This window comes from Heptranchias perlo, chromosome 1 (assembly GCF_035084215.1).
Source record: "Heptranchias perlo isolate sHepPer1 chromosome 1, sHepPer1.hap1, whole genome shotgun sequence".
Lineage (NCBI taxonomy): Eukaryota > Metazoa > Chordata > Chondrichthyes > Hexanchiformes > Hexanchidae > Heptranchias > Heptranchias perlo.
Window position 1 is genome coordinate 195045736 of NC_090325.1, and position 72089 is coordinate 195117824.

Genomic DNA, 72089 nt, shown 5'->3' on the forward strand with positions numbered 1-72089 from the left:
GCTCTGGAATTCCCTCCCTAAATCTCTACACCTCTCTCTCCCCCCCTTTTAAGATCCTCCTTAAGACCTACCTCTTTGACCAAGCTTTTGGTCACCTGTCCTAATATCTCATGTGGCTTGGTCTCAAATTTTGTTTGATAATCGCTCCTGTGAAGTGGCTTGGGACGTTTTACTACGTTAAAGGCGCTATATAAATGCAAGTTGTTGTAGTTGTTCCTTCATTCTCAAATGGGAATTTGGGGAAAAAAAAATGGAGGAAAACTGAGTAAATGTGACTTATTAAGAGTAACAGAGAAAGGAGACAGAAGAGTTACACAGGGGAAAATTCTTTTACTGTATTATACTGATCGATAGGGTGAATTGCTAGGATAAAGTTGGACACGGTTGTGATGGGAAACTTGTTCAAAAGAAAAACACAAAATGCTGCAAAAATGCAGCACAGGAATTCCCAATGTGCATTCCTGGTCCGGTCAGGACTGGGAATTCATTAATTTACCCAAAGCAGCTTCTGAAACAGGAAGAGAGAGGTTGAAGTTTTGAATGCAACTTATAGGAACAGGAGGAGGCCATTCAGCCCCTCGAGCCTGTTCCGCCATTCAATTAGATCATGGCTGATCTGTATCTTAACTCCATCTACCCGCCTTGGTTCTGTAACCCTTAATACCCTTACCCAACAAAAATCTATCAATCTCAGTTTTGAAATTCTCAATTGACCCCCAGCCTCAACAGCCTTTTGGGGGGGGAAAAGAGTTTTCCAAATTTCCACTCCCCTTTGTGTGAAGAAGTGCTTCCTGACATCACCCCTGAACGGCCCAGCTCTAATTTTAAGGTTATGTCCCCTTGTTCTGGACTCTCCCACCAGAGGAAATAGTTTCTCTCTATCTATGCTATCAACTCCTTTAATCATCTTAATCATCTAGAATGCACTGCCTGAAAGGGTGGTGGAGGCAGATTCAATCATGGCTTTCAAAAGGGAATTGGATAAGTACTTGATATAAATTTTTTTTTTACAGGGTTACAGGGAAAGGGCAGGGGAGTGGGGCTAGCTGGATTGCCCTTGCAGAGAGCCAGCATGGGCTCGATGGGTCGAATGTCCTCCTTTTGTGCTATAACCATTCTATGATTCTTCTTGATTAAACACCTCAATTAGATCACCCCTTAATCTTCTATATTCAAGGGAATACGAGCCTAGGGTTGCAGAATCTATTTTACACTTTTTCTCAATCAGACACACACACAGAATCAATCGAACTACCTATCAGCTTAGTAGTTTTCATACTTGTCTTAGTGAGCTAAAACATTGGAAAGACAATGTTGGGTCATAAGTGAAGTACATTTATTAAACAATAACAAAATGATTGCAATTTCATACCCCCAAAAACACATCCATCCATCCATATTTCTGAACTACCCAAACTTTACGACAAAGGCAGTAAAGGTGAATGAGGAAACACTTTAATACTCATACAATCTGTTGATTCTTCACCTCACAGTGTTTAGATGTACTGATACAGCAATAGAACCAGTCAGCTTATTGTCAGGTATACCTACTTTTTCCTGCAACTCATTTAGCAACATTCATAAACAAATATCTCATCACATTTTTCTTGAACAAAAAAAAGTTTTCTTTTTTCTAAAACAAAAAGGAAGTGATTTCTGAACCGTTATTCAATCCGTCTGCATTCCACATTCATCAGCAGATAAAGCCGTGGGAATAAGACGCACCCAAAACTACATTTTTTTCATCCTGCGTCAGAAATTGTGTTCTTTTTCTTAAAATGTAGCAAAAACATGGAGACAGGTAACGGTCATAAATTATCGCTGTTTTAATTGCCTTCTTTCTCCGCTAAAATTAGCAAAGACAAATTCTTGTCTCCCCGTGACCCGATTCCTTTAAGTAACATTTATTCTGCATTTGTCATGTGTAGCTTCCAGACAATAGTAACAGGTGGACTGTTCTCTGGGAAAGATCTCTAGGTATGACTGTAGGTAGATCTAGAATTGTGGACTAACCTTTCAGTCTTTTCCTATTCTTTAGTTTCCAGCTCATGCATTTAAATCCTTCTCCAGTTTGTGACACGGAGGCTTTCGAGCACCATTTCAGAAGGCAATGAAGGATAAAGTACAGGTTTCGCACAAGCTGTAAGTAATCGTTAAGTTTACAAAATATAGTTAGTAACGTATTTTCTTTTTTTCAAAATTTAATCTACCATCTTTTCAAATTTAAATCTGCCGCTTAAAAAGTTCAGACTGACTATCACGACCCAGTCTCGGCAGAACCATCTTGGGCTTCATGTATTCCTGGAAGGACCATCCTGCCTGCAGGTGTCTCCCTGGAAGGATCCTGTGGGCCGGAGAAAACAAAAGTCAATTTATAAAGCAGCAGTGGAGCTGTATTAATAGAACTGGAGTCAATCTCTCCCCCCACCCTTTTGTCAAGTTTCAATCCTCCTCTCCCAAAGGTGCTAACTATTCCTCGTTCCCCCTTCCCAAGAATCCGATCTTCGCTTGTAAACTCAGACCGCACGTTCGAGGGTGGAGGGCATCATAACCGATCTGATCTTGTCCATACCCCCAACACTCAACACTTTGCAGCAAGCGTCACTTAGATAGCAAGCGGGAGAAGGAGCCCCGGGCGGTTTCCCTCTCCCTAGCTCAGGGACACCGAAGCCGCTGTCCTGGCTGCGATCCGCAAACTCGGCACAGATTGGAGATCAAACCTGGAACTTTCTATAGTCTGTGTAACTCAGTGCACAAATTGCTTTTACCCAATAGACTTTCAGGATCTCTAGTTTCCTTAACATCCATCTTTAACATTATTGCAAAGTAAAACAATTAGACCAGGATATCATTCTATCCATTTAAGTGTTCCAATAGAATGGGGCTTGAAAAGGAAAAATTTGCAGGGCTATGGGGAAAGAGCAGGGGGAGTGGGACTAATTGGACAGCTCTTTCAAAGAGCCGGCACAGGCACGATGGGCCGAATGGCCTCCTTCTGTGCTGTATGATTCTATGAATGATTCATGCCAAAAGCAAAATTCACACTTTAAGCCCATGAGAGCAAAAAACAAAGATCCTTACCGGCGTTCTAATGTTCACAGTTATGTAATAAGCCAGTTAGTGATACTGTCGGAAACCCTGCTCAAGGTCGGGATGAGACTATAGACTCCCGTAATTAAGATAAGAACGTAAGAAATAGGAGCAGGAGTAGGCCACACGGCCCCTCGAGTCTGCTCCGCCATTCAATAAGATCATGGCTGATCTTCTACCTCAACTCCACTTTCCTGCCCGATCCCCATATCCCTTAGAGTCCAAAAATCTATCGATCTCAGCCTTGAATATATTCAATGACTCAGCAGCCTCAGCCCTCTGGGGTAGAGAATTCCAAAGATTCACAACCCTTTGAGTGAAGAAATTTCTCCTCATCTCAGTCCTAAATGGTCGACCCCTTATCCTGAGACTATTCCCCCTGTTTCTAGACTCTCCAGCCAGGGGAAACAATCTCTCAGCATCTACCCTGTCAAGCCCCCTCAGAATCTTATATGTTTCAATGAGATCACCTCTCATTCTTCTAAACTCCAGAGAGTATAGGCCCATTCTACTCAATCTCTCCTCATAGGACAACCCTCTCATCCCAGGAATCAATCTAGTGAACCTTCGTTGCGCCAACTCTAAGGCAAGTATATCCTTCCTTAGCTAAGGAGACCAACACTAAACACAGAACTCCAGGTGAGGTCTGACCAAAGCCCTCTACAATTGTAGTTAAGACTTCCTTACTCTTGTGCTCCAAACACTCCTTGTAATAAAGGCCAACATACCATTTGCCTTCCTAATTGCTTGCTGTGCCTGCATGCTAACTTTGTGTTTCATGTGTAAATGGTGCTGCTGCTGGAGGTGGCATGCACAAAAGTCAGTGGATCACATGTAGAATACTGAACAGGGAGCGTCAGCCTAGATTTTGTGCTCAAGTCTCTGGAGTGGGACTTGAACCCACAACCTTCTGACTCAGAGGCGAGAGAGCTACCCACTGAGCCACGGCTGTGAAGGTTTAATTGAGGAGCCCACAATGCCAGTGGGAATCCTCACCCACAGGCAACACTTATCTGAGATTTGTGTTGCCCATTAAAATTGATCTTGAAGGCTGGCATACATCAAAATTGATGTATTTAAGGGGAAGCTAGATAAGTACATGAGGGAGAAAGGAATAGAAGGATATGCTGATAGGGTGCGATGAAGTAGGGAGGGAGGAGACTCGAGTGGAGCATAAACACCGGCATAGACCAGTTGGGCTGAACGGCCTGTTTCTGTGCTGTATATTCTATATGATTCTATGTAAAATTTGTTCCAGTTTTAAACCAAAATGAGTGATCATCACTCCTAGCGAATGACATGTGGCAGGTCTGGACAGCTCGCCTCTCTCCAACCCCCTGACCATCTGTATATTTCTCGGTTTTGTCTTTCCTCTTAAACTGTGGTAAAAGTGACCCTTGGAAACACTAACTTAAAAACGGAAATGGGCCAACTCCTTTGGCCAATACACTGTTACTCACTCATGCAAGAGTCGTCATTGTTGTATCTTCATTTTCACCTCGTAACTCTTTCCCCTCAAGCGGCTTTGCGCTTAAAGCTTCGACTTCTTCTCCCCGCTTCCTTCTTTCTTTGTGCTTCCTGTGAAATCGACTGCAGAAAAATAAAATCTAACGTTAGGCAAGAAAAAGGAAGAGGTTACAAAAACATTTCTCGAACAATGGACCAAAGCTTGCTGGAAAAAAATAACGGCGCGTTAACGACGCACGCCTTTATTAACGCGCAAATCGGCCAGCAAGTTCGGGCGAAGGAGAGAAACGCCGTGAATTGCGAATCTCCAGAACCTGCTGGTCGATTTACCCCGCTCCTCCGTTTGCTTCGCACAAACGGCATCGCGGTCTTGGCCTAACCGTTATTTTTTAAGAACTCGCTGGACTTGCACGTCATTTGCCCGTTAAACTCGCCGCAGAAAGTTAGGGCTGGAACTTAACAGTGTAAGTAACCTTTCTAACAAAGTGATAATTATTAATGTAACGCCAATAAATCTCTCTGGCTCAGAAAGGGAACGATTTAAATTGTGGAGTCTCATTCCTGCAGGTTGTAAATCCTTCATGGAGATTTAAAAAATTTCAAATATCAAATTTTTTTTTCTTACTTTTCCTTTCTGTCTTTTTTTTCCTCTCTCTCTTACTCCGATCTTTCCTTCCCTCCCTTTATTTCTCTTTCTGTGCCTGATTTGACTCTAATTCACCCTATTCCCTTCTCAGTCGTTCCTCTGTTAATTTCTCAATTCTTAAATCTCATTGGTTGAGGAGATAGAGTGTTGGTCCCGTCGTTCACTGAGGTCCCAGATGCCCCCATTGCCCCCGCCGTTATCAGCTCGCACTTCCAGCAAGTTACGGGGCAAATTATATTGGAGCAGAAAGATGCCGGAAAAGGTCCAACTAATGGGGCTCGCAGTGAGAGGCCCCACTCCAGCAAGCCTTGAACCATTACTAATTAGATTGCACGTGTCAAATTCCACTTTAGTCAGATAGTTTTTATTTCTACAGAAACATTTTGAGCGGAAATATAACATTTATACAGAACAAAATTCTCAATCTACAGAATGAAATGTGGTCGCTTCAGAATTCACAATGAATCTTGGGCCTGGTTGTTTGAATAGCTCGCATGTGGTTACATATGTTTGCAGATTCAATGTTCATCTTATTTTCTTTCAAATGTTACATATGTGTTCCCTTTAGTCCAAATCAATTGCCAATTTAGTCTTCCAGATATTGACCTGACTTTCACCCTGACCTTACTCTGCTGAATAAAGTTACCACCCTCCTCTTTATAACTTTTATCAGGTTTACCAAAGCATGCCGATCCTTCTTAAGAAACTGAAAAAGAGATGCTTTTCTTGTCTACATTAATGATCATGAAGTAAGAACATTTGAGCTTCAAAGTATGCTCTTGAAATACATTTAAATCCTTATTGCCCTGAAGTTTTGCCTTCCGCAAATGCCCAAATATCTAAGAGACCCCCCCAACAATCAAACCTCTTACACCCAGATGCTGAAGCCAAAAGTCTAGACCATTTTATTCTTGAACTTGCTGCAAAAACACTGGTCAGTCCTTAAGGGCCTTCCAAAAAAAAACCTCCAAAAATTAAATTCTGCCTAAAAGTTGGAAGATTTCAAGTTTTCTTGATATAGCTATTGTAATATAAAGACATCTTATCAAATAACATTTTATTTAATTTGTTCACATTTCATCTTTCTCAGACTCCTGGACAGGTAGAAGAAAATTCTCATCAGATAGCTAACCTTGCTCCTCCCAGTCTCTCTCCATTTTATTGGCACTATCGTGGTGGTTGTTCCTTTGAATTTTCCCTTCTGGCCCGTCCCAAGCTCCAAACAGACGTTCGTCACTCTCCTCCCTAGATCCTCACCGCATTGAAAATCACAATGCCTCGCTCAGTCTCCTACTTGCTAATCTGTCCTCCCCATGGCCCCAAAACTGTGGAACATCCTCATCTTTCTCAGTTTTACAACTTTCAAAAAAAAAATATTCTACTGAGGAAAAAAGGGTGTAAAAGAAATGACAGCCACCTGTGGCTAAGTAAAGAAATTAAGGATAGTATCCGACTAAAAACAAGGACATATAAGGTAGCCAAACTTAGTGGGAGGATAGAAGATTGGGAAGTCTTCAAAAGACAGCAAAAAAGTAACTAAAGGATTGATTAAGAAAGAGAAGATAGATTATGAAAATAAATTAGCAAAAAATATAAAAACAGATAAGCAAGAGTTTCTATAGTTATATAACAAGAAAAAGGGTGGCTAAGGCAAGTGTAGGTCCCTTAGAGGATGAGACCGGGAATTTAATGGTGGGAAACATGGAGATGGCAAAAATGCTGAACAAATATTTTGTTTCAGTCTTTACGGTAGAGGACACTAAGAATATCCCAACACTGGACAAACAGGGGACTCTCGGGGGGGAGGAGCTAAATACGATTAAAATCACTCAGGAGATGGTACTCAGTAAAATAATGGGACTCAAGGCGGATAAATCCCCTGGACCTGATGGCTTACATCCTAGGGTCTTGAGGGAAGTGGCAGTAGGGATTGTGGATGCTTTGGTAATAATTTTCCAAAATTCTCTGGACTCGGCAAAGGTCCCGGCAGATTGGAAAACTGCTAATGTAACACCGTTATTTAAAAAGGGTAGTAGGCAGAAGGCTGGAAATTATAGACCAGTTAGCCTAACATCTGTGGTGGGTAAAATTTTGGAATCTATTATTAAGGAGACAGTAGCAGAACATTTGGATAAACATAATTTAATAGGACAAAGTCAGCATGGCTTTACAAAGGGGAAGTCATGTCTGACAAATTTGCTTGAGTTCTTCGAGGATATAACGTATAGGGTGGATAAAGGGGAACCAGTGGACGTAGTGTATTTAGACTTCCAGAAGGCATTCGACAAGGTGCCACATAAAAGATTATTGCTCAAGATAAAGAATCACCGTATTGGGGGTAATATTCTGGCATGGGTGGAGGATTGGTTATCTAACAGGAAGCAGAGAGTTGGGATAAATGGTTCATTCTCGGACTGGCAACCAGTAGCCAGTGGTGTTCCGCAGGGGTCGGTGCTGGGTCCCCAACTCTTTACAATCTATATCAACGATTTGGAGGAGGGGACTGAGTGTAACATATCAAAGTTTGCAGATGATACAAAGATGGGAGGGAAAGTAGAGAGTGAGGAGGACATAAAAAACCTACAAGGGGATATAGACAGGCTGGGTGCGTGGGCGGAGATTTGGCAGATGCAATACAATATTGGAAAATGTGAGGTTATGCACTTTGGCAGGAAAAATGAGAGCAAGTTATTATCTTAATGGCGTGAAACTAGAAAGTACTGCAGTACAAAGGGATCTGGGGGTCCTAGTGCAAGAAAATCAAAAAGTTAGTATGCAGGTGCAACAGGTGATCAAGAAGGCCAACGGAATGTTGGCTTTTATTGCTAGGTCGATAAAATATAAAAACAGGGAGGTATTGCTGCAGTTATATAAGGTATTGGTGAGACCGCACCTGGAATACTGCATACAGTTTTGGTGTCCATACTTAAGAAAAGACATACTTGCTCTCGAGGCAGTACAAAGAAGGTTCACTCGGTTAATCCCGGGGATGAGGGGGTGGACATATGAGGAGAGGTTGAGTAGATTGGGACTCTACTCATTGGAGTTCAGAAGAATGAGAGGCGATCTTATTGAAACATATAAGATTGTGAAGGGGCTTGATCGGGTGGATGCGGTAAGGATGTTCCCAAGGATGGGTGAAACTAGAACTAGGGGGCATAATCTTAGAATAAGGGGTGCTCTTTCAAAACTGAGATGAGGAGAAACTTCTTCACTCAGAGGGTAGTAGGTCTGTGGAATTTGCTGCCCCAGGAAGCTGTGGAAGCTACATCATTAAATAAATTTAAAACAGAAATAGACAGATTCCTAGAAGTAAAGGGAATTAGGGGTTACGGGGAGCGGGCAGGAAATTGGACATGAATTTAGATTTGAGGTTAGGATCAGATCAGCCATGATCTTATTGAATGGCGGAGCAGGCTCGAGGGGCCGATTGGCCTACTCCTGCTCCTATTTCTTATGTTCTTATGTTCCCTTCCTACTACTGGATATTAACGCCCCAACTTGGCATCACTTAATCACTACTTCCTGATTTAACATATCTTCTCCCTTACTCTTGACCTTGATGGTGTCCTGCACTGTGGGTCTTGGCATTCAGCTAGGCTCCTAATAAATTAAAAAGAATGATCTTACTTGGCATACATCAAGATGATACTGCAATTTGGGTAATAAAAAATGTAATCATAAAATCTAATGTAACCAGAAACTAATTAGCACTAAAACAGGGCAATAAAGAACAGAGTATTCCGTGCCATGAAACTAAAAACAAATGGGATTAGATGTTACCGATTTCGGGAGAAGGTGCAGTATATTTGATACTGCCTGTATTGCATCATGAAGATTTACTGGATATGATAAAGGGCAGGTACTTCTGTGGGGTGAGGGGTGGGCTTGGAGCCTGAAGGTTTTTTGAGCAAAATTCCAGCAAGGCTGAGCTCCGCTTTTGATCCTTCCAAGGTTGGACGAAACGAGTACCACGTATTAGGACGAGGAAACCAGGAACTGCAGGACTTGCCACCAACTGCAGCTTCTGGTGGCGGTTCAGTAATGGAAACAGGGATCAGTGATGCATCCAGTCGGCACTTCATGTTGAATTGGGATCAACTCTACGAGTAATCTCTCTCATCGCAGATGGTCTACATCGAGTTACATCGAGTCTACAGCTCAGAAACAGGCCATTCGGCCCAATTGGTCTACGCTGGCATTTTGCGCACCACACGAGCCTCTTCCCACGCGACTTCATCTCACCCTGTCAGCATATCCTTCTATTCCTTTCTCCCTCATGTGTTTATCCAGCTTCCCCTTAAATGCATCCACGCTATTCGCCTCAACTACTCCTTGCGGTAGTGAGTTCCACATTCTCACCACTCTCTGGATAAAGAAGTTTCTCCTGAATTCCCTGTTGGATTTATTGTCAATCATTTCTCACACATAGGTTACACCCAGCATCAGAGAACAGCACCTGCATTGCTTGGGGAACAAGGCAAGTCACCCTCGGCAATTCGAAAGCACTTTCTAAACGATGACTCAGTAGCAATTTTGGCAGAGGCCTCGACCACCAACGGGATCAGTTTTCTAAACCAAATCATTAGCAAAACAACTCTGTAGCACCACACATAGAATCAGAGCACAGGAGGCCGCCATTCGGCCCATCGTGCCTTTGCTGGCTCTTTTGAAAGAGTTATCCAATTAGTGCCACCCCACCCCTGCACCCCCACTCCTGCTCTTTCCCCAGAGCCCTGCAAATTTTTCCTTTTCAAGTATTTATCCAGTTCCCCTTTGAAAGTTACTGCTGAATCTGCTTCCACCGCCCTTTCAGGCAGCGCATTCCAAGTGTTGAACCAATCGAGCTCAAGCTATCCGGAAATGCTCAACATCTTTCCTTTTCAAGGTTGCCATTAATAGAGGTGGTTCGGCTATTTTAAGATGATTTTTGAAACCCTGCAGCTTATTAAACACAACGCAAAAGGCGGCTGACAGAAAACCAGTAATTAAAGTTTGATATTTCAAAACATAAATTCTTTTTTTTTTTGTAAGGATAGGTAGTAAAATGTATTTAATAACATTAAGATCCAGTATAAATGGGATGTTATTGCAAAAAATTATCTAATAAAAAGAGGACCTTGGCCGCAAAATACCCTACTTTTAAATTCATTGACAATTTACAAGTATTTTTTATACAGTAGCTACTACTCTGTAATTTCTCAGACACAACAAAATATGGACCAATACTTAACTGTACACAGATACATATGATAACGGTCAGAATAATTAGCACCACCATTGTCACGATCAGGCCAATGATGATGAACTGGTCACGCGCTCCGATTAAATAGAACATATCCACCAACTCACACCTGGATCCAGTGTAGCCAGAGTTACACCTGTTAAAAACAAAGTAACAATAAGTCAGTTATTGGATATTGCATTGGCTTTGTGGTCAATAGCAATAGGCTCTAAGAAAGGCAGATTTTTTTTATCTGGGAATCTCAATGCAACACCCATAGGGACAGCTTTAGTTGTAATTTCTCAATTGATGGGGAGTTGTTTTCATTTAACACTTGATAATTAGTAGGAGTAATTTTCTGACTTTGTGCCTCTGGTGGACAGCCTTGACCCTCCTCTCCTCCCCTCCCCATATCCCCTCCACTCCCTCCTTCCTTCCTTCCCTCCAAAACGGTGACACCGAGCCACATAAGGAGATATTAGTACAGGTGACAAAAAGCTTGGTCAAATAGGTAGGTTTTAAGGAGCGTCTTAAAAGGAGGAGAGAGAGGTAGAGAGGCGGAGGGGTTTAGGGAGGGAATTCCAGAGCTTAGAGCCTGGGAAGCTGAAGGCACGGCCGCCAATGGAGGGGCGAAGGAAATCGGGGATGCGCAAGAGGCCAGAATTGGAGGAGCGCAGAGATCTCGGAGTGTTGTAGGGCTGGAGGGGGTTGCAGGGATAGGGAGAGGGGGAGGCCCTGGAGGGATTTGAAAACAAGGATGAGAATTTCCGTCGTCTCTACAGGGTTTCTGCCAAAGCTATTTCCAGCCAACAGGACACTGCAGCCAGAAATCGAGTTACATAGAACCTACAGCACAGAAACGGGCCATTCTGCCCAACTGCTCCACACCAGCCTCCTCCCACCCTATCAGCATAATCCTTCTATTCCTATATCTCCCTCATGTGTTTATCTAGCTTCCCCTTAAATGCATCTACTCCTTGTTGCATTCCCACCACTCTTCCTCACAATTTAACTGCATGACGTTTTTTTATTTTTGTTGAAATTATCAGTAGTGATCTAAATGGCCCACAAGGGACAATTAAAACGTAGAAATCGTTGCAGCCATGAAGTATTTGTAAAAACTTTTTCCGGTTTCCAGAGATGAGCTCAACTCCAGCCTTGCAAAGTCTAACTTCCTCTCGATCACCGGTAGGCTGCGATTCTACATCTTCCTGAGGAGACTGGCTGTAGCTCACTAACAGAGATAAATATACATCACACTCCGGTGGCCAAGGGAGAGCCTTTTAAAGTAATAAGATTTTCAGTTTGAAGTCCACTTGGATTTGCTAATACTGTGCATCCGAAGCAAGAAAAAAAAATCACTTTATCAAATTAGACCATGACTGTAGGACAAGCAGACAGGCTCCAACTAGAGTTGAGGTTGAAGATCAGCCATGATCTGATTGAATGGCGGAGCAGGCTCGAGGGGCCGTATGGCCTACTCCTGCTCCTATTTCTTATGCTCTTAACTACTGATAGGCAAATTTAGGACTGCTGTCAGGAAGTACTTCTTTAAAGAGTGATCAAAACATGGAACGTTCTTCCCAGTAGGGGTGACAGAGGGGAGAACCTTGGACTCGTGCAAGAAACAAATAGCCGTCCTCACTTCTATCGAGTGATCTTTCAACAGTACATTCTAGAATTTATTTCGTCAGCCGTGCCTCAGTGGGCGGCACTCTCACCTCTGAGGCAGAAGGTCGTGGTTTCAAGTCCCACTCCAGAGACTTGAGCACATAATCCGGGCCGACACTCCCAGTGCAGTGCTGAGGGAGTGCTGCACTGTCGGAGGGTCAGTGCTGAGGGAGTGCTGCACTGTCGGAGGGTCAGTGCTGAGGGAGTGCTGCACTGTCGGAGGGTCAGTGCTGAGGGAGTGCTGCACTGTCGGAGGGTCAGTGCTGAGGGAGAGCTGCACTGTCGGAGGGTCAGTGCTGAGGGAGAGCTGCACTGTCGGAGGGTCAGTGCTGAGGGAGTGCTGCACTGTCGGAGGGTCAGTGCTGAGGGAGTGCTGCACTGTCGGAGGGTCAGTGCTGAGGGAGTGCTGCACTGTCGGAGGGTCAGTGCTGAGGGAGTGCTGCACTGTCGGAGGGTCAGTGCTGAGGGAGTGCTGCACTGTCGGAGGGTCAGTGCTGAGGGAGTGCTGCACTGTCGGAGGGTCAGTGCTGAGGGAGAGCTGCACTGTCGGAGGGTCAGTGCTGAGGGAGAGCTGCACTGTCGGAGGGTCAGTGCTGAGGGAGTGCTGCACTGTCGGAGGGTCAGTGCTGAGGGAGTGCTGCACTGTCGGAGGGTCAGTGCTGAGGGAGTGCTGCACTGTCGGAGGGTCAGTGCTGAGGGAGTGCTGCACTGTCGGAGGGTCAGTGCTGAGGGAGTGCTGCACTGTCGGAGGGTCAGTGCTGAGGGAGTGCTGCACTGTCGGAGGGTCAGTGCTGAGGGAGTGCTGCACTGTCGGAGGGTCAGTGCTGAGGGAGTGCTGCACTGTCGGAGGGTCAGTGCTGAGGGAGTGCTGCACTGTCGGAGGGTCAGTGCTGAGGGAGTGCTGCACTGTCGGAGGGTCAGTGCTGAGGGAGTGGTACACTGTCGGAGGGTCAGTACTGAGGGAGTGGTACACTGTCGGAGGGTCAGTACTGAGGGAGTGCTGCACTGTCGGAGGCGCCACCTTTCGCCCGAGACTTTAAACCGAGGACCCATCTGCTCTCTGAGATGGACGTAGAAGATCCCATGGCACTATTTCGAAGAAGTGCAGGGGAGTTCTCCCCAGTGTCCTGGCCAATATTTATCCCTCAACCAACATCACTAAAAAAAAAAATGATCTGGTCATTTATTTCATCGCTGTTTGTGGGATCTTGCTGTGCGCAAATTGGCTGCCACGTTTCCTACATTACAACAGTGACTACACTTCATTGGCTGTAAAGTGCTTTGGGACGTCCTGAGGTTGTGAAATCGCTATATAATTGCAAATTCTCTCTTTTTACAAAGTTTACAGAACTAAATAACATTAGTTTGCTGGTAACAGGTTGAAGCTGAATTACAGTCAATAAAGCCAGTGTGGGAAAGGGTTAAAGATATTTCGATCAGAAGCCAGTCACTTACACACACGCAGGCTGTTGCTCAGACACTAAGAAACGACATTGTCCCTCAATACAGTAGTCCCTAAACTCCTTTGGACACTTGGTGAAGTGTTTTGACTGAGATGCTTCTACAGGAGTATCTAAATGGAGAAAGAAAGCCACATATGGATTAATTTTGCAAGATTAGATCAAACATTTTGCGACTGTAGGGGACTCACCAGCGACAAGGATCAGAGAATCAGGCCTCCATTATCCTCAGCGTTCTTAACCAAAGGTGACACGAGGAAAACTTTTTATTTAACACAGAGCGAGTGGTTAGGATCTGGAATGCACTGCCCGAGGGGGTGGTGGAGGCAGATTCAATCATGGCCTTGGAAAGGGAACTGGCTAAGTACTTGAAAATAAAAAAGTTGCAGGGCTACGGGGATAGGGCGGGGGAGTGGGACTAGCCGGATTGCTCTTGCATAGAGCCGGCACGGACTCGATGGGCCAAATGGCCTCCTTCCGTGCGGTTACCTTTCTTTCTATGATTCCAGGCCTCTGTTATAACATCTAAAATTACTCATAAATCCAGCATGAAATAAAGATGGATTTTGTTAACTGATTATAAATTTAGAATAAATGATTAAACAAATAAACAAGCCAATTATTCATGCTGGTTTTTAAAATAATAAACCAGCAGATCACCTCTGGCAATGCTCATGGTGAGTCAGAATATTTGTTGTTTTATAACAATATAAGGAGTATTTATGCTATAAAGAAAGACTTGCATTTATATAGCGCCTTTCACAACCTCAGGACGTCACAAAGCGTTTTACAGCCAACAAAGTACTTTTTGAAGTGTAGCCACTGTTGTAATGTAGGAAACGTGGCAGCCAATTTGCGCACAGCAAGATCCCACAAACAGCAATTACTGCAACATCACTAAAATCATATCATCTGATCATTATCTCATTGCTGTGCGCAAATTGGCTGCCAAGTTCCTACATTCCAACAGTGACTACACTTCAAAAAGTACTTCAATGGCTGTAAAACGCTTTGGGACGTCCTGAGGTTGTGAAAGGCGCTATATAAATGCAAGTCTTTCTTTCTTTCTTTTCTTTGACTTCAAAATGATCATCAAATGATTGACCTGTGGTGTCATTCAGCAAACTGAATACAGTTCTGGATATGGAGGGATAGGAGACCCATGGGAAGGATACAGCAAAGATTCCCTAGAATTAAACCAGGAATAAGATGTTCCAGTCAGGAAGAAAGGCTCGAAAAATTGGGTCTTTTTCACTGGAACTGAAAAGATCAAAGTGAAAATCCATTCAACATTTACAAATTGTGAAAGGAATGGAGAATGTAAACATAAAAAGATTAATTCTTGATAACAAAAGGGATGTAATAGACTCAGGATTATTTCAAGGTGAATGAAAGGAGGAACTAAGAGAATTTATTTTCATACAGAGAGTTCTTAGAACATGGACTGTTTCGCCACAACTGGCTATTGAGGCAGAAACTGTATCAATTAAGAGGGGCTTGGATAAGTATTTGAAACAGAAGATATAAAATGATAGAGGTCAGGGACGATGAAGTGGTATTATATACAAGAAAGCTCCACTGACACAGAAATGATGGGCTGATTAACCTCCTTCTGTGCTGCAATTTTAACGGTGCTACGAAGCCAAATTTGGGCTGGAAACACATAGAATTTACAGCACAGAAACAGGCCCTGGTCCATGCCGGTGTTTATGCTCCACACGAGCCTCCTCCCTCCCTACTTCATCTCACCCTATCTGCATGTCCTTCTATTCTTTTCTCCCTCATGTGTTTATCGAGCTTCCCCTTAAATGCATCTATGCTATTCACCTCAACTACTCCTTGTGGTAGCGAGTTCCACATTCTCACCATTCTCAAGGTCCCATGTCACTATTTCCAAGAAGAGCAGGGGAGTTCTCCCCCGGTGTCCTGGTCAATATTTATCCCTTAACCAACATCACTAAAACAGACTATCTGGTTGTTATCACATTGCTGTTTGTGGGATCTTGCTGTGTGCAAATTGGCTGCCGTGTTTCCTGCATTACAACAGTGACTACACTTCAAAAAGTACTTCATTAGCTGTAAAGCATTTTGGGACGCCCTGAGGTTGTGAAAGGCGCTATATAAATGCAAGCCTTTCTTTCTTTCTTTCTATAAAATATATCCAAAATTTTAAAACATGAGTTGCTGCCTTAGCAATATTAATGTAATTATTCACATTTTATTAAAAGATAGGAAACGTGCAGTTTTCTAAGTACCAGTACTATTTGCCAATACTAAATAGTCATTATGTCACTGCAATAACTTGGATTCTGAAATGCAAGGCAACTTTGCCAAACCCGCACTTGATACTAAGCTTGAGGGGGGCGATAAAATCTGATGAAGTAGCCAAGGAGTTACAGAAGGACCTAGAAAATTTGCAAGTGCGCAGAAATGTAGCCAATTAAATTCAACACATCTGCAGGAGTAGGATCTACACTTAACAAGTCTGAAGAAGTCATGCTGAGACTATATTGTGCTCTGCTTAAGAATGCATCCTGTGTAAATTAATGATCAGAGAATCAGACACTTGAATTCCAATATGTGCTTTGGCTGGGTGAACAATGCTGGATAATTACCCCTTTTATGTCTACCTGAAGTGTTCAGACACTCTGGTAAAAGGTACTTTGAGGGTTAAATCAGTAATCACGCATATAAAAATCTAAAGATCCCCACCATATAATTCTAAGTTTGATTAAAATCAAATAAAGGAAACGATAAATCGCTCATGACATGACTGGTCTTTTATCATAGAATGATGAAGCCATTCGGCCCAGTTGGTATAAGGGGAAGTCGAGTAGGAAATGGAGTGAGGGGAGGGGAACGGAGCAGTCGGGTCTGGGAATACAAGAGAACAGAGCAGTTGGATGGGGAATGCAAGCGAGTAGGGTAGATGGCCCAAGTGGGAACTGGTACACGACATGAGGCCAGAACTCAAGTTGGACTGGGGGTCAGTTTCCTGCTGTCTGACAAGTGGAAACAACAAGGTCCATGGCCTGAGACAGGTAAAGAACGAACGAACTTGCATTTATATAGCGTCTTTCACAGCCTCAGGACATCCCAAAACGCTTTACAGCCAATGAAGTAATGTAGGAAACACGGCAGCCAATTTGCACACAGCAAGATCCCACAAAGAGCAATGCGATAATGACCAGATAATCTGTTTTCATGATGTTGGTTGAGGGATAAACATTGGCCCAGGACACCGGGGAGAACACCCCTGCTCTTTTTCAAAATAGTGCCATGGGATCTTTTACATCCACCTGAAAGGGAGACCTGGATTACAATTCAGATGGGGCATTTGAACCAGTGTGCTGTAGATGATGAACAACAATTTAAACATTCAAGATCGGATCATATTTCAAGTCTTAATATTTTAAATATATATCTGAGCTGTGTCTGGTCATGTTTTCCACAACAGGTGGTTCTACTGAAGTGCAGAGGTAATCCCCAACAATATCCATCGCTTTTCATGCTGACTGGGGAAACAGGAATTATTTATATGCATTTTGTTTGCAAAGGAAGTGGAAATTACTTAACATCAACCGCATGCTTTGTCCTGAAAACAACCAATTTAAGGTGAAGGGTGTGGAAACATAAACAGGGTCTGCGGCTAGTATCTGCTGAGAGATGTAGATGTGTAGATGAAAACATAAAATTACAAAGCGATATTGATAGATTAGGTGAATCGGCAAAACTGTGGCAAATGGAATTCAATGTAGACAAATGTGAGGTCATCCACTTTGGATCAAAAAAGGATAGAACAGGGTATTTTCTAAATGGTAAAAAGTTAAAAACAGTGGATGTCCAAAGGGACTTAGGGGTACAGGTACATAGATCATTGAAGTGTCATGAACAGGTGCAGAAAATAATCAAGGCGGCAAACGGAATGCTGGCCTTTATATCGAGAGGACTGGAGTACAAGGGGGCAGAAGTTATGCTGCAGCTATACAAAACCCTGGTTAGACCGCACCTGGAGTACTGTGACCAGTTCTGGGCACCGCACCTTCGGAAGGACATATTGGCCTTGGAGGGAGTGCAGCGTAGGTTTACTAGAATGATACCCGGACTTCAAGGGTTAAGTTACAAGGAGAGATTACACAAATTGGGGTTGTATTCTCTGGAGTTTCGAAGGTTAAGGGGTGATCTGATCAAAGTTTATAAGATATTAAGGGGAACAGATAGGGTGGATAGAGAGAAACTATTTCCGCTGGTTGGGGATTTTAGGAGTAGGGGGCACAGTCTAAAAATTAGAGCCAGACCTTTCAGGAGCGAGATTAGAAAACATTTCTACACACAAAGGGTGGTAGAAGTTTGGAACTCTCTTCCGCAAACGGCAATTGATACTAGCTCAATTGCTAAATTTAAATCTGAGATAGATAGCTTTTTGGCAACCAAAGGTATTAAGGGATATGGGCCAAAGGCAGGTATATGGAGTTAGATCACAGATCAGCCATGATCTTATCAAATGGCGGAGCAGGCACGAGGGGCTGAATGGCCTACTCCTGTTCCTGAGAGACTCGGGGCAGGGTGTCATTTCACCTGCAGCACGTCAAGTGCTCCCTGTGAGACTGAACCTGGAGTTGCAGAATGTCTCAGCAGCGAACAGCCCGTAAGTAATCTCGGAGGAAAGGCCTAGACCGATTTCGGGCTGTTTCCCGGGACGCACACCGAGACAGATATCGCCAGCGGCCGGAAGACCATCAACTCGGTGAAAGGGGCCCTTCGGCCCGCCCGAAACCTGCTGGTCTTCCAGCTGAAGGAGCTGTCCACGACCGAGCGTCGCCGACTGGCGCACTCCAAGGTCCAGGAGTACGTGCTGCGGGACGCACTGAGGCGAGGTGCGACCTACGCAAAGGCTCTAGGGGGAAAGGCCATCGTGTAAGGCCACCCCACCTTGTGTTGATCAGGATGTATTAGAAAACTTAAAAGTTTCAAAAGCTGTAACAATACGGTCACAGTGTATACTTTGCATTGCAATGAACTGCCGTGCTGCATTTTGTGCCCTTTATTTGAACTGTGTGTATCTTTACATTTTATGGAATAAAGTATATTTTGAAGTATAAGAGGTCTAGACCGATTTCAGCAGCTTGCTACAGCCTCTCAGGTACAATCGAGGTGAAGTCACCAGTGTCTATCGCGATTACACAATCTCCCGTGGCATTGCTCAGTAAGTTTGAGAATACATTGTTCTATAATATTATGCAACGTGACACACGGTGTAGTATCAGGACTATTGCTTTACACTGACTGAATTAAACCAAATTGCATTATTATATCTATTTTTAACCAATGTTTTGAGGAATCAATTACGCAACTCTCCATTTTTCTATGAAAACTGTAAATCAGTGGCCTTGATTTCACCGTCGATGATAATGATATATATGCAGGAGGCTAGCAAGGAGATGAAGCAGGAGATGGGACTGGGAGGGAATGGAGTGCGGGAAGGCAGGGATCAGGGTGGAAACGGGTTGGTGGCCATGATAGGGTGTGGAGGAAGGGAAAGGCGCACAGCTGAGCTGAAAGAATTTGGAAAGAAATTCATGACAGTTCTGACTGGTAGGTGCAGAGAGGCCGTTTCCCCTGACTGGACAGTCTAGAACTAGGGGTCATAGTCTCCGGATAAGGGGTCGGCCATTTAGGACTGAGATGAGGAAAAATTTCCTCACGCAGAGGGTTGTGAATCTTTGGAATTCTCTACCCCAGAGGGCTGTGGATGCTCAGTCGTTGAGTATATTCAAGGCTGAGATGGATAGATTTCAGGACTCTAAGGGAATCAAGGGATCTGGGGATTGGGAGGGAAAGTTGAGTTGAGGTCGAAGATCAGCCATGATCTTATTGAATGGCGGAGCAGGCTCGAGGGGCCCCATGGCCAACTCCTGCTCCTATTTCTTATGTTCTTATGACTGGAGACAGTGAAGCAAGTGTATGCTCATTGGTTCCTGGAAAATAATTATTATTTCCCTTACCCACTGCAGCTAGATAAATATATACAAGGGAGGAATAATGGCCCAAATCTTGCTAGAAAAATAATAATGTGTTAACGACACACGCCGTTATTAACGTGCAAATCGGCCAGAAGGTTCAGGGGATTGAGAGACACACCATGAGTTGTGAATCTCTAGGACTTGCTGGTCGATTTACGCCGCTCCTCTGTTTGCTTCACACAAACGGCATCTCGTCCTCAACCTCCCCGTTATTTTTAAGAACATGTTGGATTTGCATATTAATTGCCCATTCAACTCGCTGCAGAAAGTTAAGGCTGGAACTTAACAGCATAAGTACCCTTTTAATGACATGATAATTGTTAATACAATGGCAATCAACCTCTCCGGCCCAGAAAGGGAACAATTTAAAGTGTTCAATCTCATTCCTGCAGGTAGTAAATTCTTCTTAAGAGATTTTTAAAATATCAAATTTTAAATTTTAAATTTTTTTTTCTTACTTTTCCTTTGTGTCTCTTTTCTCTCTCTCTCTTAATCCAATCTTTCTTTCCCTCTCTTTATTTCTCTTTCTCTACCTGATTTGACTCTAATTCACTCTATTCCCTTCTCTGTTGTTCTCTGTTTCTTTCTCAATCCTTAAATCTCACTGGTTGAGGAGACAGACTGTTCGTCCCGTCGTTCACTAAGGTCCCGGATGCCTCGTTGCCCCCGCCCCGCCCGTGATCAGCTCGCGCTCCCAGCAAGTTACGGGGCAAAAGATTTTTGAGCTGAAGGGAGAGGGAAAAAGTCTAACTAACTGCATACGCCATGAGATGCCCCACTCCAGCAAAATCTGCCCAAATATGCTTTGTATGTGTGACCACTTTTGAACCTAGTACAAACAAAAAAAAAAGTGCCATTATCATCACCAGTCTGCATCACTCCCTGAAGTTAAAAAAAAATCAAAATAATTCTCCTGTCAAACATTACCTCAAAAAAAGATTTTCAAGTTCATGCTACAGCTTGTTTTGAAATCACTGGGAAAGACAAATGCAGAATTACTGTTACAGCGTGGGGGAAATGCACACTTTATGTCGTTACACTGAGAACTGTGGGGGAGGCCAAAAATATAAGATAGTCACTAATAAATCCAAGAAGGAGAAACTTCTTTACCCAGAGAGTGGTGAGAATGTGGAACTCGCTCCCACATGGAGGAGATGAGGCGATTAGCATAGATGTATTTAAGGGGAAGCTAGATAAGTAGAGGGAGAAAGGAATAGAAGGATATGCTGATAGGGTGGGATGAAGCAGAGTGGGAGGAGACTCGTGTGGAGTATAAACACCGGCACAGACCAGTTGGGCCGAATGGCCTGTTTCTGTGCTGTAAATTCAATGCATTTATGTGTAATGTAATTTTACTAGAAAATTTATTGGCAATTTCATTCATTTGGAGAAAAAATGGTGACCAAAACTGTGAGATTATAATTAGTTCTTTTTAAAATTAGATGTTTTGCATTGCTCACAGGTACGGTAGCATAGTGGTTATGTTACTGGACTAGTAATCCGGAGACGTGAGTTTGAATCCCACCATGGCAGCTAGGAATTTAAATCCAGTTAATTAGAATTTTTTTTTAAAAATCTAGAATATAAAGCTAGTATCAGTAATGGCGACCATGAAACTACCGGATTGTCATAAAAACCCACCTGGTTCACTAATGTCCTTTAGGGAAGGAAACCTGCCGTCCTTACCCGGTCTGGGCCTATATGTGACTGCAGACCCACAGCAATGTGCTTGACTCTTGACTGCCCTAGCGAGCCACTCAGTGGTCACCGCCACCGAGTTAGACTTTGGTTGCTCTTTTATGAGTATGAAATTTGAGCCACAGACTTTGCAAATCACCACCGTGACGCTCAAGATCGGGGGTCAGGAACGGCAGACACACTGATTTTACAATATTCCAAGTAAATCATCTGCGCTATTGTTGACTATAAGTTTGATGACAGGCTGTTTTTACAAAGAAAGGAGTATTTTTTTAATAGAACAGCATGCAAGACACAAAGTATAATTCTGCCAATAAAGTTTAGCTTTGTTCCTACAAATCCACAAATTTCAATTGCTCTTAAGTAAAGGCCAGTGAGGTCACTCAGAATTTAACAGGTTGTGGGCCATCAGCCTGACCTACTTTCTCTTTTCTTAAAAAAAAAAGAAAAATATTGCAATTTGTGAAGCCACTCAGACATTAGATATTCTGGTTCCTGTGTTAAAATAAACACCTCTATTTCTTTGCAATTTTAAAAACAAAAATCAGGCAAATGCTGCAATTATAATTGTGTGGAAGACTGGAAATCGGTGCTAGATGTACCTGTTATGTGAATCAAACTATCCTGCTCACAAAACTCATACCTGTGAACCTACTGTATGTGGAATATGTGATTTCCACTAATCTTTATTGCAGGCTGTTCAGTGCTCCTAACTAGGCAGATATGAGTTCATAATTCTCTCTCAAATGTGCAAAATAATCTAATTTTTCTTGAAATTTCAATAGAAGGAATTAATAAAAGACACACGCAGTCTGTGCTTTATAATGGCTTTCTTGCTAAAGGGCTCTGGGAAAAAATGACACAGTTCTGCAAACTCTTGTTACATAGAATTACATTGAATTTTACAGCACAGAAACAGGCCATTCGGCCCCAAATGGTCTGTGCCAGTGTGCTTATGCTCCACACGAGCCTCTTCCCCACCCCTATCAGCATATCCTTCTATTCCTTTCTCCCTGATGTCTTTATCCAGCATCTCCTTAAATGCATCTATGCTATTCGCCTCAACTACTCCTTGTGGTAGCGAGTTCCACATTCTCACCACGCTCTGGGTAAAGAGAGGGCTAGTCACATTCTTGGCTTGTACAGAAATTGACAATAGGAGGGGTACTGCACATATTGCTGACTAATTTCTTTTTCCAACTGACAAGTTAATCTAGTTTCCACCACACCCACAATAGCAATGAGTTCTTACTGCCACCGCATTTTATTAGTATTGCATAAAACATCAAAAGGTTTGGGGGGGGGTTATTTTCCCTCCAACAATCTCTAGTAATAACACATCAAACAAAAATGTTAGCCTTCAAACAGACCGTGTCAAAGCTCTCGTTCCTCTAGAACTTTCGGAACAAACCCAACTGCGATTTAAAATTCACATCCTGGTTTTCAAATCCCTCTGTGGCCTCGCCCCCTCCCCTATCTCTGCAACTTCCTACAGCTCCGCAACCCTCCGAGAATACTGCGGCTCCTCCAATTCTGGCCTCTTGCGGGTTCCCGATTCCCTGCGCCCCATCACCGGCGGCCGTGCCTTCAGCCGCCTAGGCCCTAAGCTCTGGAATTCCCTCCCTAAACCTCTCCGCCTCTCTCCACCTCTCTCTCCTCCTTTAAGACACCTGTCCCAATGTCTCTTTATGTGGCTCATTGTCAAATTTTTGTTTGATAATTGCTCCTGTAAAGCACCTTGGGACGCCCTGAGGTCGTGAAAGGTGCTATATAAATGCAGTTGTTGTTGCATGGTGCTACAACTGAAGTGTTTAAAAACTGAAAACAACTTTGCTGAATTTTCTTGCAGCCAGTGACGAAAAGTCCATTCTTCCAGCTAGGAGTAAACACAGATCAATACCAGGCTCACAATTTTCTCCCCTTCTCTAATGCTGGCAGTAGGAAGCCGCCTCTTGTGATTCAGACGCAGAACCGGCTGATTTTAAAAAAGGAACGGAGCGAGTACAGACAATAACTAGGGCCCCACCACTCAATCTTATCCTTTGTTTTCTTGCGACTGACAATTAGATGTGGGCCTTATCCTCATCACTGTCGCAGGAAATCAAATTCCTGAGTGTTTTTCCCATAATTTTCTCCCCGGTGTCCTGGCCAACATTTATCTCTCAACCAACATCGTTAAAACAGATTATCTGATCATTATCCCGTTGCCGTTTGCGGGATCTTGCTCTGCACAAATTGGCTGCTGCGTTTCCTACATTACAACAGCGACTACACTTCAAAAGTACTTCAGTGTCTGTGAAGCGCTTTGGGACGTCCTGAGGTCGTGAAAGGCGCTATATAAATGCAAGTTCTTTCTTTTCTTTCTATAGTTCGGCAATAATGGAGTTCAGTAATCAAGGGGCCTGGAGTCCGATTGTGTTGTCTTCCAGAATTTTTTTGGCGGGGGGAGGCGGTGTAAGGATAAGGATAGTGGGACGGGGTGGAAGAGGAAAGCAATTACTGAAGCAAATTGTTGCCAGACTCGGTGACCCACCCACTCAGCTTCTACTCGTCTCCCTCTCCCGATAGAAAAGTGATCAAACTGTTGTACCATTCCACCCAAATGGCTGTTCTTCACATGTCCACTTGAATGAAGTGTTGGCAGGCTACTGACTATGCATGGAAACATAGCCCAGTTCAATCTTGTCCTAACCCAGTGTCCATTCCCAACATCAATTAGGGGGTCACTGGACAGTGATCAGGAACCTTGGCTGATTTTTTTTTTTAAAAACACTCTCTCTCTAGTCTGGGTACGGAAAGGCCAATGTTAGTGATTGGCCTCAATTTTAAAATTCACATCCTTGTTTTGAAATCCCTCCACGGCCTCGCCCCTCCCTATCTCTGTAATCTCCTCCAGCCCTACAACCCTCCAAGATCTCTGCGCTCCTCCAATTCTGGCCTCTTGCGCGTCCCCAATTTTAATCGCTCCACCATTGGCGGCCGTGCCTTCAGCTGCCTGGGCCCTGAGCTCTGGAATTCCCTTCCTAAACCTCTTTACCCTCCTTTAAGACGCTCCTTAAAACCTACCTCTTTGACCAAGCTTTTGGTCACCTGTCCTAATATCTCCTTATGTGGCTCAGTTTCAAATTTAGTTTGATAATCGCTCCTGCGAAGCGCCTTGGGACGTTTTACTACATTAAAAGTGCTCTATAAATGCAAGTTGTTGTTGTTAGTACTTCCATTATTAACGTTTCCTACAGTGACTACATTTCAAAAGTACTTCATTGGCTGGAAAGCACTTTGAGCGTCCTGAGGTTGTGAAAGGCGCTATATAAATGCAAGTACCCCTCTCTCTCTCTCTCTCTCTCTCTCTCTCTCTCTCTCTCTCTAATATCTTTCAATTTGGCAGTAATAAATGGAGCAGAGACCATGAATTACACTCGAGACCTCACCAGTACGATCAGAGTACCTGTAATTCAGGCATGACTTGTACTGTTCCGCATATTTGAGCGTTAAGTCAGCTAAAACCCCTAAATTTCTTTCAGCTTCACCCTTCACTCTTTTGACATCGTTCGAGAAGTTCCTACGTTGCACAATTTGCCTTTCCATGTTTCCCGCTTTACACTTGCCCATATAAAAAATTTAACCAGATCCATTGCAGGAAATACATCAGCAACTATTACTCGGACAAAAGTCAACAGAGACTGAAGAGCTGCTTGAACCAGTTTTGACAAAACAACAAATCATGAAACAGGTAGTCCAGCGGATAGGTGCTTGTCGGGATAGGCACTTCATTTCAGACCTCACTATCAGTGAATTCTGAAGATGATTTGAGTGACATACTTGGGAAATTCAATAACGAACTATTTAGGCACAATTATCAACACAGATACAGGAATTCTTGTATGTTACACAGGAAGTCCCCTGTGGGAACATACTGGTCCATGTTTAACTTATTCCGTTAATCAGAGGCCCCCGTCTGCCCTCCCAAGTGGACATAAAAGATCCCACGGCCGCTATTTCGAAGAGGAGCAGGGCAGTTCTCTCCAGTGTCCTGGCCAATATTTATCCGTCAACCAACATCACTGCCACAGGTGATCTGGTCATTATCACATTGCTGTTCGTGGGATCTTGCTGTGTGCAATTTGGCTGACGTGTTTCCTACATTACAACAGTGACTACACTTCAAAAGTACTTCATTGGAAAGAGACCACAAATAAATAAAATATATATATATATATACATACACACACGAGAAATTAAATAATTTACTTGCTTATTTTGTTGGAGAAATAACACTAGTTCTTATACATTATCTATGAAAAGCTGTCATCGCTGGACAGTTTGTTCAGGCATGTCAATGCCACTCTGTAACCAGTATTATATAACGCTAACGGTTCTGCTGTTGCCATTTACATCCCCTCTGGACCCATCTTTTGTTTCTTTACTTGTCCCATTACCACCCTCCTTTTGCCTTGCACCATCATCCCTTTTGACATTTAATCACTGCTGCCCTCCACTCTATCAGAGACCTTCCCTTTTGTTCTTTCCTCTCCTTCCTCCCACCCTCCCAATTCCCTTTGCCTGGCTCTGGACTTGCTTAAAAACTCTTAAATCTCTAACTACTTCCAGTTCTGCCAAAAGGCCATCGACCTGAAACGTTTAACTCTGTCTCTCTCTCCACCGATGCTGCCTGACCTGCTGAGGGTTTCCAGCATCTTCTGTTTTTTTTCAGATTTCCAGCATCTGCAGTATTTTGCTTTTGTTATATAAATGTTGTTTTTTAGGGTCTACCATCAAATCATAAAATATTTCTGCTTGTAAACATCTCTACATTCAGCTTCCAACTTCTATCTTGCAATTGATTTTTTTCCAATCTAATTCTGATGGCTTATCCTTAATTGAAATGTTGAGGGAACATCTATAGATTTATAAATAGGGGCACAGATGAAAAAGCAAGGAAGTTATGCTAAACCTTTATAAATCACTGGTTAGATCTCAGCTGGAGCATTGTGTTCAATTTTGGGCACCGCACTTTAGGAAGGATGTCAAGGCCTTGGAGAGGGTGCAGAGGAGATTTACTAGAATGGTACCAGGGATGAGGGACTTCAGTTCAGTAGAAAGACTGGAGAAGCTGGGATTGTTCTCTTTAGAGCAGAGAAGGTTAAGGGGAGATTTAATCGAGGTGTTCAACTTCATGAGGAGTTTTGATAGGATAAATAAGGAGAAACTGTTTCCACTGGCAGGAGGGTCGGTAACCAGAGGACACAGATTTAAGATAATTGGAAAAGAACCAGAGGGAAGACAAGATTTAAAAAAAAAACGCAGCGAGTTGTTATGATCTGGAATGCGCTGCCTGAAAGGGCGGTGGAAGCAGTAACTTTCAAAAGGGAATTGGATATATATTTGTAAAGGAAAAATCTGCAAGGCTATGAGGAAAGGGCAGGGGAGTGGGACTAATTGGAGAGCTCTTTCAAGGATCCTGCACAGGCGCGATGGGCCGAATAATTCTAGGATTTCAGACTCAATCATATTCCAAGTGAGTCCTCAGAGAAAATCACTGTCGGATTTTCTGTTTCTTCCTCTGTCCAATATCCTGACATCAGGAACACACCGTGCAAAGTCTCATAGGAATGAACCTCTATCCCCACCACACTGGCACACAACGCTGACTGGTTTAAAACAAAAACACACTTCTCTCCTGTGCCAGCTACATAACGCTTGGTTTGGAAATTCAACCCTCTCCGTATTGACACATTTTCAAAAAGCAAACACAGATTTATTTTTAACTGTGATACCTTCTCCTGTCCTGTCTCCAGGGAGACTGACCATCAAACCCACACTTGACCACAAAAACTCTGCTCTTTCTCAATAACAAACACGGTCAAAAATACATTCAGCTTTGTCCTCAATGAGTCTAAGCACAGACATAAAGAGACCATGAATTGCAGAGAGATGTTTGCTGCCATTAAACCGATCAAACAGGAACTCGCCAGTAGTACTGACAGTCAACCTTCTGTTAGCATTGAATTAAATCTCAACTATGCACTTAACATACAAACTAAGTGGTCAGGGACATTGATGGGCTTATGCATCGCTTTGACCATGCAGAGGTGTCAGCTCTGGCTCGGTGGGTAACACTCTCCGAGTCAGAATGTTGTGGCTTCAAGTCCCACTCCGGAGACTTGAGCACAAAATCCACAGGCTGACCCTCCCAGCGCAGTACTGAGGGAGCGCTGCGCTGTCGGAGGTGCCGTCTTTCGGATGAGACGTTGAACCGAGGCCCCGTCTGCCCTCTCAGGTAGATGTAACAAAAAATCCCACGGCTATTATTTCGAAAAAGGGCGGGAGAGTTTCTCCCCGGTGTCCATACCCCTGATTAACTCCTTGTAAATGACAACACTTTCCATTATTAGCATCTCCCTACATTACAACAGTGACTACTCTTCAAAAGTACTTCATTGGTTGTACAGCGATGTACTCGGGTCGTGCAAGGCGCTATAGAAATACAAGTTCTTTCTTTAAATGCCTTGAGACAACTTGTATGTTAAAAGTGCCATGTAAGTCCAGGTTATAGTAGTGTTATATCCAGTTTGTTTGCCACCCTTGGGCAGAAACACACTGTAAATAAATTTACTCTCTGTAAGTGAAAATCTTTAATAAATCGATCCGAAAAAAAGAAATCCTTCACTTCGGTTAAACCCAGGCCCCGCCTGCCCTCTCAGGTGGGCATAAAAGATCCCACGGCACTATCTGAAGAAGAGCAGGGGAGTTCTCCCCGTGGTGTCCTGGGCCAATATTTATCCCTCAACCAACATCACTAAAACAGATTATCTGGTCATTATCACGTCGTTGTTTGTGGGATCTTGCTGTGCGTAAATTGGCTGCCGCGTTTCCTACATTACAACAGCGACTACACTTCAAAAGTACTTAATTGGTTGTAAAGCGCTTTGGGACATCCTGAGGTCGTGAAAGGCATTTTATAAATACAAGTTCTTTCTTTTCTTTCTAAGGAAGACATGTGAAACCACAATTTAGTCTGCAGCAGCTCGACTGTGAAAGAAAAGCCGTCTTTCTGTTGTTGACAGAAATTAATTCACAACTCAATTGTGGTTTCCATCTCAAACAATCTGTTTTGTTACTAAATCAAAAGCAAAATACTGCGGATGCTGGAAATCTGAAATAAAAACAGAAAATGCTGGTTCAGCGTCGGTGGAGAAAGAAACAGAGTTAAAAGTTTGAGGTCGACGGCCTTCCATCAGAACTGGAAGATGGGGGTTAAAAGATTTAACAGTTTATAAACAAGTACAGAGACAGGGGAAGGGGGAGTGGGGGGGGGGGCAAGAACGAAAAGGTAGGTCTGTGATAGGGTGGAGGGCTGGAGTGATTAAATGGCAATAGGGATGATGGTGCAAGGCAAGGAGGGTGGGAACGGGACAGGTAAAGAAACAAAAGATGGGTCCAGAGGAGGTGTGAATGGCAACAGCAGAACCATCGCCAGCACCTGCTGTCCGGAAAAAATGGGAGCAACGGTTGTGATCTGAAATTATTGTCGAGTCCGGAAGGTTGTAAAGTGCCTAAACGAAAGATGAGGGGCTGTTCCTCGAGCTTCAGTGTAAGAGGCAGAGGACAGAGGTCAGAGCGGGAGTGGGATAGAGAATTAAAATGTTACTAAGAAAGTTTAAAAGAAATGAGCATCATCAGACCGTAGCTTCAACACGCAACGCTGAGTTATCCACAGCCAGTTACAGGCTACAGTCACAGTGGCCCCGATTTTAACCCCCACCCAGCAGGAATGTTGCGCGGGAGGGGTTAAAATTTATAAATTCGACCTCCCGACACCAACCCACCTCCTTCCCGGCCGTTTATATTTCTACCGCCCCAAATCAGGCCATCGACGAGCCTCCCGCAAAAAGGCAGGCGGGGACCTAGTTAAGATCATCGGTGCCGCGACGTAGAATTAATTGAGCGTCGGTGGGTGGGGGGGTGGGTGGGGGGAGATTCCTGCGCTGGCGGCTGCCCGGCAACAGATCCGAGGTGGGAGGCATCGACTGGCCAAGGTCAGTATTGAAGAGCTGCTCCTTGTGGGTCAGGAGGAGCAGGGGTGCCCCATCCCCCCATCCCCCCCTCCCCCAGGCCCCTCTAAGACCCCTTGAACCTCCCCCTCCCCCATCTCCTGATCTCGCTGGATCCCCCGATTCCCGATCTCAGTCACGGCCCTGCTTCCACCGAGCGCCGGGGATCGTCCCCGCGAGTCCCCGGCTGCGCCACTCCCGCCCGTCGGACAGGCAGTCAATTGGGCCGGGCGTCGGGCGGGAGTCAGCAGAGAGTTATTTAAAGCAGGTCCTGCCGTTAAAAATAGGCAGGGCCTCCACGTTCCCCGGCTTTGCCGAGTTCTTCACCTGCTACCGGGCTCCTCCGCACCCCCACTGCCTTAAGATCAAGGCCGTGGCTTCTCAGGGAGGGCAATTTTTTTTTTTAAAAAAAAGATGGAAAAAGAAACTTTAAACAAAAAACACATTGGTGTTCCTCTAACTGAGGTTTACCTGGAGACCACCACAGCAACAGACATCGATTATCGACCTACTGCATCTGCCGTCCGAGGATCTCCCGGTGAAACACAGTCAGGCTTCTGGTGTGTGGGAGCGTCGGGAAGCTGCCTGCTTTGAAATTAATGGAAACCCGCACAGAAGGCAGCAGCAGGAATGTTGAAAATTAATAAAAATTGTTAAAAAAAAAATTAATGGAGGCCTGAGAGTGACCACAAAGCAGTAATCTGATGGAGGAGTTCAAATAACATCGTTAACACAAGAACAAAGCTTTCAGTGCTTTCTGCAGTTTATAATTGTCATCTAAACATCAAGGCTATAATTACAATTATAAAATCATTCTGGGCATCTGCTTTCTTTTTGTGATATTTTTAAATGTGCTGGCAGCACCAAGAGATAAATAGGAGAGAGAGGTTAAAAATATTCGAAGAGATTCAGGCCAGTTAAACAGGTGGAGTAAGGTAACCGGGGGGGGGCCGCGGGGGGGGGGGGAAAAGAGGGGTGCTTTTCGAATCATACAATTTTACAGTACAGAACGGGGCCATTCAGCCCATCGCACCTGTACTGACCCTCTGAAAGAGCTAGCCATTTAGTGCGAGATGAAGTAAGGTGGGAAGAGGCTCACACAGAGCGTAAACACCGGCAGAGACAAGTTGGGCTGGACAGTCGTAAAATTCTATGTGATATTCCCCCCCACTCTTCTCAATTATGTTTCCTTTTCAGGTTATTTGTCCTGGTCTGTGAATACAGAATTAAAGGCCATAGGATCAAAATTAGCCAGCTTCAAACAGGACTACAGTTTGGAAAAAAAATAAACCCTACAGAGCAGTGGGGTATGTGGGACAGACTCCCAGCAAAAGTAGCTGAGGCGGAGTCTGTTAACTTCTCCGAGGAATACCTGATTTGGGAATGGATAGAGGTTGAAGGGTTGGATACGGAGGTTATAGGCCAGGTACAGACCGAGATAATTAAACACTCTTTGGAACCTCCCAAACCCGCGACCTCCACCACCTAGAAGGACAAGGGCAGCGGGTGCATGGGAACAACACCACCTCCAAATCACACACCATCCTGACTTGGAGATATATCGGCCGTTCCTTCATCGTCGCTGGGTCAAAATCCTGGAACTCCCTGTCTAACAGCACTGTGGGAGAACCTTCACCACACGGACTGCAGCGGTTCAAGAATGCGGCTCACCACCACCTTCTCAAGGGGCAACTAGGGACGGGCAATAAATGCCGGCCTCGCCAGCGACGCCCACATCCAGAGAATGAATTTTTAAAAAATTCCTTGGTTCCTGTGCTGCTGTGGCTGGGGTAACAGGGGGTGGGTTGTCTGTGGAGATCAGGGTTGAACAGTAGTGATGTTGGGATGGACGGAGATGTTGGAGGTTTGCTTCATTATCCGTACGAGATTTAAGTCAGTGGGGGTAGAGTACATGGCAGGGTAGGCCTCACATGGCAGGGTAGACCTCACGTGGTTTGGGACAGAAGCAGTATTTTCTCATTCTATACCAGTCCGACCTCTCCACATGTTTTTTTCTGATCTTATATTCTGGCGCTCGTGAGCTGATTCGATTCAGTTCCTTGGGCAGACTCAAACTGTCAGTGCATTTCACGTCACTGACGCATTCACACAGGGGAACTACTAATTCTGACAATCACAGTGTTTATTGATAAATAACTTGCAGCAGATCAACAGAAATATAGAATTACATCGAATCTACAGCACAGAAACAGGCCATTCGGCCCAACTGGTCTATGCTGGTGTTAATGCTCCACACGAGCCTCCTCATCTCACCCTATCAGCATGTCCTTCTATTCCTTTCTCCCTCATGTGTTTATCCAGCTTCCCCTTAAATGTATCTATACTATTCGCCTCAACTACTCCTTGTGGGAGCGAGTTCCACATTCTCACCACTCTCTGGGTAAAGAAGTTTCTCCTGAATTCCCTATTGGATTTATTAGTGACTATCTTATATTTATGGCCCCTAGTTTTGGACTCCCCACAAGTGGAAACATCTTCACTATCAAACAAACCCCTTCATAATCATCATCAGTGTCGATTATCTGGAGAATAATAACAGGTGGTGCCAATTACAAGGCAGTAAGTGCAATTTCAGAGAACATCATAAACTAAAAAGATTGAGCAGGACATTATTACCATCGCACCGGAAATTAACAATCTTTTATTCTTTTATTTTTTTTTGTTCTAAGTAAGGGATGTCAGTGTTGTAAATGGACGAGTTTCCTATTTTTGGCTCCAAGCATCAATATCAAGTACAACCAGGCTAAGTTTAGCATAAGCCAGAGGCAGTAAAAAATAGCTCTACTCTGGTGCAACAGTGAGCCTTTAACCCAACTGTTACTGCACCGGTGTGAAGCTTTTCATTTCCCACAACCAACCATCCTTGTGGTCTCTCCCAACAAGATGGTCAATTTGTGTTAAAAAAAAGACTTGCATTTATATAGCGCCTTTCACGATTCAGGAAGCCAATAAAGTACTTTTAAAGCATAGTCGCTGTTGTAATGTAGGAAATACAGCAGCCAATTTGCACACAGCAAGCTCCCACAAACAGCAATGTGATAATGACCAGATAATTTTATTTTTAAATACAGCGATGTTGGTTGAGGGATAAATATTGGCCGGGACACTGGGGGAGAACTCCCCTGCTCTTCATTGAAATAGTGACATGGGATCTTTTACGTCCACCTGAGGAGAGCAGGTTTAAGGTCTGATCTAAAAGACAGCACCTCCAACAGTGCACAGTATTCCCTCAGAAGTGTCAGCCTAGATTTTGTGCTCGAGTCTCTGGAGTGGGACTCGAACCCACGACCTCTGACTCCGAGGTGAGGCTGACACGGTTTAAGTTACAAGCAACCGTGTGCTGTGGTCTTGCACACACTAGGAACCGAGGTGAGACGGCCCAACTAATTTCACGAGGGATCCTTCTAACCTGATCATATTATCCTTTAACTTCTTCCAGTTCTGACGACAGGTCATCGACCTGAAATGTTAACTCTGTTCCTCTTTCCACAGATGCTGCCTGACTTGCCGAGTATTTCCAGCATTTCCTGTTTTTATTTTATAAAAGTCTAGATTTCCTCATTTTTTATTTTACTACGATAGACAGAGTTTGTGGAGTGGTTTTATTCTGTCTCGGGAGCGTTTCTGCTTTTTGCAAGTGTCGTGGGGAATCTCGGTGGCCAGGATAGCTGGAGGATACAATAAGCATTAAGCCTTTGGCATGGTTATGACATTTAATCACTGCATTTTTGAGTGATAAATTATAGTTGATTAACAGCATGTTACACTATCAAAATACATTAAAAGGATTCCTTTGATTTTAATTAATGGTTTTAGAAGGAAACAGGTGAAGATTAAAGCCACCAGTTATTACACTGCACATCAACTATCCCTCCTTGGCAGGGTTCATAGCTTCATCATTGGGGAGTTACTTTACCAATGCTCAAATCAGTACCAGATTAAATAGATCATTACACAAAACATAGATTCAGTAGTTTCTTCATATAAAATAATTTTCTTTTTTTCCCAGGTCCAGCCTCTCCAAAGTTTTTAAACAACATGTTTTCTGAGCTGTTCTTGATGAACCAAATGCAACAATACAACCACGATTATATATAACCTCGCACCACATGAATTAATTGTTGTGGAGACATTGCATTGAATTCCAAAAAACATATTCCATTTAGCCTTACTGCCGTTAGCAAACTACTCGAGATTTTTCACACGGTGTGGAATCAGCGTAAAATAGCGCCAAGATAGTGGTTTCAAACTACACTCTGCTGCTATCACCACACGGAGGAAAACTGGACGTTTTCATTAGCACATTTTTAACCACTGCCTGTGAGCGAACAAGTGCAGTGTCACTCCGATAATTAACAGGAGGGATTCTTACGCTATAATGTTACCAGATGTTATTTAATACAGGTAATTATCAAAATACTTATCTACGGCAAATGTAATCATACTATTAGAAATATCTGTGTCTGAATGCATCATTGGATGAATGAAACCATGATTGAATCAATGAAACCATGATTGAATGCATCATTGAATGCATCAATGAACAAACGCGTCAAAAGAACGGACGAATGCATCAATGGACGAATGCATCAATGGACGAATGCATCAATGGACGAATGCATCAATGGACGAATGCATCAATGGACGAATGCATCAATGGACGAATGCATCAATGGACGAATGCATCAATGGACGAATGCATCAATGGACGAATGCATCAATGGACGAATGCATCAATGGACGAATGCATCAATGGACGAATGCATCAATGGACGAATGCATCAATGGACGAAGTGTCCTTTCTGGCTTTCTGACTGGTTGCTGCTGAGCGTTTGAGTGTTGACACCGCATGATTAGCACAGACCAGCCAGATTACATAGAATTTTACAGCACAGAAATAGGCCATTCGGCCCAACAGGTCTATGCCGGTGTTTATGCTCCACGCGAGCCTCCTCCCTCCCTACTTCATCTCACCCTATCAGCATATCAGATCTCAAAACCCAAAAGCACAAAGGAACCATCACCTTTACTGGCACTCGCACAGCTGGATGAAAAAGACAATGGGGATGAAATTGGACATGGGCAGGGGAGGCAAAACAGGAGGAGATTGCATCGGCCGCTCGTTATAACCACACGTTCGATACTCGGTTCTATTGGAGTCAACGGAATTGAATATCGGGCAGAGCATTTAACGAGCGGCCGATGTGATTCAGGCCATTTTGCCTCCCTCGCCCATGTTCAATTTCACCCCATGTAGTGTCAGCCGTGGCTCAGTGGGCAGCACTCTCGCTTCTGAGTCAGAAGGTCGTGGGTTCAAGTCCCACTCCATAGACTTGAGCACAAAATCTAGGCCGACACTCCCAGTGCAGTACTGAGGGAGAGCTGCACTGTCAGAGGTGCTGTCTTTTGGATGAGACGTTAAACCGAGGCCCCGTCTGCCCTCTCAGGTGGACGTAAAAGATCCCATGGCACTATTTCGAAGAAGAGCAGGGGAGTTCTCCCCGGTGTCCTGGTCAATATTTATCCCTCAACCAAAATCTCAAAACAGATTATCTGGTCATTATCTCATTGCTGTTTACGGGATCTTGCTGTGCGCAAATTGGCTGCTGCATTTCCTACATTACAACAGTGACCACACTTCAGAAGTATTTCATTGGCTGTGAAGCATTTTGGGACGTCCTGAGGTTGTGAAAGTCTTTCATTCTTTCCCAATTAGTTTAAACATTCATTTTTAAAAATCAGACTCCCAGATCTTGATTGGATGGGCAGAGCAGCATTGCTAGAAGTATTCCAACTAAGAGTGGCAGAGACGCCCTCTGCTTTACTTTATTCCCAACCTGCAGATCGGTTGCTTCTCTTCACTCCGTAAACTTCAGCTCTGCTCCCTGTATCCTCACTCGCACCAAGTCTCGTTCACCCATCATCCCCTGTGCTCGCTGGCCTACATTGGCTCCCGGTCTGGCAACACCTGGATTTTAAAATTCTCATCCTTGTTTTCAAATTCCTCCATGGCCTCGCCCCCCTCCCTATCTCTGTAACCTCCTCCGGCCCTACAACCTGCCGAGATCTCTGCGCTCCTCCAATTCTGGCCTTATGCGCATCCCCGATTTTCATCACTCCACCATTGGCGGCCGTGCCTTCAGCTGCCTGGGCCCTAAGCTCTGGAGTTCCCTCCCTAAACCTCTCTGCCTCCTTACCCCTCTCTCCTTAAAACCTACCTCTTTGACCAAGCTTTTGGTCACCTGTCCTAATATCTCCTTATGTGGCTCAGTGTCAGATTGTGTCTGATAATCGCTCCTGTGAAGCACCTTGGGATGTTTTACTACGTTAAAGGCGCTGTATAAATGCAAGTTGTTGTCAGTGCAAGACCGCTTTTCCTGAATAGCTCCCACCTCAACTCATCTGTTGCAGTCATGAGAAAGGCTTTGAGTTGGGGTTTGAAGGGACCATTTTTGCGCATAACCCCACAAGCAGAACACTCATGGAAATTAAACAAGGAAATCATTTATTTTAATACATTACCAGGCTTCTCTCGAACTACAGTTTACACTTCTCAGGTATTTGGCTGGAATGAGAACTCCAGGGTGACCTGTGGTCATTGTTCAATTTACCAGATCAAGAATTATATAGGAACATAGGTACAGGAGGAGGCCATTCAGCCCCTCGAGCCTGTTCTGCCATTCAATTAGATCGTGGCTGATCTGTATCTTAACTCTGTTTACTCACCTTGGTTCCGTAACCCTTAATACCCCTTACCCAACAAAAATCTATCAATCTCAGTTTTGAAATTTTCAATTGACCCCCAGCCTCAACAACGTTTTGGGGGAGAGAGTTCCAGATTTCCACTCCCCTTTGTGTGAAGAAGTGCTTCCTGACATCACCCCTGAACGGCCTAGCTCTAATTTTAAGGTCATGCCCCCTTGTTCTGGACTCCCCCCCACCAGAGGAAATAGTTTCTCTCTATCTACCCTATCGAATTCTTTAATCATCTTAAACACTTCAATTAGATCACCCCTTAATCTTCTATACTGAAGGGATATAAGTAACACAATCAAGGACTTGTAAAATCTGTCCACATCACACAAACATTATTGCCATGGTTACATTACATTGCATTGCATAAAATACTCTTCAGACTCTCTTTTCTTACCTGTGCAGTTTATTTGCTCTCCTTGTAAACATAAATATGCATTGTATTCCTTTGTACCGGTAGAATTCACATCAACAGCTGTACGGTTACACCAGGCAAAACCTATCCAAGCAAAAGATATATTTTAGTTTCCAATTATACACAAAAGCCACACATTTGTTGGCTTCGGTAAAATTATATAGAATTAACAGCACAGAAACAGGCCATTCTGCCCCACTGGTCTGTGCTGGTGTTTATGCTCCACACGAGCCTCCTCCCTCCCTACTTCATCTCACCCCATCAACATATCCTTCTATTCCTTTCTCCCTCATGTGTTTATCCAGCTTCCTCTTAAATGTATCTATACTATTCGCCTCAACCACTCCTTGTGGTAGCGAGTTCCACATTCTCACCACTCTCTGGGTAAAGAAGTTTCTCCTGAATTCCCTATTGGATTTATTAGTGACTACCTTATATTTATGGCCGCTTGTTTTGGTCTCCCAAAGCGGGAGTGGGACCAATTGGATAGCTCTTTTAAAGAGCCAGCACAGGCATGATGAGCCGAATGGCCTTCTCCTGTGCTGTACCTATGATACTATTGTTATTTAGACAGCCGATTGTACTCAGTGAGGTCCCACAAACGGTAAATTAATGAATTACCAGGTAATCTGATTTTTGGTGGTACTGTTTGAGGGAAAGTTGGCCAGGACAGCAAGGGAATTCCCATCTCTTCTAGTGGATATAAAAGATCACTGCACTATTTGCGGAACAGGCACACAGGGCCTCAGTTTAGCGTCTCATCCAAAAGACAGCACTTCCAACAGTGTAGCACTCCCTCAGTACTGCACTGAGAGTGTCAGCCTTAGATTATAGGCTCAAGTTCTGGAGTGGGACTTGAACCCATAACTTTGAGTCAAAGACAAGAGTTCTATCAAATCAGCCAAGTTCACACTTCAAGCTAAAAGAAACCCATTGGCCATTTCAGTGAATGGTGATCAATGTTCACTTATCGCCTTTTTAAAAGTATACAAGTCTGGGTTAAACACACCTTTCTAATTTTATTTTGGATGTCTGTCATCTACATCATGACTGCCAAATCTGTCTGAAATGAGCTGGTTAATTTTCTTCTTTCTCCATATTAAGTCTGAGTTTTACCTTGGTAATTTTCTACTTTTATTAGTCACTAATAACACGATGCAAAACCTCTCTCCCAGGTACGACTTTCTTCCTGATAACATTCCATCCAAATTCTAGACATGCACATTCTACCAAAACACATTTTTGGGGGTGCAGCCACCATGACAGTTCATCACTCACCCATTATATACAATCCCAAAAAATAAATATAAAATAGTCACCTAAAAAAAAAAATCACAAACAGGAAGGTGCCTCTAACTGGAGCTCTGGACCACTGAGGCAAGGCTGACACAGAGGGACGGACGGACAGAGACAGAGGGACGGACGGACAGAGAGACAGAGACAGAGGGACGGACGGACAGAGAGACAGAGGGACGGACGGACAGAGAGACAGAGGGACGGACGGACAGAGAGACAGAGGGACGGACGGACAGAGAGACAGAGGGACGGACGGACAGAGAGACAGAGGGACGGACGGACAGAGAGACAGAGGGACGGACGGACAGAGAGACAGAGGGACGGACGGACAGAGAGACAGAGGGACGGACGGACAGAGAGACAGAGGGACGGACGGACAGAGAGACAGAGGGACGGACGGACAGAGAGACAGAGGGACGGACGGACGGAGAGACAGAGGGACGGACGGACGGAGAGACAGAGGGACGGACGGACGGAGAGACAGAGGGACGGACGGACGGACGGACGGACGGACAGAGAGACGGACGGACGGACGGAGAGACGGACGGACGGACGGAGAGACGGACGGACGGACGGACAGAGAGACGGACGGACGGAGAGACAGAGAGACGGACGGACGGAGAGACAGAGAGACGGACGGACGGAGAGACAGAGAGACGGACGGACGGAGAGACAGAGAGACGGACGGACGGAGAGACAGAGAGACGGACGGACGGAGAGACAGAGAGACGGACGGACGGAGAGACAGAGAGACGGACGGACGGAGAGACAGAGAGACGGACGGACGGAGAGACAGAGAGACGGACGGACGGAGAGACAGAGAGACGGACGGACGGAGAGACAGAGGGACGGACGGACGGAGAGACAGAGGGACGGACGGACGGAGAGACAGAGGGACGGACGGACGGAGAGACAGAGGGACGGACGGACGGAGAGACGGACGGACGGACGGACAGAGAGACGGACGGACGGACGGACAGAGAGACGGACGGACGGACGGACAGAGAGACGGACGGACGGAGAGACAGAGAGACGGACGGACGGAGAGACAGAGAGACGGACGGACGGAGAGACAGAGAGACGGACGGACAGAGACAGAGAGACGGACGGACGGAGAGACAGAGGGACGGACGGACGGAGAGACAGAGGGACGGACGGACGGAGAGACAGAGGGACGGACGGACAGAGACAGAGAGACGGACGGACAGAGACAGAGAGACGGACGGACAGAGACAGAGGGACGGACGGACAGAGACAGAGGGACGGACGGACAGAGACAGAGGGACGGACGGACAGAGACAGAGAGACGGACGGACAGAGACAGAGAGACGGACGGACAGAGACAGAGAGACGGACGGACAGAGACAGAGAGACGGACGGACAGAGACAGAGGGACGGACGGACAGAGACAGAGAGACGGACGGACAGAGACAGAGAGACGGACGGACAGAGACAGAGGGACGGACGGACAGAGACAGAGGGACGGACGGACAGAGACAGAGAGACGGACGGACAGAGACAGAGAGACGGACGGACAGAGACAGAGAGACGGACGGACAGAGACAGAGGGACGGACGGACAGAGACAGAGGGACGGACGGACAGAGACAGAGAGACGGACGGACAGAGACAGAGAGACGGACGGACAGAGACAGAGGGACGGACGGACAGAGACAGAGAGACGGACGGACAGAGACAGAGAGACGGACGGACAGAGACAGAGGGACGGACGGACAGAGACAGAGGGACGGACGGACAGAGACAGAGAGACGGACGGACAGAGACAGAGGGACGGACGGACAGAGACAGAGAGACGGACGGACAGAGACAGAGAGACGGACGGACAGAGACAGAGGGACGGACGGACAGAGACAGAGGGACGGACGGACAGAGACAGAGGGACGGACGGACAGAGACAGAGGGACGGACGGACAGAGACAGAGAGACGGACGGACAGAGACAGAGAGACGGACGGACAGAGACAGAGAGACGGACGGACAGAGACAGAGAGACGGACGGACAGAGACAGAGGGACGGACGGACAGAGACAGAGGGACGGACGGACAGAGACAGAGAGACGGACGGACAGAGACAGAGGGACGGACGGACAGAGACAGAGGGACGGACGGACAGAGACAGAGGGACGGACGGACAGAGACAGAGGGACGGACGGACAGAGACAGAGGGACGGACGGACAGAGACAGAGGGACGGACGGACAGAGACAGAGGGACGGACGGACAGAGACAGAGGGACGGACGGACAGAGACAGAGGGACGGACGGACAGAGACAGAGGGACGGACGGACAGAGACAGAGGGACGGACGGACAGAGACAGAGGGACGGACGGACAGAGACAGAGGGACGGACGGACAGAGACAGAGGGACGGACGGACAGAGACAGAGGGACGGACGGACAGAGACAGAGGGACGGACGGACAGAGACAGAGGGACGGACGGACAGAGACAGAGGGACGGACGGACAGAGACAGAGGGACGGACGGACAGAGACAGAGGGACGGACGGACAGAGACAGAGGGACGGACGGACAGAGACAGAGGGACGGACGGACAGAGACAGAGGGACGGACGGACAGAGACAGAGGGACGGACGGACAGAGACAGAGGGACGGACGGACAGAGACAGAGGGACGGACGGACAGAGACAGAGGGACGGACGGACAGAGACAGAGAGACGGACGGACAGAGACAGAGGGACGGACGGACAGAGACAGAGGGACGGACGGACAGAGACAGAGGGACGGACGGACAGAGACAGAGGGACGGACGGACAGAGACAGAGGGACGGACGGACAGAGACAGAGGGACGGACGGACAGAGACAGAGAGACGGACGGACAGAGACAGAGAGACGGACGGACAGAGACAGAGAGACGGACGGACAGAGACAGAGAGACGGACGGACAGAGACAGAGAGACGGACGGACAGAGACAGAGAGACGGACGGACAGAGACAGAGAGACGGACGGACAGAGACAGAGAGACGGACGGACAGAGACAGAGAGACGGACGGACAGAGACAGAGAGACGGACGGACAGAGACAGAGAGACGGACGGACAGAGACAGAGAGACGGACGGACAGAGACAGAGAGACGGACGGACAGAGACAGAGAGACGGACGGACAGAGACAGAGAGACGGACGGACAGAGACAGAGAGACGGACGGACAGAGACAGAGAGACGGACGGACAGAGACAGAGAGACGGACGGACAGAGACAGAGAGACGGACGGACAGAGACAGAGAGACGGACGGACAGAGACAGAGAGACGGACGGACAGAGACAGAGAGACGGACGGACAGAGACAGAGAGACGGACGGACAGAGACAGAGAGACGGACGGACAGAGACAGAGAGACGGACGGACAGAGACAGAGAGACGGACGGACAGAGACAGAGAGACGGACGGACAGAGACAGAGAGACGGACGGACAGAGACAGAGGGACGGACGGACAGAGACAGAGGGACGGACGGACAGAGACAGAGAGACGGACGGACAGAGACAGAGAGACGGACGGACAGAGACAGAGAGACGGACGGACAGAGACAGAGAGACGGACGGACAGAGAGGTTTTGCATCATTTTATTAGTGACTAATAAAAACAGGAAAGTACCAAAGTATAAATGTTGACCTGGACACCAGATGAACTTCCCCACTCATTGTTAAATAGTGCCATGGGATCTTTTACACCCACCTGAGAGGGCAGACCTCAGTTTAACATCTCACCTCCTACAGTGCAGCACTCCCTCAGCAAAGTGCACCCCAAATATAGTGTGAAGTGAACAGTGAGCTCAAAAGTCCAATTAACATCATTGGCCCTTTAGTACAGAACTTTTTTGAAGTACTTTTGGGAAAAGCATTACCATATCATAGAGCTTTCCACTGTCCACCTGGATTAAGATTAAGGGGTGATCTAATTGAAGTGTTTCAGATGATTAAAGGAGTTAATAGGGTCGATAGAGAGAAACTATTTCCTCTGGTGGGAGAGTCCAGAACAAGGGGGGGCAGAACCTTAAAATTAGAGCCAGGCCGTTCAGGGGTGATGTCAGGAAGCACTTCTTCACACAAAGGGGAGTGGAAATCTGGAACTCTCTCCCCCAAAAAGCTGTTGAGGCTGGGGGTCAATTGAAAATTTCAAAACGGAGATTGATAGATTTTTGATAGGCAAGGGTATTAAGGGTTATGGAACTAAGGCGGGTAGATGGAGTTAAGATACAGATCAGCTGCGATCTAACTGAATGGTGGAACAGGCTCGAGGGGCTGAATGGCCTCCTCCTGTTCTTATGTTCCTACGCCACTTCCTCAAAAGCAGCCAGGAGGCTGGTCTGGTGAGATCTACCCCATTCCGAGTCCACGTCAGCCTCTGTTTACTCGATAGTCATAGAGGTAATCCTCAAATTTACCAATAATTGTTTGCATTGGTGATGAAAGACGGGCGGGTCTCCGGTCTATGCAGTCACGCATTTTGAGAACGGGTATCCGTCAGTCTGTTTTGAATCCTGTCCTGTTCATTTGCTCCCCTCGACGATTATCATTGCCTCAGAAATCTCATGCCTTGTCTCTCTTGGTACTCAGTAGATTTATTTGTTCCAGGACTTCCATCTCATTCATGTCAAAGTCATGAATTTTACTTGAGTTATCGTTGGATAGGGAGGGCACATTGTCCCTCTCGTCCATAATGAATAATTCTCTGTGCCCCCTACCTACAAGGCTCTTTGAAGTCCCCTCATTATACATTTGAAAGAACTTCTCATAGAAAAAACAAACTTGTATCCAAAAAAGGCACTGTACATTTATACTTTAAATGTATTACACACAAATGAGGCACATTGCAATGATTAAAAAAAACACACAAAGACTCTGTACTTGTTTACAAGGTTAGCCAGTCGAAATGACGCACTCACATCCCAGAAGGCTATCCAGTTGTCAAGTGCTGTATGGTACTAAGCAGGAGTTCTCTGGTTCAACTGAGTTTGGGATCTCAGCCAGGAGATATTACAATTAGACGGCATCATCTCAGAGTTCAGAGGGGGAAGAAATTTTACTCAGGACACATTTTATTCTCATTGTGAAATCTGACTAAGAGAAGCCCAACCAAAGTGGTTGACTCTTAACTGCCCTCCAAAGTGGCCTAGCAAGCCACTCAGTTGTATCCAACTTCTGAAAAGAACAACAAGAAGAAATTGATGCATTTGAGGGGAAGTGTATAAGCACATGAGGGAGAAAGGAATAGAAGGATACGCTGATGGGGTTTGATGGAGGCTCGTGCGGAGCATAAACACCGGCATAGACCAGTTGGGGCCGAATGGCCCGTTTCTGTGCTGTAAATTCTATGTAAAACCGGACGCACCTCTCGGCTGAGACCGAGTCTTCGAATCAGGACACGACAAAGACGAGATAGCAGTGGACCTAAGCTTCCAGAAGTTTTTGATAAGGTTCCGCATGAAAGGCTGCTCGCTACGCCAACTTAAGACATTGAGTACCTGTGATAGAGCCTGGGTCTGTGTAAGCGATAGGCTGAAAGAAAGGACTGACATGCTGAGGAAGTGTATGGAGTAGAGTGCTCAGGGGCTGGCATTAGGGCACTTATTATTCTTAATGCACATAAATAATCTGAATTCAGGACAAGGTGCAAGTGGGTCAAATTTTCAGGTGATGTTAAGCTGTCGACGGGGCAGTCATCGAATCAAACAGCACAGAAGGAGGCCATTCGGCCCATTGTGCCTGTGCCGGCTCTTTGAAAGAGCTATCCAATTAGTCCCACTTTCCTGCTCTTTCCCCGTAGCCCTGCAAATTTTTCCTTTTCTGGTATTTATCCAATTCCCCTTTTGAAAGTTACTATTGAATCTGCTTCCACCGCCCTTTCAGGCAGTGCATTCCAGATCAGAACAACTCGCTGTGCAAAAAAATGTCTCCGCATCTCCCCTCTGGTTCTTTTGCCAATAACCTTAAATGTGTGTCCTCTGGTTACCGACCCCCCTGCCAGTGGAAACAGTTTCTCCCTGTGTATTCTATCAAAACCCCTCATAATTTTGAGCACCTCTATTAAATCTCCCCTTAACCTTCTCTGCTCTCAGGAGAGCAATCCCAGCTTCTCCAGTCTCTCCACGTAATCACCTGATGAAGCAACAAAGAAACTACAGAAGGACCCAAACAAAATTTGCGAGTGGGCAGATGGAAGTCAATCGGAATAAGTGCAGCACATCGGAAGAACGAACGGGAGACATGCCTATTCAATGAATGATGAACTACCATGGGGAGAGGCTAAGAGAGATAGGAGAGCGATAGTAGACTCAATATTTAGCATGTCCAGACATTGTTGAGTAGCAATCTCATAAAGCCAATAGAATGCTGAGCTACATTGTCAAATCAGAGCACAAGTCCGAGGCAGCCATGCTGAAGCTGTACGGTGCTCGGGTCAAACTGCACTTGAAGCACTGCACTCAGTTCTGATCACCAAGTGACAAGAGAAACATTTAAGCCTAGCAGTCAGTTCAGAAAAGAGCCACAAGGATGGTTTTTTAGTTTATGGCCTCGCCCCTTCCTATCGCTGTAAACTCCCTCCAACCCTCCGAGATCTCTGCGCTCCTCCAATTCCGGCCTCTTGTTCGTCACCGATTTCCATCACTCCACCAATGGTGGCCGTGCCTTCAGCTGCCGAGGCCCTAAACTCTGGAATTCCCTCCCCAAACCTCTTCGCCTCTCCACCTCTCTCTCCTCCTTAATGACGCTCCTTAAAACCTACCTCTTTGCCTGTCCTGATATCTCCTTATGTGGCTCAGTGTCAAATCTTGTCTGATAATGCTCGTGAAGTGCCTTGAGATGTTTTACTACGTTAAAGGCTCTATATAAATGCAAGTTGTTGATTTATGAGGAAGAGTGAGAGAAATTAGGAGTCATTAGCTGTGAAAGGAGACAAATATGGAGGGGACCTTATTGAAGTACACAAGATACTAAACAGAATAGAAAAGGTATATCCAGAATGCTATTTTAAGTTAAACCATGACTATACACAGAAAGGACGCAGGTGCATACCAGCAAAAGGCAAGTTCAGGACATTTCTCAGGACTTCCCCACACACACAGTGATCAATACCTTGAATGGTCTTTCAGGAAGGACAGTGGAGGCAAAATACACTGAAATCAATCAAATCTCAGTCATATGCTGTGATTGGAGGTGAGGAATTGTAGATTCCCATGGAAGGATTAGATAGGTGGGCCAATCAGCCTCTTTGCAATATAAAGGACAAATTTGTTGATCCTATAACCTCAGCAGTGTGGATTGAGTGACAAAGAATTGGGCCATAGCATTGTAGCCCACCTTTAACTAACGTTCCCCGCTGGAACTGCAGCATTGGTGAATTTACCCTATAATCTCACATCTGCCTTGTCAGCCGTGGCTCAGTGGGCAGCACTCTCACCTCTGAGTCAGAAGATTGTGGGTTCAAGTCCCACTCCAGAGGTTTGAGCACAAAATCCAGGCTGACGCTCCCAGTGCCAGCTCTGAGGGAATGCTGCACTGTAGGAGGTGCCATCTTTCGGATGAGCAGTTAAATGAGTAGATGATCCATCTCGGCCTCCTCCCGATATCCCCACCATCACAAAAGCCAGTCTTCAGCCAATTCGATTCACTCCACGTGATATCAAGAAACGGCTGAGTGCACTGGATACAGCAAAGGCTATGGGCCCCGACAACATCCCGGCTGTAATGCTGAAGACTTGTGCTCCAGAACTAGCCACGCCTCTAGCCAAACTGTTCCAGTACAGCTACAACACTGGCATCCACCCGACAATGTGGAAAATTGCCTGGGTATGTCCTGTCCACAAAAAGCAGGACAAATGCAATCCGGCCAATTACCGCCCCATCAGTCTACTCTCAATCATCAGCAAAGTGATGGAAGGTGTCGTCGACAGTGCTATCAAGCGGCACTTACTCACCAATAACCTGCTCATCAATGCTCAGTTTGGGTTCCGCCAGGACCACTCGGCTCCAGACCTCATTACAGCCTTGGTCCAAACATGGACAAAAGAGCTGAATTCCAGAGGTGAGGTAAGAGTGACTGCCTTTGACATCAAAGCAGCATTTGACCGAGTGTGGCACCAAGGAGCCCTAGTAAAATTGAAGTCAATGGGAATCAGGGGGAAAACTCTCCAGTGGCTGGAGTCATACCTAGCACAAAGGAAGATGGTAGTGATTGTTGGAGGCCAATCATCTCAGCCCCAGGGCATTGCTGCAGGAGTTCCTCAGGGCAGCGTCCTTGGCCCAACCATCTTCAGCTGCTTCATCAATGACCTTCCCTCCATCATAAGGTCAGAAATGGGGATGTTCACTGATGATTGCACAATGTTCAGTTCCATTCGCAACCCCTCAGATAATGAAGCAGTCCGTGCCCACATGCAGCAAGACCTGGACAACATCCAGGTTTGGACTGATAAGTGGCAAGTAACATTCGAGCCAGACAAGTGCCAGGCAATGACCATCTCCAACAAGAGAGTGTCTAACCACCTCCCCTTGACATTCAACGGCATTACCATCGCCGAATCCCCCACAATCAACATCCTGGGGGGTCACCACTGACCAGAAACTAAACTGGACCAGCCACATAAATACTGTGGCTACAAGAGCAGGTCAGAGGCTGGGTATTCTGCGGAGAGTGACTCACCTCCTGACTCCCCAAAGCCTTTCCACCATCTGCAAGGCACAAGTCAGGAGTGTGATGGAATACTCTCCACTTGCCTGGATGAGTGCAGCTCCAACAACACTCAAGAAGCTCGACACCATCCAGGACAAAGCAGCCCGCTTGATTGGCACCCCATCCACCACCCTAAACATTCACTCCCTTCACCACCGGCGCACCGTGGCTGCAGTGTGTACCATCCACAGGATGCACTGCAGCAACTCGCCAAGGCTTCTTCGACAGCACCTCCTAAACTTGTGACCTCTCCCACCTTGAAGGACAGGAGCAGCAGGCACATGGGAACAACACCACCTGCGATGCCCACATCCCGTGAACGAATAAAAAAAACAGATGGATGTAAAAGATCCCATGGCACTATTTCGAAGAAGAGCAGGGGAATTCTCTCCCGGCCAATATTTATCCCTCAACCAATGTCACTAAAAACAGATGATATGGTCATCATCTCATTGCTATTTGTGGGACCTTGCTGTGCACAAATTGGCTGCCTTATTTCCTACATTACAACAGTGACTGTACTTCATTGGTTGTAAAGTGCTATGGGACGTACTGAGGGCTTGAAAGGCGCTATATAAATGCAAGTCTTTCTTTTTTTTTAAATCTGTACTTTTCATAATCATGGCAACAGATTATCAAATCATTCACAAAATAGTCCAGTGGACCAGAATTTTAAAAATACCTAATCTAAATTCTTTTTCTAATGGGCTAGAAATGTGAAATATTAACTATCAGTAACCTGTAATGATGTAGCAGCTTCATAACCAGGTGCACAGTGTCAATCTCACTTTATAACCAGAGATGGGTCATGTCTAGGCCTGTCTGTGGCTTTCAGAATAGGAAATATATGACCCCGGGGGTTAGAGTTACATTAAAGGATCAGGTGGCAGCCACAGGTCTCACTGCAACCTCACAATCACAGAAACAGGCAACACAGTAGCAGGAACAGGTCACACAGGAACAGGAGGAGGCCATTCAGCCCCTCGAGCCTGTTCCGCCATTCAATTAGGTTGTGGCTGATCTGTAGCTTAACTTCATTTACCCGCCTTGGTTCCGTAACCCTTAATAACCTTGCCAAACAAAAGTCTATCAATCTCAGTTTTGAAATTTTCAATTGAAAATGATACACAAAAGAGCACTCTATCCTCTCTCCAACCCCCTCAACACCAGTCCCGCTTGAGAGCCAACTGCACAGAACCTGTTCCTTAAAATTCATCGAGCAGTCCACTCTTTTCGATCACAAATTTAGCCAGAGTGTCCTTACAATAGTGGGGAAGAAGCCTCGAGCCTCACAGGGCGCCTTTAAATCCCACTCACTTGTTGCCCTTTAAGTCCTAGTGCCCTTAAGTCCTGCTTACTTGTTGCCCTTTAAATCCCGCTCACTTGTTGCCCTTTAAGTCCTGCTCACCTGTTGCCCTTTAAGTCCTGCTTACTTGTTGCCCTTTAAATCCCACTCACTTGTTGCCCTTTAAATCCTAGTGCCCTTAAGTCCTGCTTACTTGTTGCCCTTAAGTTCTGCTCACCTGTGGCCTTTAAATCCTGTTGCCCTTAAGTCCTACTTACTTGTTGCCCTTTAAGTCCTGCTCACCTGTTGCCCTTTAAGTCCTGCTCACTTGTTGCCCTTTAAGTTCTGCTCACCTGTTGCCCTTAAATCCTGTTGCCCTTTAAGTCCTGCTTACCTGTTGCCAGAAGGAGAGTCAATTTGCAGCTCCACGGCCATCTCCTCATGGTTGCCGGATTTGAGATGACCCAACAACAAAAAGAAAAGTTCCCGGTCAAGTCTGATCAGCAAACCAGAGTGTCTCTTCCCCCCCCCCGCCCCCGCCCCCGCCCCAGGCTTGTTCAGGAGGTGGAACTGCTGAGCTCGGTTAAACTTAAACACAAGGCGACGTCCCTCTCACCCTCTTCTCTTCTCCCTTTCTTCTTGTCCGCTTTTGGAAGGGAACTCGGGGCTGTTAATAATTCCTCACCAAGTGAACTCGCTCGGAAAGTCAGAGAGTTGCCTCATTCCATCCTCTGGTGTAGTTATACCTCCCTCTCTCTATCTATCTCTATCCCTCCCTCCCTCTCTCTATCCCTCCCTCCCTCTATCCCTCCCTCTCTCTCCTACCATGCAGTTTCAAACTAGAAAGGTCACTGGGCGCATGCGTCATTAACTTTTTTTTCCCCTAGTGACTTGCTGCAAAATGTCATCTCATTTTTAAATATAAATATAAATACAGCCCGGAGCATCTCCCAGTGCTGCAAATCCCAATTGTTGATGGTGTCTCCGTATAATGTGACTGGGAGAATCCCCCACCCTCCCTGTCGCTAGGCAACTCGCAATGCAACACAAGTCCGACTTTCCAGACTGGGTGAATGAGTTGAACGAGCCGATTCTCACCTTCCTGTAACCAGGGGTTGCCAACCCTCCAGGATTTGCCCCTGGAGCCTCCAGGAATTAAAGGTTGAACTCCAGGACACTGCCTCGAAAAATCATAGGGGCATTAAAGAAAACATTGTGAGATTTTCTTTTAACACTTTCATTTATTAGTTATAAAAGTATTGGAGGCAGGAATTTTTTTTTTTAAAAAAAAAGTTGTTTGGGAGTCAAGAATCATCCAAGTGGTTGGCAAAGCGTTTGTTTGCTTTCCGATTGGCCGTGGGAAGGCGGGGTGCTGCGATGATGAACATGTCGGGTGACCAATGGCCGGGTGGGCGGAGGTTGTGTGATGGAACCTCCAGGAATAGGTCCAACCAGAGTTGGCAACTCCTAACCTGTAATACAGGCCAGAGGTGTCCAAACTACAGCCTGTGGCAACCTGGAAAACTAGCCAAAAAAACTGACCCAACCACTCAACAAATAAACCCCCCACCCCCCCGCCACCTCACCCCCGCAAAAGGTTGGCACTTCAAGAATGGCTGTGATTATAAGGAGCTGACACGTGAAAACAGGTACAGTAGTTGCTTCAAAAAGCAAAATACTGCGGACGCTGGAAATCCGCAATCAAAACAGAAATTGCTGGAGGAGCTCAGCGAGTGAGGCAGCGTCTGTGGAGAAGGTTCTGACAAAAGGTCTTCGGCCTGAAACGTTAACTCTGTTTCTTTCTCCACAGATGCTGCCCAACTCGCTGAGCTTCTCCTGCATTTTCTGTTTTTTTAATTACAGTAGTTGCTTGATGCTCTTTGTGGTTTAAGGTGAGGTAAACACAACACAGCTTTCACTTATAATTGAAAATGAAACATATGAACGTGAAGGCTTTAAAGGGGAGGTTCAAATGTTGAAGGTGGTTTGCATTTCCTAGAGGGGGGAGAGGGGTCAAACAGCCCTGGAAAATTTTGACGTTAAAAGTGATACATTCTGGTTAATTTTAAGCACTTTTATATTTTCACAATTAATAGATTTTTAATCTTAAAAATAATTTAGGAGGGGATTTCCAACAGATCAGACAATGAGGGCAATTTTAACCTAACTGGCCCGTTGAAGTCAGTGGAGAGTAATATTAGGTCGGATGTAAAACCAGCTTTCCACCTGATCCAGTGTTAGGGCAGCCAAACCTCCAGGGATTGAAGATTGATCTTCAGGACACTGCTGCCAGCAAAGACCCAGGACAAAAATCATAGGAGCAGTTAAAAAGTGTGTATTTTTCACTTTCTTTGAACACTTCTGTTTATCAGTTATAAAAATATCAGAGATGGGGAGGGGGAAATGCTGTTTGACTGACAGTCAAGAATCATCCAACTGGGTAAACGAAGAGTCTGCTCGCTTTCCGATTGGCCGTGGGAAGGTGTGGCATCGCGAGGACGGACGTGTCGGGGGACCAATGGCGGGAACGTGGGGGCGGGAGCGGTTGGAGACAGGAGGGCCATGCGATGAAACCTCCAGGAATACATTCAACCAGAGTTGGCAACCCTATCCCCTACCCTGTGGGTTTCCCGCCTGACAAGTTAGGTTAAAATTACCCCCAATCTCGTCCCTGAAAGTTACATGAACAATTGGACTCCCGCATGGATCCAAACCACCCAGAGCTCAGTTCACAAACGGGTATGAAGTTGGTGGAGCGGCCGCACTTGCTCTTAGGGTTGCCAACTCTGGCTGGACGTATTCCAGGAGGTTTCGTCACATGACCTCCTGCCTCCAACCGCCCTGCCCCCACACTCCCGCCATTGGTTGCCCGACATGTCCATCCTCACGGTGCCCTGCTTTTCCCACGGCCAATTGGAAAACGAACAGATTCTTCAAAACCCGATTGGATGATTCTCGACTGTCAATCCAGCTCTTTCTTCAACCCCACCACCCCCACCACAATCTCCAATATTTTTACAGCTAATAAATGAAAGTGTTCAAAGAAAATGAAAAAATAATCAAACACAATTTTTTTTAATGCCCCTATGATTTTTCTACTGGATTTTTGCTCGCAGTACTGTCCGGGAGATTAATCTTTAATTCCTGGAGACTCCAGAACAACCCTGGAGGGTTGGCAAACCCTTACCAGGCCTCCACCCCGCCAACCCCACCGAAGCGAGCGGTGGAAGGACCGGACCTGAAACCTCATCAGTATAATTTATGCGAGCTGCTGCAAGCACTCATTCAGTAGCTCGTCACACCGGTCGGTCGAAAATCTGAGAGGTCCGTGAGTCAGAAGTCGTCCCTAAAACGGGAGGGGGTGGGGTGAGGTGGCAGAAGTACAAGTGAGGGGTGGAGTGAGTGGCACTGACCTACCTCGGATCCCGGTCTGGCAACACCTCGATTTTAAAATTCTCATCCTCGTGTTCAAGTCCCTCCGTGGCCCTCGCCCCCTCCCTATCTCTGTGACCCCCTCCAGCCCTACAACCCTCCGAGATCTCTGCGTTCCTCCAATTCTGACCTCTTGCGCACCCCCCGATTTTCATCGCTCCACCATTGGCGGCCGTGACTTCAGCTGCCTGGGCCCTAAGCTCTGGAATTCCCTCCTTAAACCTCTCCGCCTCTCTCTCCTCCTTTAAGATGCTCCGTAAAACCTACCTCTCTGACCAAGCTTTTGGTCACCTGTCCTAATATCTCCTTATGTGGCTTGGTGTCAAATTTTTGTTTGATAATCGCTCCTGTGATGTTTTACTATGGCTCTATATAAATGCAAGTTGATATTGTTGGTACCAAGCCACTGTATTTAAGTAGGGCCAGGAAGATATTAAGATATTAAGGGGAACGGATAGGGTGGATAGAGAGAAACTATTTCCGCTGGTTGGGGATTCTAGGAGTAGGGGGCACAGTCTAAAAATTAGAGCCAGACCCTTCAGGAGCGAGATTAGAAAACATTTCTACACACAGAGGGTGGTAGAAGTTTGGAACTCTCTTCCACAAACAGCAATTGATACTAGCTCAATTGCTAAATTTAAATGTGAGATAGATAGCTTTTTGGCAACCAAAGGTATTAAGGGATATGGGCCAAAGGCAGGTATATGGAGTTAGATCACAGATCAGCCATGATCTTATCAAATGGCGGAGCAGGCACGAGGGGCTGAATGGCCTACTCCTGTTCCTATGTTCCTAAGAGTATTCTTGTATCTCCTGGCCCTGGCAAAAGCTACCCACAAAAATGTTCCAAGCTGTATTTGGAGCGGCCCTTGAGGACAGCTGGTTAGGTCACTCACTGCCTGCATTGCACATGATCCATCCACTTATACCTGAAAATTAAAAATGGGTCCATACACCTGCCGCGTGACCCTGATTTGCATATGTAAGCAGCCTCCCACCTGTTTCAGGCAGGCCTGCTGTACACCCATTTACAGGCCCGCCTGAAAATTGCATCAGACAGGCCGAGGGTGTCCAAGGGTTGGACAAGGTGCCTCTCCTAATCCCCACTGCCGGCCACCCGTTTTTCAGGCAAGAAACGGGTTGGCAGTAGTTCAAAATTACATAGAATTTACAGAATAGAAACAGGCCATTCGGCCCAACTGGTCTATGCTGATGTTTATGCTTCACACAAGCCTCCTCTCTCCCTACTTCATCTCACCCTATCAGCATATCCTTCTATTCCTTTCTCCCAATCTCACCACTCTCTGGGTGAAGAAGTTTCTCCTGAATTCCCTATTGGATTTATTAGTGACTATCTTATATTTATGGCCTCTAGTTTTAGACTCTCCACAAGTGGAAACATCTTCTCTACGTCTACCCTATCAAACCCCTTCATGATCTTAAAAACCTCCATCAGGTCACCCTTCAGCCTTCTCTTTTCTAGAGAATAGAGCTCCAGCCTGTTTAATCTTTCCTGATAGTTATGAGCTCTCAGTTCTGGTATCATCCTTGTAAATCTTTTTTTTGCACCTTCCCCAGTGCCTCTACATCCTTTTTTATAATATGGAGACCAGAACGGTGCACAGCACTCTTAAGTGTGGTCTATCAAAGGTTCTATATAAGTTTAAAATAACTTCCCTGCTTTTCAATTCTTTCCCTAAAGAACTGAATCCTGGTGCTTTGTTTGCATTTTTATTGCCCCCACAATGCCCCATCCAACTCTTCATATCTTCACAGAGACATTTGCTCCTCCTCCAACTCCCCCACTTCATCTTGAGACTCCTCTTCCTCCTCAAGTCAACCTGGCACTTTCCCCTCTAAAAGAAAAAGACTTGCATTTATATAGCACCTTTTCACTACCTCAGGACGTCCCAAAGCACTTTACAGCCAATGAGGTACTTTTTGAAGTGTAGTGACTGTTGTAATGTAGGCAACGTGGCAGCTAATTTGAAATCTTCCTCCTTCTTTTCAGGTTGGCATTCTTCCTACCACCAACCCTCTTTAAACTGGCATTTCACCCCCTAGTTCAAGAGGCACTTCTTTCCTCTCAACCCCTCAATTAAAGCTGGTACTTGTTCTCCCCTCCCCAGTTCATGCCGGCACTCTTCTCCCCATTGATGCCGGCATTTTCCTTCTTCCCCAGTGCAAAGCCTCAACCCCTTCATCCCTCTCCCCTTTATTTCCCCACTTCCCTCTCCCCTTCATTTCCACTTTCCCTGTTCCCCTCATTGCCATCCAGTGCCTTCTTTGTTACCATCAATTTCTCTCTTTCATTTCCCCCCGTATCACCTTCATGAAAGGTTTGGACAAATTGGATCCAAGTAAGCTTTTCTGCCGTGTACAGAATTTTAGCACGTGGGAGTCACATTTGCAAATTAAGGACAACGAAGGAAAATAGGAAATGCAGGTGGTGAGTACTTGGAACAGATTACTGGCACGTGTGATGGGACAAGAAACTTTAATGGGTTTCGAGAAAGAATTAGATAGGTTCTTGTCAACAAAGGAAATCAGAGTCATTAGAAATGCATCAAGGGGATATTGTGGCTAGGAGGGCTAGATGGACCGAAGGTCTTCTCCTGCCTGAAACTGTTACTATGTTATTATCTTCTCATTGCCATCCTTTTCCCCTCCAATTGCCACCCATTCCCTCCCTTCCTAACTGCTAAAGGAGCACTCTGTCCTCAATGCTACTCCTAACTCTTGCCTCTGAGTCAGAAGGTTGTGGGTTCAAGCCCCTTTCGGGTGAGACGTTAAACCGAGGACACGTTTGCCCTCTCATGTGGTTGTAAAAGATCCCATGGCACTATTTTGAAGAACAGCAGGGGAGTTCTCCCCGGTGTCCTGGCCAATATTTATCCCTCAACCAACATCACTAAATAAAACACCTGAAACAGATGATCTGGTCATTTATTTCATTGCTGTGTGCGGGATCTTGCTGTGCGCAGGATCTTGCTGTGCGCAAACTTGGCTGCCGCGTTTCCTACATTATAACAGGGACTACACTTCATAAGTCATTAATTGTAAAGCACTTTAGGATGTCCTGAAGTTGTGAAAGGCGCTTTATAAATGAAAGGACAATGTGCACGTGGCAGATCATTTACGGGATTAAAAACATCTGTATTTATTAACACCCACTCATGCACCATTCTCGCAGGGGCTGGGAGTTTAAAGTCGAGTGATCTCGATGTTCTGAGATGAACTCTTATCTACTTCATGTCCAGTTCTGATCATTGAGACACAGGGGAGACAGTCAAGCTTGGAGGCAGTTATGGAGGCCAGGAGTTAGGCAGATCCCAAGTGTTAGAGAACTGACTTATGAGGAGACATTAGTGAAACTTGAGCTCTTGTGCCTTGAAAGGAAGCAGCTGAGAGGTGACCATTGTAAAGGTTTATGATATAGTAAACAACAACTTGCATTTATATAGCGCCTTTAATATAGTAAGGAATGCACCCCCCCGTGTTTGAATTTCATCGATGTAGGGCTTCTTTGCTGTGATACAAAGAAAAGCAGAAGGCTTGTTACTACATCGGAAAGTACGTGGGATTAATGTGGTGCGAAGAACTGCCCGAAATAGCCGGCGCGCTTAATACGTTATAAGCAGCGCCGTTGGGTAATTTGATACTGGGAAACGGTTAGTGCCATTTGTCTGAAACGCTCTCCCCCAAAAAGCTATTGAGGCTGGGGGTCAATTGAAAATTTCAAAAACTGGGACCGATAGATTTTTGTTAGGCGAGGTTATTAATGGTTATGGAACCAAGCTGGGTAAATGGAGTTATGATACAGATCAGCCTTGATCTAAATGAATGGCAGAACAGGCTCGAGGGGCTGAATGGCCTCCTGTTCCTGTTATAGGTGGCTGGCCATGATATGCATGGCCGGTGTAAGTGGACTGTCTAGCCAAAAACCTGTTAACTGGGGGGAAAAAACCTGTCTAGTGCCCTAACTGGGACAAGTTATTGATCACTCTGAAGTAGACCTGGAACTGCCTCTGTCATTTGTATGTTCTGTGTGTTGGATCATTCTTTCCTCATCCTTATAATAGATTCATAAATCTGGAGACTGCACAGTTCTGATCTCCATATTATAGAAAGGATATAGAGACACCGGAGAGGATGCAAAAAAGATTCACAAGGAATGATACCAGAACCGAGAGGATATCTTTATCAGGAAAGGCTCAACAGGCTGGGGCTCCTTTCTCTGGAAAAGAGAAGACTGAGGGGTGACCTGATAGAGGTCTTTGAGATTATGAAAGGGTTTGATAGGGTAGACGTAGAGAAGATGTTTCCACTTGTGGGGGAGTCCAAAACTAGAGGTCATAAATATAAGATAGTCACTAATAAATCCAATAGGGAATTCAGGAGAAACTTCTTTACCCAGAGAGTGGTGAGAATGTGGAACTCGCTACCACAAGGAGTAGTTGAGGTGAATAGCGTAGATGCCTTTAAGGGGAAACTAGATAAACACATGAGGGAGAAAGGAATAGAAGGATATGCTGATAGGGTGAGATGAAGTAGGGAGGGAGGAGGATCATGTGAAGCATAAACACCGGCATAGTCCAGTTGGGCCGAATGGCCTGTTTCTGTGCTGTAGTTTCGATGTGACTCAATATAATATGTCTGAGAATTAACTTAATTTATTCTTGCTTCAAAACATTCATCTTAAACCTTCCATACAGAATAGTGCACATTTAGCCTTACGTTAAAATCATCCGTGCGGAGAACTTCGAGGGAAAGATGGTGAGAGTGACCTGTTCACGTTACCGGATCTTGAAGGTCGGCAAAAGTTCCCACTGAGTGAAACGTTGTATCTCCTTTTATACCATTTTCTTTTATGATCGAGTTCCTGCTGGAGTCAACGGCACCAGGTGTTTTATGACCTTTAGAGCTTTGAACAGGTTGCTAGACAGGGACGAGGGGCCCACAATGCCCTCGCTTTCCATCCTTGTTTCTCCCGAGTCGTAGTTTTTGTTACAGAAACCTTTGATGTTCTGCTCCAAAGCAAAAAGGAACCTATTGCCTTTTTATATTGCAGTAATCTCCTTCCCTTACACCCCCCACCCCCCCAGTGATCAAAAGCTTGTCTTTTCAAAAGCCTATTTGTTGTAATCCTCACAACCCTTTTAGCTCCGTGTCGTACAACTAGCTTATTTATTTAATCATCTATCTGCGCCTCTCCTGTTCTGTATAAAAGTAATGTAAAAACATATCTACGTTCTTACACTGTGTTAAGGTCACATCCACCCTCACACACCCGCAACACACTCAATCATCCAAATTATTGGCAGCACAAATCCTTTTTGCACTGCCAAGTAAGACCAATCGGGTCATTTGAATGTTCCTGGCTTGCGTTCACACTAGGACATAAGAGAAATACCCTACCAGCTTTTAAGGTGCTTTTTATTTCTTTTCTCTCCAGCTGTTCTCCATTGTCCTGTATAATTAAGGCACATCTCCAGTTTTAAAAGCTGGCAGGTTACCTCCTCCAATGTTCCATTCTTTTAACTCGTCCCCAAGGGATGCACAAAAGCAGTTAGGACAACTCTCCCGGTGTTCTGGCCAATATTTATCCCTCAACCAACATCACTAAAACAGATTATCTGGTCACTTATTTCATTGCTGTTTGTGGGATCTTGCTGTGCGCAAATTGGCCGCCGCGTTTCCTACATTACAACAGTGGCTACACTTCAAAAGTACTTCATTGGCTGTAAAGAGCTTTGGGACGTCCTGAGATTGTGAAAAGCGAGATATAAATGCAAGTTCTTTCTTTCTTTCCAATTTTCACTTCCCTCCCAGTCCAAAAATGTCTTGTTCCCCAAATACAAAGCTCACAAAAAAAGGTCTCTAGGTCTTTGGTCCTGGGGAATGCAGAGCTTGGCTTGTGCCTACAATAGCCACAGTTATTCTGAGACATGCTAACAACAACTTGTTGCGTTTAATGTAGTGAAACGTCCCAAGGCGCTTCACAGGTCGATTATCAAACATAATTTGACACCGAGCCACATAAGGAAATATTAGGATGGGTAGGTCAAAGAGGTAGGTTTTAAGGAGCATCTTAAAGGAGGAGAGAGAGGTAAAGAGGTAGCGAGGCGGAGAGGTTTAGGGAGGGAATTCCAGAGTTTAGGACTTGGGCAGCTGAAGACACGGCGCCTAAGGTGGGATGAAGGAACGAATTGTAACGGGATCTGCCTCGTTTCCTGATTCGGCTGCAAGCTGAGTGCCCAAGTGCAGGAACATAGGAACAGGAGGAGGCCATTCAGCCCCTCGAGCCTGTTCTGCCATTTAATGAGATCATGGCTGATCTGTGACCTAGCTCCACCCACCCGCCTTGGCTCCATATCCCTTATTATCCTTGGCTGGCAAAAATCTATCGATCTCAGATTCAAAATTATTAATTGAGCATCTACTGCATTTAGTGGGAGACAGTTCCACACTTCTACCACCCTTTGTGTGAAGAAGTGTTTCCAAACTTCTCTCCTGAATGGCCTGGCTCTGATTTTAAGGTTATGTCCCCTTGTCCTAGGCGCCCCCACCAGCGATAAAAGTTTCTCTCTATCTACCCCATCGATTCCTTTCAAAATCCTAAAAACCTCAATCAAATCACCCCTTCACCTTTTATATTCCAGGGGTGCCTGAAGATTGTGAGGATGTGGCCTTCCCGTGGGCCCTGCTCCCAGATCGGGCCATAGGCCTCAAGGTAGGGCCATCTTTTTTTAGTGTCAGAACTTCCCCACCTCCCCCCACCCCCGGTTGTCAGATGGAATTGGGACATTAGGGCTCCCCAAAAGCCTCTCCGCCACCTACAAGGAACAAGTCTTTTTTTTAATTCGTTCGTGGGATGTGGGCGTCGCTGGCGAGGCCGGCGTTTATTGCCCATCCCTAATTGCCCTTGAGAAGGTGGTGGTGAGCCGCCTTCTTGAACCGCTGCAGTCCGTGTGGTGAAGGTTCTCCCACAGTGCTGTTAGGAAGGGAGTTCCAGGATTTTGACCCAGCGACGATGAAGAAACGGCGATATATTTCCAAGTCGGGATGGTGTGTGACTTGGAGGGGAACGTGCAGGTGGTGTTGTTCCCATGCGCCTGCTGCCCTTGTCCTTCTAGGTGGTAGAGGTCGCAGGTTTGGGAGGTGCTGTCGAAGAAGCCTTGGCGAGTTGCTGCAGTGCATCCTGTGGATGGTACACACTGCAGCCACGGTGCGCCAGTGGAGTGTGATGGAATATTCTCCACTTGCCTGGATGGATGCAGCTGCAACAACACTCAAGAAGTTCGACACCGCCGAGGACAAAGCAGCCCGCTTGATTGGCACCCCATCCACCTCCTCCACCACCGGCAATCCATGGCTGCAGTGTGTGCCATCTGCAGGATGCACTGCAGCAAGTCGCCAACAACAACTCACATTTATAGACTGCCTTTAACGTAGTAAAACGTCCCAAGGCGCTTCACGGGAGCGAATATCAAACAAAATTTGACACCGAGCCACGTAAGAAGATAGTAAGTCAAGTGGCTAAAAGCTTGGTCAAAGAGGTAGGTTTTAAGGAGCATCTTAAAGGAGGAGAGAGAGGCGGAGAGGTTTAGGGAAGGAATTCCAGAGCTTGGGGCCCAGGCAGCTGAAGGCACGGCCACCAATGGCGAACCGAAGAAAATTGGGGATGCGCAAGAGGCCAGAATTGGAGGAGCGCAGAGATCTCAGAGGGTTGTAGGGCTGGAGGGGGTTACAGAGATAGGGAGGGGGTGAGGCCATGGAGGGATTTGAAAACAAGGATGAGAATTTTAAAATTGAGGCGTTCCTGGACCGGGAGCCAATGTAGGTCAGCGAGCACAGGGGTGATGGGTGAACGGGACTTGGTGCGAGTTAGGATACGGGCAGCAGAGCTTTGGAGGGTGGAAGATGGGAGGCCAGCCAGGAGAGCTTTGGAATTGTCCAATCTGGAGGCAACAAAAGCATGGATGAGGGTTTCAGGAGCAGATGAGCTGAGGCAGGAGCAGAGACGGGCGATGTTACGGAGGTGGAAGTAGGCGGTTTTGGTGAAGGCTTCTTCAACAGCACCTCCCAAACCCGCGATCTCCACCTCCTAGAAAGACAAGTGTAAACAATTTTACAACACCAAGTTATAGTCCAACAAATTTATTTTAAATTCCACAAGCTTTCGGAGGCTTCCTCAGGAGGTGTGGAAATGAAATTTTCGAATCCTTCGCATTTGAAGATCACAGAACAATGCCTGGTGATTACTGCCCGTTGCCAAGGCAATCACAGTGAGCAGACAGACAGGTGTCACCTAAAAGGCCACCGAATATACAAACCCCCCAAAAAAAAGAGAGAGAGAGAAGGAAGATAGTCGAACAAATGTTATCTGTTTTTAATATAACGGATCATTGACTGTCTTCCTTCTCTCTCTTTTTTTTTGATGTGGAGATGCCGGTGATGGACTGGGGTTGACAATTGTAAACAATTTTACAACACCAAGTTATAGTCCAACAAATTTATTTTAAATTCCACAAGCTTTCGGAGGCTTCCTCCTTCCTCAGGTGAATGGCTTCCTCCTTCCTCAGGTGAATCCACATCGTTCACCTGACGAAGGAGGAAGCCTCCGAAAACTTGTGGAATTTAAAATAAATTTGTTGGACTATAACTTGGTGTTGTAAAATTGTTTACAATTGTCAACCCCAGTCCATCACCGGCATCTCCACATCATAGAAAGACAAGGGCTGCAGATGCATGGGTACAAGATCACATCAGGTGCCCTGATCCTGTCGAGCATTGGGTTGGGGTGAGACAGGAAAATCCACCCCAATAAGTCTGTTCTGTGAAATGAAAAGTGCAGACACAGACACGCCCTCACAGACACACACACACACATACACAAACACACATACACAGACACACACACACACATACACAAACACACATACACAGACACACACACACACAGACACAGACACACATACACAGACACACACACAGACACACACACACACACAGACACACACACACACATACACAGACACACATACACAGACACACACACAGACACACACACACACACATACACAAACACACATACACAGACACACACACACACAGACACACACGCCCTCACAGACACACACACACATACACAGACACACATACACAGACACACACACACACAGACACACACACACACACACACACAGACACACACACACAGACACATCAAGGTTCTCACCAAATACTCCAGTCCTCTTGTGTTATACTGTGCCACAGTTCACTTCCAATCTCATGTTATTCTACGCACCCAACTCATACCAGTTCCCACCGCAGACTCGAATAAGGGACGATAGCTAGAATATAGCGCGAACAATCACCTGGGGCGGTTGGGAGGATTTCAGTGACAATAGGGGACAACTATCAGGAAAGACTGAACAGGCTGGGGCGCTTTTCTCTAGAAAAGAGAAGGCTGAGGGGTGACCTGATCAAGATCTTTAAAGTTATGTTCGGGTTCGATAGGGTAAACGTAGAGAAGGTGTTTCCACTTGTCGGGTAGGGATTATAAATATAAGATAGTCACTAATGATTCCAATAGGGAATTCAGGAGAAACTTCTTTACCCAGAGAGTGGTTAGAATGTGGAACTCACTACCACAAGGAATGACTGAGGCGAATAACATAGATGCATTTAAGGGGAAGCTGGATAAACACATGAGGGAGAAAGGAATAGAAGGATATGCTGATAGGGTGAGATGAAGTAGGGAGGGAGGAGGCTCGTATGGAGCATAAACACCGCCATGGACCAGTTGGGCCGAATGGCCTGTTTCTGTGCTGTAAATTCTATATAATTCTATGTAATATAAACACAGCAATTTTTTTCTGGTGCTAATCAAATGGTGCCAGTCAAGAGTTATGAAGAAAAAAACCTTAGAAGTGTAGAAATGGCAAAGTACCTACAGAGCCAATTAATGTGTGGAGCAAAATGTAATTCCTGGCACAAAAAACAAATCACCGTTACCACATAAATACTGTGGCTACAAGAGCAGGTCAGAGGCTGGGTATTCTGCGGCGAGTGACTCACCTCCTGACTCCCCAAAGCCTTTCCACCATCTACAAGGTGTGGCGATGCCATCTACAAGGCACAAGTCAGGAGTGTGATGGAATACTCTCCACTTGCCTGGATGAGTGCAGCTCCAACAACACTCAAGAAGCTCGACACCATCCAGGACAAAGCAGCCCGCTTGATTGGCACCCCATCCACCACCCTAAACATTCACTCCCTTCACAACCGGTGCACTGTGGCTGCAGTGTGTACCATCCACAGGATGCACTGCAGCAACTCGCCAAGGCTTCTTCGACAGCACCTCCCAAACCCACAACCTCTATCACCTACAAGGACAAGGGCAGCAAGCACATGGGAACAACACCACCTGCACGTTCCCCTCCAAGTCACACTCCATCCCGACTTGGAAATATATCGCCGTTCCTTCATCGTCGCTGGGTCAAAATCCTGGAACTCCCTTCCTAACAGCACTGTGGGAGAACCGTCACCACACGGACTACAGCGGTTCAAGAAGGCGGCTCACCACCACCTTCCCAGGGGCAATTAGGGATGGGCAATAAATGCCGGCCTTGCCAGCGACGCCCACATCCCATGAACGAATAAAAAAAACCCAGCAAATCAAACTGTGATCTCCCTTTAAGAATCCTACTTGATAGACCAGGGTCCCAGGTGAATCATTTTGGACAGGTGGGTAGAGTAGGGTTGCCAACTCTCTCCCACACTCCCACCATTGGTCACCCAACATGTCCATCCTTGCGGGGCTCCGCCTTCCCACGGCCAATCGGAAAACGAACAGTCTTTGTTACCCGATTGGATGATTCTTGACTGTCAGTCAAACAGTCCGATTTTCCCCACGTCCAATATTTTTATAACTGATAAACAAAAGTGTTCAAAGAAAATTAAATTTTATCGCCCCCCACCCCCGCCTATGATTTTTCTCCCGGGTGTTTTGCTCGCAGCAGTGTCCTGGAGATTAATCTTTAATCCCTGGAGTCTCCAGGGCAATCCAGGAGAGTTGGCAACCCTAGGTTAGAGCCTCATCCAATTTTTTGCGATTCTATGTGGGATCTTACTTCAATAATTATACTGTGTTCATGATGCTCACTCTGCCCATGGCACAGCCTCACTGTGCTCCCTCTTCCTCCAAAATTGCTCAATGCAAAGATATGGCGCACAGCGAATCGGGAGAATGTGTGGTGGCACCCCCCCACCCCAGATTTTGCAGCCCATGTCTGCCGTTACTGAGGTCTCCAGGTGCAGCCTCGCAAAATTGTCCACTAGGTGTCAAAATTGAAAATTGTTCAATTCCTCAGCAGAGGAATAAAAAAGATAACACCAAAAAGTATAATTTAATAATGGTGTGATCCAGGAAACAATTGCAATTTAGCACTGTAATTATCGAAGTTAAAAGTAATCATGACCGATTATGGTTTCCACAAGTCTACGTCAGCTCAAGCAACGGTACTGAAGTGTAGATAAATGTTTTAGATGGTGTACAGGCCCCCTTTCACATAGAACTGTGAATAGCACAATCTTCGAGGTGTCACGTTAGTGCTGCTATGCTGCTAGGCTAATTATATCTTTGACTAGACAAAAACAATAAAAGCAATATAAGCTTTGACAAGCATTCCTCACCGACACTCCCACCAAAATACTGCAGGCTAGGCCAGAAATTTGTGCTAATTAACCACTAAAAGTTCATCCAGTGTCACCAATTCACACCTTCAAACAAAATGGACTTTAGCACTTTGTTGCGAGCAATCACTTTCCTCATCTGTGTTAAGATTCCTTTCAATGCCCTGAAGGTCCTATGCGTACCACTGGGGTTGAACTTCTGTGAGGTTTCTCCCAATTGTTTTCTGTAACTTTGGTGCTGATGCCTTTTTTCGGGGTTTCGGTTGATCTTCTGCCCCCTCCCTCTCTCTGTGACCTCCTCCAGCCCTACAACCCTCCGAGATCTCCGCGCTCCTCCAATTCTGGCCTCTTGCGGATCCCCGATTTTAATCGCTCCACCATTGGCGGCCGTGCCTTCTGCTGCCTAGGCCCGAAGCTCTGGAATTCCCTCCCCAAACCTCTCCGTCTCTCCACCTCTGTCTCCTGTTTTAAGACGCTCCTTAAAACCTACCTCTTTGACCAAGCTTTTGATCACCTGTCCTAATATCTCCTTATATGGCTCGGTGTCATATTTTGTCTGATAATCGCTCCCTTGAAGCGCCTTGGGACATTTTACTACAATGATAATGTAGCCCCACACATTATCTGATAGACTCAGTCCTTCTTCCCTGGAATGTATCTTACAGCACCACTGTAATTGAGGACTTTAGTCACCACAAATGGTGCTGAATTTCTGTTCTTTTTCTTAAGGTATGCAGGTATACAGACTTACTTCAATAAGGAATACTGGGGACTCAGGGAGGTGGAAATAAACGGAAAATAGTAATAAAAGAAAACAGATGCTGACAATGAGACGAGATTGATTACCTTGCAATGTAATCACATTGGCGCGGTTGCTTGTCAGCAAATGACCATAAAAAGCTTTTCCAAATAAGGCCTGAATGCATCCCTGGTGTGGTCCAGTACAGCAGTAGGAAACGCCGCAGAATCCCAGCTGTCTACTTAATCTTCAAGTTTAATTCCACACAATTCGATGTTTTATTATTAAAAACCTCGCTGATTTTCCAGCATCTGGATATTTGACACATTGACTTTATTACTTGTGTAAACTTTAATATGTACTTTCATTGCAGTCTTAAAGTCTGATAGAGTAGAACAAATTTTCCATCTATATCTAGTTTATGTTTCTGCTGTAAAAATACTTTCCTTCTATCTATCTGTCTATCAAGCTATTTCGTCTGATAATGTCCCATGAACTGCCGTGGGACATTTTACTACGTTAAAGGTGCTGTACAAATGCAAGTTGTTCGTTCTATCTATCTATTTATGCTCCACACGAGCCTCCTCCCACCCCTCTTCATCTCACCCTATCAGCATATCCTTCTATTCCTTTCTCCCTCATTTGTTTCTCTAGCTTCACCTTAAATGTTTCTATACTATTCGCCTCAAACACTCCTTGTGGGAGTGAGTTCCACATTCTCACCACTCTCTGGGTAAAGAAGTTTCTCCTGAATTCCCTATTGGATTTATTAGTGACTATCTTATATTTATGACCCCTAGTTTTGGATTCCCCCACAAGTGGAAACATCTTCTCTGCGTTCATAATCTATAGATTATGGAACAGTTCCTGCAGATTGGAGGGTGGCAAATGTAACCCCACTATTTAAAAATGGAGGGAGAGAGAAAACAGGGAACTACAGACCAGTTAGCCTAACATCAGTAGTAGGGAAAATGCTAGAGTCTATTATAAAGGATGTGATAACAGAATACTTAGAAAATATCAACGGGATTAGACAAAGTCAACATGGATTTATGAAAGGGAAATCATGTTTGACAAATCTACTGGAGTTTTTTGAGGCTTTAAGTGGTAGAATAGATAAGGGAGAACCAGTGGATGTGGTGTATTTGGATTTTCAGAAGGCCTTTGATAAAGTCCCACATAAGAGGTTAGTGTGCAAAATTAAAGCACATGGGATTGGTGGTAATATACTGGCATGGATTGAAAATTGGTTAACAGACAGGAAACAGAGAGTAGGAATAAATGGATCTTTTTCGGGGTGGCAGGCGGTGACTAGTGGGGTACCGCAGGGATCAGTGCTTGGGCCCCAGCTATTCACAATATATATCAATGATTTGGATAGAATCATAGAAGTTACAACATGGAAACAGGCCCTTCGGCCCAACATGTCCATGTCGCCCAGTTTATACCACTAAGCTAGTCCCAATTGCCTGCACTTGGCCCATATCCCTCTATACCCATCTTACCCATGTAACTGTCCAAATGCTTTTTAAAAGACAAAATTGTACCCGCCTCTACTACTGCCTCTGGCAGCTCGTTCCAGACACTCACCACCCTTTGAGTGAAAAAATTGCCCCTCTGGACCCTTTTGTATCTCTCCCCTCTCACCTTAAATCTATGCCCCCTCGTTATAGACTCCCCTACCTTTGGGAAAAGATTTTGACTATCTACCTTATCTATGCCCCTCATTATTTTATAGACTTCTATAAGATCACCCCTTAACCTCCTACTCTCCAGGGAAAAAAGTCCCAGTCTGTCTAACCTCTCCCCATAAGTCAAACCATCAAGTCCCGGTAGCATCCTAGTAAATCTTTTTTGCACTCTTTCTAGTTTAATAATATCCTTTCTATAATAGGGTGACCAGAACTGTACACAGTACTCCAAGTGTGGCCTCACCAATGCCCTGTACAACTTCAACAAGACATCCCAACTCCTGTATTCAATGTTCTGACCAATGAAACCAAGCATGCCGAATGCCTTCTTCACCACCCTATCCACCTGTGACTCCACTTTCAAGGAGCTATGAACCTGTACTCCTAGATCTCTTTGTTCTATAACTCTCCCCAACGCCCTACCATTAACGGAGTAGGTCCTCGCCCGATTCGATCTACCAAAATGCATCACCTCACATTTATCTAAATTAAACTCTATCTGCCATTCATCGGCCCACTGGCCCAATTTATCAAGATCCCGTTGCAATCCTAGATAACCTTCTTCACTGTCCACAATGCCACCAATCTTGGTGTCATCTGCAAACTTACTAACCATGCCTCCTAAATTCTCATCCAAATCATTAATATAAATAACAAATAACAGCGGACCCAGCACCGATCCCTGAGGCACACCGCTGGACACAGGCCTCCAGTTTGAAAAACAACCCTCTACAACCACCCTCTGTCTTCTGTCGTCAAGCCAATTTTGTATCCAATTGGCTACCTCACCTTGGATCCCGTGAGATTTAACCTTATGTAACAACCTACCATGCGGTACCTTGTCAAAGGCTTTGCTGAAGTCCATGTAGACCACGTCTACTGCACAGCCCTCATCTATCTTCTTGGTTACCCCTTCAAAAAACTCAATCAAATTCGTGAGACATGATTTTCCTCTCACAAAACCATGCTGACTGTTCCGAATCAGTCCCTGCCTCTCCAAATGCCTGTAGATCCTGTCTCTCAGAATACCCTCTAACAACGTACCCACTACAGATGTCAGGCTCACCGGTCTGTAGTTCCCAGGCTTTTCCCTGCCGCCCTTCTTAAACAAAGGCACAACATTTGCTACCCTCCAATCTTCAGGCACCTCACCTGTAGGGAACCAAATGTAATATTTCCAAGTTTGCTGACGACACAAAACTAGGTGAGATCATGAGTTGTGAGGAGGATGCAAAGAGACTTCAAGGCGATTTAGACAAGTTGAGTGAGTGGGCAAATACATGGCAGATGCAGTATAATGTGGATATAATGAAGGAGAAACAGAATGGCAGAGTATTATTTAAATGGTGATAGATTGGGGAATGTTGATGTACAAAGGGACCTGGGTGTCCTTGTACACCAGTCACTGAAAGCAAACATGCAGGTGCAGCAAGCAGTTAGGAAGGCAAATGGTTTGTTGGCCTTCATTGCAAGAGGATTTGAGTCTTTCTGCAGTTATACAGGGCCTTGGTGAGACCACACCTGGATTATTGTGTGCAGTTTTGGTCTCCTTACCTAAGAAAGGATATACTTGCCATAGAGGGAGTGCAGCGAAGGTTCACCAGACTGATTCCTGGGATGGGAGGGCTGTCCTATTAGGAGAGATTGGGTCGACTCGGCCTGTATTCACTCGAGTTTAGAAGAATGAGAGGGGATCTCATTGAAACATATAAAATTCCGACAGGGCTAGACAGACTGGATGCAGGGAGGATGTTTCCCCTGGCTGGGGGGGGTCCAGAACGAGGGGTCACAGTCTCAGGATATGGGGTAGGACATTTAGGACTGAGAGGAGGAGAAATTTCTTCACTCAGAAGGTGGTGAACCTGTGGAATTCTCTACCACAGAAGGCTGTGGAGGCCAAGTCACTGAATATATTTAAGAAGGAGCTAGATAGATGTCTAGACACAAAAGGCATCAAGGGGTATGGGGAGAGAGTGGGAATATGGTACTGAGATAGAAGATCAGCCATGATCATATTGAATGACGAAGCAGGCTCGAAGGGCTGAATGGCCTAATCCTGCTCCTATTTTCTATGTTTCTTTGTCTACCCTACCAAACCCTTTCATTATCTTAAAGACCTCTATCAGGTCACCCCTCAGCCTTCTCTTTTCTAGAGAAAAGAGCCCCAGCCTGTTCAGTCTTTCCTGATAGTTGTAACCTCTCAATTCTGGTATCATCCTTGTAAATTTATTTTGCACCTTCTTCAGTGCTTCTATATCCTTTTTATAATATGGTTCCACTAAAATAAATAAATTGAGCACATACTTATAATAAAAATTGGTTTTCAAATGCACTCACACATAGCTGGGTTCCTGATTGAAGGCACTTTCATGTCTAGAAGGACTTTGAGTGCTGAAGCATAATTTCTCCGAGCCTAACCTAATATTACCACCCCTCCTTGTCTAGTGACCTTCTGAACTCTACTCACACCCGATTATAGTGAATAGCAGCTCAAAATGAAATTGCACCTAAATTACTACCTTGATGACAGAGAAAAAGTTATTACTTGATAACTAGTTCTTTTTCTAGCAGTTCTATTTTACACTGGATTAATTCATAAATTTCATAGGAACAAGGAACATAGGAACAGGAGGAGGCCATTCAGCCCCTCGAGCCTATTCCGCCATTCAATTAGATCATGGCTGATCTGTATCTTAACTCCATCTGCCTGTCTTGGTTCCGTAACCCTTAATACCCTTACCCAACAAAAATCTATCAATCTCAGTTTTGAAATTTTCAAAACCTTTTTTTGGGGGAGAGTTCCAGATTTCCGCTCCCCTTTGTGTGAAGAAGTGCTTCCTGACATCACCCCTGAACGGCCTGGCTCTAATTTTAAGGTTATGCCCCCTTGTTCTAGACTCTCCCACCAGAGGAAATAGTTTCTCTCCATCTTCCCTATTAACTCCTTTAATCATCTTAAACACGTCAATTAAATCACCCCTTAATCTTCTATACTTGAGGGAATACAAGCCCAGTCTATGCAACATAATTTAACCCTTTTAGCCCCGGTATCATTCCTGGTCAATCTGCCCTGCACCATCTCCAAGGCCCCTCCAATTTGAGTTTAAGAAATAGAATTTCTAGACCAAATCATAATCATGTATCCCATCCTGCAAAGCTTCAGGCACTTGGCTAAAAAGCAAGGCTGTGGGCAGACCGTGCGTCTGTGAGAATGCAAAGGGAGCCAACATTTCACAGGGAGTGATTATCTGACATCAGGCGAAGTGATTGGGAATATTGCAGAGACAACAGAAGCGTGAAACAGACACACTGAAGACCAATTGTCAGAAACAGATAACAAGAAGTCCCAAAGGCTCAGGACCTGGACACAGACTAATCCTGTTATGTTAATTGCGGGAGCTTTGTTCAGATAATTATGATGTGGAGATGCCGGTGATGGACTGGGGTTGACAATTGTAAACAATTTTACAACACCAAGTTATAGTCCAGCAATTTTATTTTAAATTCACAAGCTTTCGGAGGCTTCCTCCTTCCTCAGGTGAACGTTTGTTGGAAATGAAATCCTCGAAATGAAATCGCATTTATAATTCACAGAACAATGCTTGGTGATTACAGATAGTTTTTTCAACTGCCCGTTGCCAAGGCAATCAGTGTGCAGACAGACAGGTGTTACCTGCAAGGTCTCCGAATATACAAATCACCAAAAAAAAACAACAAACAAAAAAAAAGAGATAGAGAGGTAGAAACATAAAAAAGACAGCAACTGACCCGTTATATTAAAAACAGATAACATTTGTTCGCTGGTGGGGTAATGTGTAGCGTGACATGAACCCAAGATCCCGGTTGAGGCCGTCCTCATGGGTGCGGAACTTGGCTAATTAGGTAACCTTCGTGATTGGAATATACAGGATGAGACATCTTAAATGTCTGCATCCGAACAATCAAAATACACAGAAAGATAAGGGGATGTCCCTCCCCCATAAGATAGATAAATGTAAGGAATCTTACAACACCAGGTTATAGTCCAACAGTTTTATTTGAAAATCACAAGCTTTCGGAGCTTTCCTCCTTCCTCACTCACTCACCTGACGAAGGAGGAAAGCTCCGAAAGCTTGTGATTTTCAAATAAAACTGTTGGACTATAACCTGGTGTTGTAAGATTCCTTACATTTGTCCACCCCAGTCCATCACCGGCATCTCCACATCATAAGATAGATAGGATGGGCATTAGTTAACACCATAGAATGGATATCCGAAAGATGTCTGCTTCAGAAAGATATATAAACTGGGACACTGTCCCACTAAAAGGCAGAAGCAGCCTCTCGGGACAGTGAAGGCCCACACACCCTGTGATAACAGGTCTGATCAGCTTGAGGTTTCCTAGAGACAGGTTGTACTATCCTTGTTTATTCGATTTAACTGTATTAGAATGTTGTTTATATAACTGCATTCGAGCGTTGTTCCTGTGTCTATAATGAAGCTTGCATGTTCGGACACACTCGGCCCGAATCATTGTGGAAGTTATTATTAAGAAGGATTAACAACCCTTGGTAACATTAATAATAGCATATCTCCAACAGTGAGGGATACCAGTGCTAGGCAATGCAACTCTTCTACTTTTCTACCTAGTTTAAGCATCAAGCAGTTCCAGATCAGGTATAAAACAGGGGAGATGTAGAAAAAAACGCGTTCTACTCTGCTCCGATAATGCGTCATTCATTCCACTCTGCACAAACAAAATTCAGAAGACCTTCCCTTCTCCATTGCATCAATGTGTCTTTCTCCATTTCTAGATCGCCATTCCTTATGGCATTTCGGTGTAAAATTAACACCAGTTTTGTTATGAGTTATGGGCAGTTTGCCACTGTATGCCTGTGTCTATGAAGATTTGGTTTAAAAATTTCCAAACGCATTTCACGTGAGCAGATATGAGGCTTTCATCCCATCGGTCTAGTTTGGAACTGAACACTGACCAGAAATGAAAACGGGACTTCCAGTGTCCAAATTATAAATGTTTAAGCACAAGTCCTGGAGGTTTTCAAATTGGTAATTTCTAAATAATAACCAAAATCGGTTGGGCAGATTTCTATTTGTACACTCTGCGAGAAGGGCTGACAGTGGAAGTGAATTCTCATGAAAATCCTACAGGAAAACATTAAAAAAAAGTGACACAGTTGCGAATTGATAATAATAAAGGCGGATTAAAAACAGAAAATGCTGGAAACGCTCAGCAGGTCAGGCAGCATCTGTGGAGAGAGAAAAAGAGAGTTAAACATTTCGGGTCGATGACCTTTCATCAGAACTGGAAGAAGTTAGAGAATAAACAGTTTTGAAGTGAGTTAACAGAAAGTAATGAAGGTGAACAACAACAACAACTTGCATTTAACATAGTAAAAACGTCCCAAGGCGCTTCACAGGAGCGATTATCAGACAAAATTTGACACTGAGCCACATAAGGAGATATTAGTTAAGGTGACCAAAAGCTTGGTCAAAGAGGTAGGTTTTAAGGAGCATCTTAAAAGAGGAGAGAGGCGGAGAGGTTTAGGGCGGGAATTCCAGAGCTTAGGACCGAGGCAGCTGAAGGCACGGCCGCCAATGGTGGAGCGATGAAAATCGGGGATGGGCAAGAGGCCAGAATTGGAGGAGCGCAGAGATCTCGGAGGGTTGTGGGGCTGGAGGAGGAAACAAGAGACAGGGAGGGGGCGAGGCCATGGGAGGGATTTGAAAACAAGGATGAGAATTTTAAAAATCGGGGCGTTCCTGGACCGGGAGCCAACCGGGTAAAAGAGACAAATGAAAATCTTGTCAGAGTGAAGAGCAGAACTTCTTCAAGGTGGGACATTCCTGGGGGAGAAGTGACAGTGAATTAAACACTAAAACAAAAGCAAAATACTGCGTCAGCTGGAAATCTGAAATCAAAACAGAAAATGCTGGAAGCATGTGACTTGTTGAGAGTTTCCAGCATTTTCTGTTTTTGATTTTCTACCAGCAGATGACAGCAGAGAACATTAATTTCCAGTGGAGTCTCTTTATATAATCTTCTTTAGCCGATGCTACTTATTGATAGATCGATGGATGAAGAGACTATTTCCACTGTGTTTTACCTGTCATAAAACCATAAACATGTTATTTCTAAACAGGTTTACAGTGTTGGTACACATAGTGCACGGACGAAATCTCCCGAGACGCTAAAACAAAAACATATTGGCGGAAATCATATTTCACTTGAAGCCTTGGTTCTCTAGTCAATCTTTGTCCATAAATAATTTTTTCCACTTAAATTTTAATTAAAGTTAACATATATGTCACATTCATTGATTCCTGGTTTCCATGTTAAGAAACTAAGACAGTGGATTGAAGTCTTTAAGTGGCAAAGCTTCAAAAATGTTGCAAACAAAAAGAATTCTGAAATGAGGGAGAATATTCAGTGCAAGAAAATCCTCTCCGTTTATGATTTTCTTCTTCGTGGCTGCACTTTCAGTGACTGCGTGTATATTTCAGACACCGCAAATGATGCTGGAGTTTGTTTTGTGAATCACAGCGCACAAGATAAGCAAAGCAAAAGGGAAATCATGGCACATAATCGAGATTCAATAGTGACTTTCAAAAGGGAATTGGATAAATACTTGAAGGGCTGTGGGGGAAGAGGAGGGGGAGTGGGACTAATTGGATAGTTCTTTCAAAGAGCCGGCACAGGCAAACGGGCCGAATGG

The 72089-nt window shown here is 45.3% G+C and overlaps 1 protein-coding gene across 2 annotated transcripts; it reads right to left on the bottom strand.

The window, feature by feature from the left end:
- Positions 1–1319: 1319 nt before the first annotated feature.
- Positions 1320–48596, bottom strand: LOC137306181 (probetacellulin-like). Of its 2 annotated transcripts, XM_067975299.1 has the most exons (6): positions 48209–48596; positions 36505–36606; positions 13554–13671; positions 10438–10584; positions 4551–4680; positions 1320–2344 (listed from the first exon to the last, which is right to left on the bottom strand). In XM_067975299.1, exons 1-5 carry the CDS (start codon positions 48255–48257, stop codon positions 4551–4553), a joined length of 546 nt encoding a protein of 181 aa, XP_067831400.1. In that variant the 5' UTR covers positions 48258–48596; the 3' UTR covers positions 1320–2344. The 2 variants fall into 2 exon arrangements, with proteins under 2 accessions (XP_067831400.1, XP_067831483.1); XM_067975382.1 differs by lacking the exon at positions 36505–36606.
- Between the last annotated feature and the right edge of the window lie 23493 nt (positions 48597–72089).

What these genes read in the sequence shown, in the direction of transcription:
- LOC137306181 (XM_067975299.1), bottom strand. Translation starts at nt 48,257, where the DNA reads ATGAGGAGATGGCCGTGGAGCTGCAAATTGACTCTCCTTCTGGCAACA. An exon ending in GACTCTCCTTCTGGCAACAG is followed by an intron (nt 36,607 to 48,208) that starts GTAAGCAGGACT and finishes TTGCTTGGATAG; the next exon opens with GTTTTGCCTGGTGTAACCGT. An exon ending in ATCATATGTATCTGTGTACA is followed by an intron (nt 4,681 to 10,437) that starts GTTAAGTATTGG and finishes ATTTTTCTGCAG; the next exon opens with TCGATTTCACAGGAAGCACA.